Source organism: Coenobita brevimanus, unplaced genomic scaffold (assembly GCF_032717465.1).
Source record: "Coenobita brevimanus isolate Jiangsu-jjx unplaced genomic scaffold, ASM3271746v2 jjx.HiC_scaffold_2604, whole genome shotgun sequence".
NCBI classification, from domain to species: Eukaryota; Metazoa; Arthropoda; class Malacostraca; order Decapoda; family Coenobitidae; genus Coenobita; species Coenobita brevimanus.
This window is the reverse complement of record NW_027643549.1, coordinates 342053-414141: the sequence shown is the minus strand read 5'-3', so window position 1 is coordinate 414141 and position 72089 is coordinate 342053. Positions and strand designations below refer to the sequence as shown.

The window sequence follows — 72089 nt, the reverse complement described above, 5'->3', positions numbered from 1 at the left end:
GTTTAAGGATTTGAATTTCATTAAATCAGGCTTTACTGATCTACCAGAAGACCCGCCGACATATCGTAAAAATACCCCCGCTAATACCAATACACCAGTCCTGTATGAGACAGCCCTAGCATGTATTCAATATGGACGGTGGGTGTTAGCGCCGAAGTGGTGACATGTAGAGGTGTATGGTATGTAGGAGGACTGCTGAGCCTTGATAGCAGGCTGTGAAGCCTATGCCCAGAGTCGGACACAAAAAAAAAAAAAAAAAAAAAAAAAAAAAAAAGTAGTTTATCGTCTCTACTTGATGCTCATGATGTGTCCTATCATTTTTATGCTGATGACATCCAGCTCTATGTTAAGATGTCAAATATCAACGATACTAAGACAAAGTTTGAATCTCTAATATCTGATATTAAGATTTGGATGGCTAAAAGGAAACTTAAGCTGAATGATGGTAAAACTGAGAGTATCATCATCAGAGGAAACAGAAGGGGTGATGACACTGACAATGCCCTGACTTTGAACATTGGTGTGTCACAGCTTCACCCAGTCAGTTCTATTCAAAATCTGGGTGTTTATTTTAATTCTAAGTTAAATTACAGAGAACATATTAATCAGGTTGTGAGAGGGTGTAACTTGCATATCAGAAATCTGTACTCTGTGAGAAAATTCCTGAATTGACGGTGCCTCTTAACATTGGTCCATGCAGTGGTCTTGTCTTGTGTTGATTATTTTAATTCACTGTGGGTTGGTCTTCCAAATAATATACTAACAAAAGTTCAGTCTGTGTTGAACAGGGCGGCACGGCTCATCTTTGGTCTCCCTCCGAGAACCCCAACTACCCCGTTTCTGATTGAGTTCCATTGGTTACCAGTAAAAGCTAGAATTAAATTTAAACTGTGTCTTATTGAAGAGAGAACCTGTATTTTTTTTTTTTCAAGGTTCTTAAGTTTGGTGAACCGAAGTATCTTGCTGAATTGTTAAAACTCCCATCGACACGCCTGGGTGTGATGTTATGCAGTGAAGATGATTCCTTGCGTCTTGATGAGCCAGGAGCCATTCACCAGTCATCTTTCTCTGATCGTTCTTTTGCATATAGAGCCCCTAGATTATATAACAGATTGCCATTGTCCATAAGGCAACTCTCTACTGTTGAATCCTTTAAGAGACAGCTGAAAGCCTTTCTTTTTTCAAAATGCTACGACCTGGAGAGAGGTACTATGACGGAAGATTATAAGGTTTAATTATTGCCACTTTCATGTATATATGATGTAGCTTGTATTATATACAAGAAATGTCACAATTCTTGTAATTGTAAAAATAATGTATGTGTGTTGAGCGCTAGTGAATTCCCAAAGGAAGAACTGGCGCTTTTGAGAAACAAAAGGCCAGATTATTATTATTATTATTATTATTACTTGTCTGCAGGATATTAAGGGCATACCGAATGTAGTATAGGGATTTCAGTTAGTAGATGGAGGCACATATATCTGAATATATGATGTATACATTTTAGTATCTTGTCATAACCATGTCACATCACTGTTCCAGACAACAGCAAGAGAAGATCCTCGATGGGTGACTTTCCATGCATCTCAGCAGACAGCTCCTTCCTGGATGACACTGGCTCCATCCCCAGCAGAATCTCATCAAGGTCAGTACAGATCCAGTCTCATTAGTCATGGTCTTATTGAGGGAATGAGGCTGTGGAGCTTTTCTCAGCCTTGAGTTTCCACCAAAATCAAGCCCAAATGAACCCCAAAACAAGTTTAAAGCCAATCTAAATGGCCTAACGGCTGTCAAGGAAGGTAACCTAAGCCTAACACCTGTAAATAACTCACTAAAGCCAACAAAAAAAATCAGAAAATCGTCAAATTAAGCTTAGTAAACTGTACCCCAAAATGACAATGTTCACTCCACCTATGGCTAAAACACTTTAATCTAAGTCTAAAAACAGTTTATAAATCAACCTAAACACACAATTTTAGTCTAAAATGTCATCAAAATCTAAAAAAAAAAAAATCAAAACCCATCGTTAAACCAGGATTTGGTCATCGTTAGGCAGGGTATGGTGGTATTTCTACCCCAATCGTTAAGCCGGTGTATCGCATCTAGGGGTGTCGTATATCGAGGTATTACTGTAATGGCCGTAATGAGTAGGTTTCTGTCAGGAAAAAGGGGCCGGTGTGACTAGAGTGTGAGGCTGGAGTGACTAAATCACTAGAGTTGGTAAATTAGGGGATGGAGTGACTTGAAGCCAATCATGCAGCGTGGAGAGCCGCCATTAGGTGACCAAGGCAAGGCTTTTAACATGGGTACAACAAGGAAGAAAGGTTGCTGGTTCCTTGAAAGCAGTGATAAGAAACAGGGAAGTGAGCATGGAAGTGAAAAAGTTACTACATGACAGTATTGTGATACCACCTCTAACATATGGAAGTGAAGCTTGGACCTTGTTGGAGGGACAGAAGTCAAGAGTCAGAGCAGTGGAAATGAGTTATTTAAGAGGAGCATGTGGATTTGCATGGAGAGACAGGCTGACAAACGAGGAAGTGAAGGAGCTTTGTGGTGTAGATGTGTCTGTGATAGAAAGCATTAGGAGAAACACATTGAGGTGGTTTGGCCATATGGAGAGGATGGAGAGTGAGAGACTGATGAGGAGAGTGTATTTGAGTGGGGTGGAGGGGGAGGCCAAGGATGAGATGGAGGGATGGAGTGGAGAGGTGTATGAGAGAGGGGGGTGTGAGTTGGGAGCAGGGCAGTGAAATGGCGGGGGACAGGGCGATGTGGAGGCGATTTGTTTGTGGCCACCCCATATGGGATTAAGGCATCTGGCAATAAATAGATAGAGATAGAGTTCCTGTAGTATGTTCACTGTAACCTGGCTTAGAGAAGTTAATCCTAGAATTGATAGAAGAGGAAAGAAGCATGGTGTGGGGGTCAAGAGAAACACAGCTGCGTGTGCTTGGCTTTATGCCGAGCAGCCAGGACGGTTGCGGCTGATGCCTGAGGCTGTGATTCAAAAGGATCCGGCAACACCCAGCATATCGTATGGATAGGCCTATGAACAGGCAGTATCCTACACAATATCCTTGAAAGGAACAGTTTATGGGCTCCTGGCCTTTGGTTCCTTCTTCCTAGCATCCATCCATCCATCATCCAATCCTATGTTGCCCCATGAGGAACGTAGGAGCCCGGGGCTAGGCAAGTTGGTCCTGACATTTCAGATGAGAGTGCCCAGCCTCACTCATCCCTGAGTGGCATTATGTGAGCAATAAACCCCAACCACCCCTTGGATATAAACCTTCACCGGCTCAATCTGGTTGGAGTGCAATAATTACCCACTAAACCACCAGGTACAACAAGGAAGAAAGGTTGCTGGTTCCTTGAAAGCAGCGATAGTTACCACCCAGCATAGTAAATGGTTTCCTGGTGTACAGGAAACCATTTGGCTTGTCACTCAGTGTAGAGTCACCCACAGGCAGAAGGAAGAGGAAAGAATGAAGGAAAGCAAGACAGAAGAGGATGGAAGGAAAGAAGGATAGGGGAGAGGAAAGGACAGACACCCGAGAGCAGCACTACATCAGGTGAGTGGATGGTGTAGTGCTGCATAAAAAAAAAAAAGGTCATCAGTTTATTTTACCATGGTGAGGAAAAAAAAAAAATGTGATAATGATGGTGGTGGTGCTGATGATGATGATTGATGATATACATTTTTTTTTTTGCAGGCCACACAACTCCCTCTTTGAAGACAACATGTTCAGGTTAACCCTGGAATTGACAGAGGGTAGGAAAAGTTAGGGAACATGATGATGATGATAATGATGGTGATGATGATGATGATGATACAAAAAGAGTTGTAGTAGTAGTAGTTGTTCCCTAGGCAGTCTGGCCAAACAGCCCCAAGTCCCTAAGGAAGGCCATGGCCGAGACCGGGCTTTCCAACAGAGCTCTCAAGGAGTGTATGTTGTGTTGTTGGCATAGGTGATTATGTGCAATGCAGTATTTCAAAATGTGCTTAATAGTATGGAGTGCTGTGTTGCATCCTGGACAGGCATCAGTGACGGAGTCATCCAGCCTCTTCTGGTAACTTAAGAGAGCTGGATGATGCCCACATTTCAGCCTGGCCAGGTGGACCCTGTCCTCACGAGGGAGGTAGGATTCAGAAGGGTGGATAGCAGGAGGCCGTGCATGCAGCTGTGTTGTTTTTAAGTGACTGAATGGAGTGGTGAGTGATTTGAGTATGGATATGCTTCTGGAAGCTGGTCTGAGGCGAGCAGTGGGGGAGAGATGACAGTACAATATTTGTGTATGATATCATGTTCTGGGTGTTGTTTTGATGTTCACTGGTGTGTGTGGATGTGCTGCTATGTACTGTAGTTGATGTTGTAGGTTTGTGGAGGCTGCAGCAAGAAACTGGGTGCCCCTCACGTCTAGATGATCCTTTACTTTGAGGACATTGGTTTTGTGATGTAGGTGGTTTGTGGGTGTAGTAGCTGTGCAGCCTGTGATTATTTTTAGAGCCTTGTTCTGTATGGTCTGTAGAGTGTTGTAGTGTGTTTTGGTGAGGTTAGAAGTGCAGGCAGGGCTTGCATAATTCATCACTGAACGTATATATTGTTTGTATACTGTGGTGGTGGTTTCTTTGTTGTGTCCGAATGTTGTATGGGCAAGTGACCTCAAGGCATTGAGTCTTGGTGTTATTTTATTTTTAATGTTTGTGATGTGTTGTTTAAATGACATTGATGTACTGTATGTTACACCAAGGATTTTGTGTGTGTGTGTGTGATAGGGGAGTGTTGTTTATGGTGAGGTGTGGGATGTGACTGTGTTCTGCTGTCCAGTTTGTGAAAAGGGTCACTAGATTTGACTGGGGCTATTTTGATCCTGTTTGTGGTGAACCATTGGTGTAGTGTGTCGAGGTAAGGTTGGAGGATGTGTGCAGTTGTGTTTGCATTTTGGTGTGTACTGTACATGTAAGGGTTATATTATCTGCATAGGAAGCTGTGTGTATCTGTGGTGTGTGGGGTGTGGGTATGTCGTGCATGTAAAGGTTAAAGAGTGTAGGGGACAAAACAAAAAGAGTTTGAGATGATGGTGGTGATCATTATGATGATGATACATATATATTTTTTTTTTTTTCATAGACCACACAACCCCTCTTGAATATGGCACATTCCAGTTAATCCTGGAATTGACAGAGTTCAAGATGGTGGTGGTGATGAGTATAATGATACTGAATACATTTTTAAAATTTTAGATGTAGTGCTGCTGTCGGGTGTCTGCCCTTTCCTTTCCTCCATCCTTCTTTCCTTCCATCCTCTTCTGTCTTCCTTTCCTTCATTCTTTCCTCCTCCTTCTGCCTATGGATAACTTTACACTCCCTCTTTTGTCTTTCTTTCCTTCATTCTTTCCTCTTCCTTCTGCCTGTGGGTGACCCTACACTGAGTGACAAGCCAAATGGTTTCCTGTACACCAGGAAACCATTTACTATGCTGGGTGGTAACCATATAACCAAATTTTGGCGGCTGGTGGTTTAGTGGGTAATTATTGCGCTCCAATCGGATTGGGCTGGTGAAGGTTTATATCCAAGGGATGGTTGGGGTTGATTGCTCATGTAATGCCACTCAGGGATGAGTCAGGCTGGTCACTCTCATCTTTTTGTCAGGACCAACTTGCCTAGCCCGGGGTTCTACACTCCTCTCTGGGGCGACATAGGATTGGATGATGAATGAGTGAATGAATTATTATTATTATTTCATCCATCCATCCATCATCCAATCCTACATTGCCCGATGAGGAACGTAGGAGCCCGGGGCTAGGCAGTTGGTCTCGATATTTAAGATGAGAGTGACCAGCCTCACTCATCCCTGAGTGGCATTACATGAGCAATCAACCCCAACCACCCCTTAGATATAAACCTTCACCGGCTCAATCCGACTGGAGCGCAATAATTACCCACTAAACCACCAGGTGCCAAAATTTGGTTATATGGTTACCACCCAGCATAGTAAATGGTTTCCTGGTGTACAGGAAACCATTTGGCTTGTCACTCAGTGTAGAGTCACCCACAGGCAGAAAGAAAAGGAAAGAAAGACAGAAGAGGGAGTGTAAAGTCACCTGTAGGCAGAAGGACAAGGAAAGGATGAAGGAAAGAAAGACAGAAAAGGATGGAAGGAAAGAAGGATGGAAGAGAGGAATGGGCAGACACCTGAGAGCAGCACTACATCGAGTGAGTGGATGGTGAGCGCCCCCACCTACCACCAATTATTATTATTATTATTATTATCATTATTATTATTATTTTTTATTATTTATTATTATTATTATTATTATTATTGTTATTATTATTATTATTATTATAATTATAATGCTGTATGGTAGTGGGACCTGGGCAGTAAAGGAAGAGGATATTTGCAGTCTCAAATGTACAGAAATGAGAGTGGTCATGTGGATGTGCAGTGCGTATCTACATGCACAGGCTAGGGGACTAGGTTTACAGTGGAAGAGTTGAGAGGTAGGATGGGACTGGAGTGTATTGGTGTTGTGATGAGGAGAGGTAGATTGAGGTGGTCTGGGCATGTGGAGAGGATGAGGGATGATAACTGGGTACAGAAAGTGAGAAGTGTTAAAGTTGGGGGTAAAGAGGTAGACCTAAAAAGACCTGTGATGAGGTCATTGAGTGTGACCTGAAGGATAAGGGACTGAATAGGGAAGTTGCCAGAGATTGAGCAGCTTGGAGAGCCGCCACTAGGTGATGAAGGCTGATGCATGCAAGCATGTTGGAACCTTCAAAAACGAAACGACAAGTTATTATTTTTTCAAGGCAGACGACACCCCTTTGAAGACATTAATATCATTTTTTTCCACCCCTAATGGGATTAAGGCATCTGGCTATAGATACAGTAGAGAGGTATATAGATTATTATTATTATTATTATTTTTCAGGGCAGACAACACCCTCTTTGAAGCCAGCACTTTGGTGTAGCACCGCCAGCCTGTCACCATCAAACTGGTCAGCAAGATGTTCCAGGCCAGTGTTTACTTGGATGGTGGCATTTGCTGGGACATTCTATTCTAATTTGATGGTAAATTAGACTGACCTGATTCTTCATCCATTGGCAGAATCTTGTATAATTTAGTAATGGATGTGACAGTCATCAAACAGTGCATGCTGAATATTTCATTCACTTTAACTTGTCCCAGATTGTCATCGTTTTGCAGCTTGTCATAGTTGTGAATGAGGCCTTTAGTCATGTAGTAAGTTCAGCAAAATAATGTCCCATGGGAATTTTGGTATGACAGCAAGCCACTATTCAGATATCTCAAGGATACCCCAAAATAACATCAAAAAACCTGTTGGCAGTCAGAGAAAATGTTGGCATAAGCCTAATGACACCTGTATTGAAAGTACCATGGGCCCCCATTTATGCATGTTCAGTTTATGCATTTCTACATTTATGCAAGCGGCAAAATATTCATTCAATAGTTATCAGTTTATGCGAAATTAAGTCATTTTATGCGGCTTGCTACACATAGTGGCCTAAATTCGGGGAGAAACACAATTATGCTGCACTCCATAATTTTATGCGAGGCTGTGGTGGCCTGGCTGTGCCTGGCTGAGAGAGAGAGAGAGAGAGAGAGAGAGAGAGAGTGTTCACCGAAGTTCATAAAATTTTATACAGTACTTTATTCTCTACCAATATATTCATGTAATATCTATTTTAAGGTAAAAGTAATCAAAATAATCATTTACCGGAATAAGTGAGTATCGCCCATCACTAGTGAATGAGTGTAGTTGCCGCCGGCTGGCTGTGCGTAGCTACTGCGCCACTTGTGAGACAGTTTCATAGTTGGGCAGTATTCCGCCGCTCCTGCCATTTGAACATAGTGCTCAGTCTGCCCCTTGCTTGCCCTCCATTGACCTTGTGATTGTTTGCTGGTCGCACAATTTTGCTTATTTTCGCACAGTCTGAGTTGCATATCGTTTGGCTGCTATTATGCCACTAAGTCAAGGAGGGAAAAGTAAGAGTATCGCTCTACAGATGAAGAGAGATGTTATCGAGAGAAAAGAGAATGGTGAGGGTATTACAGCCATTGGTAAAGCTATGGGGTTGAGTTAATCATCAGTGAGAGCAATTTGGAAGAACAAGGTGGAAATTTTGAAAAGCATCAAGGCCTGTGGCTCGTCTGGCCTAGACTCTCACACTTACACTACAGACGATCGAGTGGTAAAGCTGGAGAAGTTTCTGAACATCTGGATATCGAGGAAAGAACAAGAGGGGGTACCACTGGACAAGCGTCAAATTAAACATCAAGCAAAGACATTTTACCAAATTATTTGCCACAAGTCGAACTCCCCTCCAGGCAAGTTTACTGCATCAAATGGGTGGTTACAGCATTTCCTGGAAAGGAAAGGAATTTGTAATGTGAAGCTGACCAGAGAGAGTGCCTCAGCGGACAGTGTGGCAACTGGGATGTTTTCTACTTATCTGATGGAGCTAATCGACGAGGGAGGCTGTAGTCCTGACTGCATTTATAACATGGATGAAGCTAGATTACCATACAAAAGAATGCCCAAGTCAATCTACCTCGCAAAACAAATCAAGCAAGCTCGCGGCAGAAAAGCATAAAGTCTAGAATAACTGTGCTCTTTTGTTTAACTTGACTGGCACTCACAAAATGAAGCCTATGGTGGTACACACAGCAAAGCATCCCAGGTGTTTCAAGCACCTGCGAGACATGAGCAACGCACCTGTTTACTGGAGGGCGACCCAGAATGGCCGGATGAACTCGTCAACAACCAAGGATTGGCTGTTAAAGCATTTTGTGCCAGATGCAAAGTTAAAGTGTCAACAGTTGGGGATACCCTTTCAAGTTATGCTAATAATGGACAACTGCCCTGCCCACCCTGACTATCATTCAGATCTTCATCCCAATGTCAAGATTGTTTTTCTTCCCCCTAATACTACAAGTGTGGTCCAGCCGTTAGATCAAGAAATCATTGCTAATGTGAAAGCGCTTTATCAAATGCATGTCTGTAGGCTTCAGAGGTCAAGAACTGAGAGTGGGAAAGAAATTTGTTAAATCATTGCTGAGGCTGACGAGGATGCTGACATTAACGACCCTTAGCTCCAGGCTGAAGAAGATAAGGAAGTTGATGATCCTCAACCACTACCCCAGGCTGACCACTAAGTGCTGAGTGTGCACCAGTTCCGGTGCCAGTTCACCGTTAAGAGTGCAGTGGATAATCTTCTTAAGGCATGGAACGAGATCAGTGATGCTACAATTTATCATGCCTGGAAGCCTCTCTGTCCCATTCTAGTTAGTGAGCAGCGCGGACAAGTGCAGAACATGGGTGACAGTGTTACACAAGCCGTAGAGACAGCAAGGCAGGTTCCCGGGTTTAGTGAGATGACTCTTGAGGACATAGCAGAGATTAGTGCAGCTGGTGAAGTGACTACCCCAGAAGACATCATGAGTGCTACAGCAATTGAGGACAGTCTACAGGATCAGCCACAGTCCCTGCAAGTCACATCTGCAGGAGAACTCGCTATGGCAAACATTTGTGTTATCTTGGTAGCTGTAGATGAATTGAAGGATGTCTTAATGGCAAACGAGCAGTCAAGCATTCGCAAAACAGAAGTGATTCATGCCATTGACAACATGTTTCACATCTACAAAGAACAGCACATTAAAAAATTGAACAAGAGGAAGCAAACATTAATAACAAAAATTGCTCATCTTGTCCAGCCAGCCCAACCCGGCCAGCCAGCCCAGCCTGCCGCACTATTCGAGACCAAGCCAGGCCCATTGCACCAGAATGATGATGTAATGTCTGTTGTGAGTGATCATGATTTTGAAGGCATCATTCAAGTGGTGGATGCTATGAGGTGTTCTGGGGCAGTGTTAGGTGATAGCAGTAGTGAGGAAGAGGATGAGCAGTAACCTCGCCCACAGCAACGGAATCCCACCCTCCCCTGCATCTTGGTAGAATTACGGTGAACAACCATTTGTACATTGTTCTTTGTTTATTATTGTACCTTAGTTGGAATACATATCATTGTTCTTTATAATGGAGGAGTATTAATGTCCATGTGAGTGTGAAAATAATATAATCATAAGTCTAACCCCTAAAGTGGGGAATGTCTGTCCACCAAACTCCATTTTTCCCATAAGGCCTGCGGTTCCATTTATGCATTTTCCATTTATGTGTGCTTGTTTGTCCACCAAATTGTCGCATAAATGGGGGCCCTACTGTATATCACTGGCACATTTCACTTGGATTTTTTTATCAAGACAACCTACAAAACTTACATGTTTGCTGCTGTGATTAAATTTTCATCCAGGTTCTGCCTCATAGAGCCCCAGTAGGATTAAAGTGATTTTATTTTCAGGAGGCAGTTTTTTTTTATCAGGTAAATGATAAAATGAACCTCAGTGACTGAACAGACAGTAGTAGCTACTTTTGTATCATAATGCACCCTTTTTTCCTATTGCTTCTAATCCCCCCCTTGTTGTATGTTGCAGGGGAGGGAGGAGGAGGAGGGAGAGGGAGTGGAGGGGAGGGAGGGCATAAGGGGGCAGGAAGGAGGGGGGATGAAGGGGGAGAGAGGAGGGAGAGGGGGATGGAGGAAGCTGCTTTTCAGGGAAGTGGAAGAGGTAGAGGGAAGAAGGATGACCAGAGATGGAAAGACAAGGAGGGGAAAGGAAGAAAGGAGAGAGAGATGGGGTGGAGGAGAGGCAGGAAGGAGGAAGAATGGACATGAAGGGAGGGATAGAGGGGGTGGGAACTGGTGGGGGGATGGAGGGGGCAGGGAACAAGTAGAGGGAAAGAATGTAGAGGTTGGTGGAATCTGCCAGCTTTAGTCAGTCTGGCTGGAGCTGTGACTGGTGAAGGATGTTTACATTTTTTATATGATTTTTTTTCCTTTTTCTTCCCATTAATTGTTTTTTTGCTGATAATATTGACTTTAGCGTGTCTTGCAAACATTCCTGAGTATTTCTAAAGCTACTCATTGATATTTTTTATGGAGTTTTTAGTGTCATGGCTTATATGAATGTTCTTTTTCAGGGGTGTGAGTTTGGGGGGAAGGACAGCATGATGGCAAAAAACAACATGACATGGAGGTGAAGTAATTTGTGGGCACCTTCCTGGCATCAAGGCATTTAGCTGTACAGGACTACCACCACCACAGCTACCAGAACTATCATAGCCACTACTAGAGCAACCACAACCATCATAACACTATTGCTGGAGAGGACATTTAGCTGGATACGACTTTGGTCAGTATGCCGTAACCATATCTATTATTTTTTTGTGCCTGCTACTTCCATATGGCTTTATATAGCTTAAGAGGCTTTTCTAGAGGGGTTAGATATACATACAGCAGACTTTCATCAACAAAAGTGATGATATGTAGGGCAGGTGGCAATACTGTCAAAGCAGAGGAAGTGTGGCCAGGTGTAGTTTGCTGCAAGGGTGTGGGAAATAACTTCATCTTGGTCAGTGTGTGTGATAAGTGGCTGCATAGGAGATGTAATGGTGGATCAAGCGGAAATGACTCACTCCGGCCCATAGCTCTTCCCGCCCTAGTCACTCCGACCCTTAGCTAATAATAATAATTAGGTTAGCTAAAAATGAGTAATAATAACAGCTGTAACGACTGGATTTCTGTCAGGAAAGGGGGGCCGGTGTGACTAGGGTGGGAGGCCAGAGTGGCCAGGGCCAGCAAAACTAGGGGCCGGCGTGACTTGAAACCCATCAAGCAGCGTGGAGAGCCGCCATTAGGTGACCACGCCTGATGCATGCAAGGATGTTGGTGCCTTTGATACGATGATACAAATTGAATTCTAAATGTGGTATAGAATATCTTATTTAACACTGATCCCTTGTCCCTTTTCAGTTAATTTACAGCCAGGTGTAGTAAGATTGGGTGAGTCATTTTGACTAGTAACCAAGGAGAAACATTCCATACTTAAGGCTCAATTTTCCATGCAACAACTTTGTAAAGATCCCTAGCTCCTTTTCAGTTAGTTGATGGCCAAGTGTATTCAGTTTGAGAGGGTTAGTTTGACTATAGGTGCATTACAGTAACTAGGTTCATATTTTCATTTGTGGGTTATTTCACAGAGCTCATTGGTAGAAAGACAGTGGTTTGTCTCTACATTCATCCCATAGCACTTCGTGACCAGCCTTATATTTTGATATTTGTCTAGTATTACAGTTTAGCATTTAAGATGGAGGGATGGCAAATTTAGACCAAGTTACCTGCCCTTGGGTGGGAAAGGAGGTCTGGATGATCGATGATGATAGAGTATGGTAACAATGGACTCATTCCTAACCCCTAGTTAAGGGTTTGTCAAAGTCCATGCAACCACATCTTCATGTTAGTCATGGGAATGACCCTTTATTAGAAAACTGGCTATAGGAGCAAGAATATGTGGCTGATGTGTTACTGGGATCATCCACACCTTTCTCACCCCAAGGTAGGGTCCAGAGAGGCAGAAAAAAACTTGATAGAATGAGATACTAACCAATGTTCAGTTGAATGAGCCAAACTGCCATTCTCTCACCATTCAGGCCCCTGGAATCCTGGTATCAAGGGGATAGAATGTTTGCTGAGCCATTGACCATGATGAAGCAGTCTACTGTAAATGGCAGTATACAGGTTTTACTCTAACCTGGCCTAAAATTCTCTTTCCAGCCATATTCCTGAGCTGTAACAAGAGTTTAATTCATCATCCATAACAAGAGTAATTCTAGACTATAATGTTAGTCCTGAAGTGTTATGGGTAAGATGTAGATGTCGTATTGTCTTTCTGTCTTTGTGCTACAAAAAAAGCTGCAAAAGGACAAATTTAGGCCTACTTATTATCACCAGTCTTTCAAACGCAGTGTGTCCAGGTATCTCGAAATGAACGGATCTTGACTTTGGCTCTTTTGTATTGTTTTTGCTTTTTTTTTTTTCTTGGAAGGAATGGTGTGTGGGCTCCTTGCCTATGGTTTCTTCTTCCTTGCATAAAAAAAAAAGAAAAAAGCAGCCATACTCTGTTCTTGAACTTGGCCTCAACTGCCCCTCATCTTGATAATGATCTTGTAAGAATAAACATTAGAATATATTATACTCATTTCACTTTAATTTGGTCTAAAAGTGACAACTCCCAGTCTTGAAAACTGAGCTGTAAGAAAAGCCTATTGAAATAATGCCATGCTCTTCATTTTGGTTTAAAAATTCTCAGCATCTTGAATTTTTTGAGTTTGATCAATAGTTAAACACTAGAATATGATGCTCATCACAAAGAAGTGCTGTGGAAAGGATAACTAGCTGTAGCATTGTATTGCTGTGCCACTGAACTATGTATGAAATGGGTTACTGAAGACAGTGTTGGGCAAGTTGAGGTACATGATAGTGGTAGTTGGAGTAGTAGTAGTAATAGCAGTAGTGGTAGTGTAATCTGGTGTATTTCTGCTGAATGGCTACTCTAAATGTAAATAATTTGTAATACAGTACAGTATATTCCCTCTTCTGTTGTTCTTTCCCTCATTCTTTCCTCTTGCTTCTGCCTATAAGTGACTCTACACTGAGTGACAAGCCAAGCAGTTTTCTGTACACCAGGAAGCCATTTACTATGCTGCGTGGTAACCATATAACCAGATTATGGAGCCTGATGCTTTAGTGGGTGATCAAGGCATTCCAATCGGATTGAGCCTGCTTAGGTTTATATCCAAGGGATGGTTGTGGTTTACTGTTCATGTAATGCCACTCAGGGATGAGTGAGGCTGGTCACTGTCATCTTAAATGTCAGGACCAACTTGCCGAGCCCCAGACTCCTATGCTTCTCATGGGGCAACATAGGATTATATGTTGGATGGAATAGCTTTTTCAAAATATCGTCTTAAAAATCCTGGAAAAAAATCCCTAAGTTGTAACATGTCATCTAATGGAAACCCAGTCTTGGCATGACACACTAGGGTCATCGTGTTTTAGCCTGTGAGGGCCCATAGTGGCTTCCAGTCTGAAAACCAACACATAAGGTGTAAAATTCCCTCTAATGGCAGCCAAATCCTGGTATATCCCAGCTTCCTCCACGATTGTGTCATGTTTGGTCAGAGTTGCCTGCACAAATTTTCTGCAGTAACTCTGATAGTGATTAATTTTGCATACAGTAGTGCTCAACAGTAGTGATTAAGACCTGTATAAAGTGTATGTATAGTGTAATAGTGTTCTTAAGGCCTGTATATAAAGTGTAAGGTAGTGCAATTGTGATTATGGTTAAAAAATGTTGCACAGAAGTGGAAATGTTGCACAGAAGTGATCTTGTGCCCCCATAACACCTCTATATCTTACCAAAAGGCCCTTCCTCCTTATGCTTAGATTACACCCTCTGCAAACATGGTAAGGAATTTTTCTTCTGGTTAGTCAGGATGCCTCACACTTTCCATAAGTTAGAAATTCAGTGAACTCAAAATGGCCGCAGCCCCTATTATTCCAACTTAAAGAGGTTTTACTGTATATAAAATCTATATCTATATATACAGCATCTTTGTTGTCATTGCAGCTTTGTTGGTGTGTTACTACAAATTACACTATTGTATCAGAACTGTATAGGAAAAGGCTTATTTCAAAGTCTTACCTTTCATTGAAAGTATTGTTTCAATGATGTTATTAAATAGAATTTGTTGTGTGCACTTGATGGGAAAAGGTGAAAGGAGGTAGGGAAGGCCAAGGTGATGGCTGGAAATGGTGAAGGAATGTGTGAGAAAATGAGGTGTGGAAGTTAAGGAAGTAAGAGATGATTAAGATAGAAGGACAAAATGTGAAAATAGATGCATAAGACAGTTATGGCACATTTTGTTTTTTAGCAAGGGAGTCCATGGGAATACTTTGTGTCACAGGTGCACACATAACTGCATGTAAACAGGAAAAGTACAAGTGAAGTTTATATGGATAGTTTTGCACCTGTGAAGCTGAGCCAAGATTTTGAAGGCTTGAATTGTGTGTGAAAGGTTGTGCTGCCCATTTCACTGGATGCTTTGTTTATTAGTTCTATTGTGTGCTTCCTTTTTGCTCTTTTTGGATGATTCTTATCCCATTTTGTGATGGGAAGCTTGGTTGGAAGTGATGATGATAGGGTGAGGGGTGTTTAAGTCATCCTATGACTTTCTAGGATAGATGTGTTTGTCTCATTTATTCTTGCCATTAAAATTCTGTATTGCATAATTGTACTAAGGTTTTTTGCTTGCTGAAATCAGCAAAATTAAAACTGTGTGTAATTTGATAAAAATAGATATGTCTCATTTTCTTAGTGCATACAGGTGTTTGTTTATGGAGTCTTGCTTTCACTGTGGTATGTGGGAGTTGTCTTGCAAAGGCTGGTGTTTTCTTTTATCTGTATTGTTTTCTTGTTAGGTCCAAGGTTATACTGTATCTTGCTTTTCACCTTTAGGTATATTGTATTGCAACAGTTATACAATTGCTTACCTTGTATCAGAGTATTGACTTTTTATTTTTTTATAGATAAGTGTGACAGGGTTTAACAATGAATGCCCTCAACTTTTCTTTCATTGATAAAGACAAAATGTGCTTAGGCATATTTTCATTTTAACCTGTATAAAGTGAAATAATGTTAATATGTTTCGCTGTTGGGTATGTTAAAAATATTAGAGAATAGATTTAAAGAACCATCTGTAACCATTTCTTTATTTCAATCCTCAGATGCAGGACAAGGTGTGGCCACCAGTGCTTCCTTATGGTGGCTGTGGCAGCAAGAGGTCTTGACACTGTTCATTTAGACAAGAAGGACCCATTTACCAGAATCGCATCTCTGTTGTTCCATCATACGGTAAGCAGTAATCTGTACAGCATGTAATAACTACACTTTTGTACCCCAACCCCTACAAGGTGCTGAAGTAACGTACTGTATTTATGCCAGGTTGTCACATGAGGGAAAAAATGTAGCACTTGACTTCACCAAAGATAGTCACTCATTTGCTTATTTTTCTACCACTAATTACTTGTTATGCACTTACAAAGTAGTTTTCTGTCTCTGTAAGTACTCATCTTTGGTCATATAAAACTACAGAATAACAGTCCAGAATAATGCTCGTAGCGAGCACCACTTTCACTTTCGCTATTGTGTAGTACACAGCAGTGTCACTCACCACTGTCTCCAAACTCATTATTACACAAAATATTTATTTTCTAACATATTGAAACTGGGTATCTACACATTACAGTATATTCTGAAGTGTTTAGAGGTGTGGTACACTCAGAAGCACTCCTACTGTCACTGTCACTTGTGTGTAGCACACTGCATTGTCACTCACCATTGTCTCATTCACTATTACACTGATTTTATATTTTTATGTACACTAAACCAGGCTCTTGACCTGCATATACAATGTTTTCTGACTCTGAAGCATTTAGAGACATGGAAGCACTCTGCCATACAAAGGCCTACCATGCACTTGGCACACATCATCACACATGCAGCAGCTTTAGCCTTTTTTCTCTTCACTTCCACTTCCTCACCCATTGGAGTTGCTGTCAGAGGTGACACTGGATGGAAGGTGGTTTGGTAAATGAGATTCATTATCTCTAGGTTTTACTGTACTGTACAGTACTTATATTTGTGTTAGTTGCATGGATTTTCTAAGTTTTTCATATACTATACAGGTGACTATGAAAATTGGCCTTTACAGAGTATAAAGATTATTTTGTATTAGTCTGAATAACCTTGCCCAAATACACTACAAGTGATGATATCTGGGGCAGGTGGCAGGACAAAGCAGGGAGGGTGGCCATGTGCACTTTGCCACAAGGGTATGGGAAGGAACTCCATCTTCTGCAGTATTTGTGAGAAGTGGGTGCGTAAGAGGTGTAGTGGTATTAGAGGTAGACTGCGAGATAATGCAGAGTTCATGTGTGTGGTGTGTTGTGGAGAGCATATAGAGATTGTCAGGTGTGAAAGGATTGATCTTGCTGGTGAGTCTCCTGAGTGTGTGGAAGAATTTTGTCCCATCATTTCTATCATGTTTATGCTGATGACACCCACCTCTACGTTAAGATGTAAGATATCAATGATACTAAGACTAAGCTTGAATCTCTATTGTCTGATATTAAGATTTGGATGGCTAACAGGAAACTTAAGCCAAATGATGGGAAAACTGAGATCATCATCATCATCAGAGGAAACAGAAGGGGTGACGACACTGACAGTGCCCTGGTTTTGAACATTGGCGTGCCACAGCTTCATCCAGTCAGCTCTTTTTGAAATCTGGGTGTTTATTTCAATTCAAAGTTAAATCGCCAAGAACATATTAATCAAGTTGTCAGAGGGTGTAACATGCATATCAGAAATCTGTACGCTGTGAGAAAATTCCTGAATTGACGGTGCCTCTTAACATTGGTCCATGCAGTGGTCTTGTCTCGTGTTGATTATTGTAATTCACTGTGGGTTGGTCTTCCAAATAATATACTAACAAGAGTTCAGTCTGTGTTGAACAGGGCATCATGGCTTATCTTTGGTCTCCTCCCGAGAACCTCAACTACCCTGTTCCTAAATGAGTTGCATTGGTTACCGGTAAAGGCTAGAATTGAATTTAAAGTGTATCTCATTACATTCAAGGTTCTTAAGTTTGGTGAACTGAAGTATCTTGCTGAATTGTTAAAACTCCCATTGGCACGCCCAGGTGTGATGTTATGCAGTGAAGATGATTCCTTGCGTCTTGACGAGCCTGGAGCCATTCACCAGTCATCTTTCGCTGATCGTTCTTTTGTGTATAGAGCCCCTAGATTATACAGTATAATAGATTGCTATTGTCCATGAGACAACTCTCTTCTGCTGAATCCTTTAAGAGACAGCTAAAAGCCTTTCTTTTTTAAAAATCCTACGTCCTGAAGAGAGGTATTATGACAGATTATTGTAGGGTTGAATTATTGCCCCTTTCTTTTCCTCTTCTTTTTTTTTTTCTTTAATGATGAAGTTTGTATTGTATATGAGAGATGTCACAATTCTTGCAGTTGTAAAAATAATGTATACGTGTTTTGAGCGTTAGAGAATTCCCTATGGAAGGACTGGTGCTTTTGAGAAACAAAAGACCAGATTATTACTGTATTATTATTATTATTATTATTATTAATTTGGGAGACATGTTATGTACTGTAGGTGAGGCTGGAGCATCTCTTTGGCCAAAGTAAGGAGTGGTTTGAAGAAATTCAGGGAGCTGTTGCCTCTCCTGACATTGAGAGGGCTCTCCTTCCATGCTAAGGGATCTTTGTAGGCAGCATGTGTTAGGAATGTAATGCTGTATGGTAGTGAGACCTGGGCAGTAAAGGAAGAGGATGCTGTATTTGTTGGCTCAAACATACAGAACTGACAGTGATTAGATGGATGTGTAGTGCATCCTTGAATGCAAGGCATAGGGGGGGGCTAGGTTTACAACTAAAGTATTTAGAGGAAGGATGAGACTAGAGATGTATTGGTGTTGTGATGAGGAGGGGTAGACTGAGATGATAAGGGCTTGTGGAGGGGATGGAGAATGACAGTTTGGTGCAAAGTGTAAGAAAAGTGAACTTCGAGGGTAGGGTTGCAAGAGGCACACTGAAAAAGACCAGAGATGAGGTCATAGTGTGACCTCAGGGATAAGGGACTGAACAGGAAGGCTGCCAGAGATCAAGCAGGATGGAGAGCTGCCAATAGGTGATCAAGGCCAATGTATGCAAGCATGCTGGAACCTCTATAAATGATATGATATGTTATGAATCTCATTATGCCTTTACTTTCTCCACCTCACAGGTAACAACGCCTGAGAATACATAGCAGAATTATCCACCAAACAGACCTAATGGCCATCGACGAGACTCATCAGAAAATATGACTGGAGAAGGTAAGAGTTTTAAGATGTAGTTATTCATTGTCTTGTTTGCACAGTCTTATGGTTCTAGGTTAACAGATGCATCCTGTAGTTTTCCTATAGTTTTTGTCTATTGATGTTATGATTACTGGTGTATTTTCAGCATATTCATTTACATAAATGTGGCAAACTGCTTTGTACATTCCCTAAATCATCCAAAGGAAGTTTTGTGTATGGAGAAATTCACCTTACATATAATCGTCATCCCATCTCTATTCTCCATCACAGGCATGTGGGTAGCACAGTGAAATTAAGTAAGAAAATGGTCAAGTAGGAATAAAAATCAGTTAGGTGTATGGGTTATTGGCCTTCACATTTATTTATCCACCATTCAGTACTCTGAAATGTGAAGACTTGTTTCATGAGTTGTATAACATCTACAACTGAGGTCATGCCCATTGTGATGCAGCATTTATTTCTGTTCATCACATTTTAATTCATCAGCATCAATACCTGTTTTATTATATATTTTTTGATTTATTATTTTAAAACTTTCATTTGCTAAATAATGGTATAAGTTATTACCTTCTTTATTCTTCCATATTTCATCATCATCATTATCATCATCATCATCCAGACCTGCTATCCCACCCTAGGGTGGGGTGAGGAGTAGCAGCATCCAGACAGCCAGAGTCTGCCCAGTTCAGTGGGACACACTTCCACTCACTCACCATTCAAGTTTACAGAATCCCAGCTTCATCTGATAGGCTAAAAAATTTCACCACGTTCTGTAGCTTCACGTGTACTTGTCCGATAGAGTCAGTCCGGACGCTGCCACTTTAAAAGGGGTTCCAAATCCCTTGGTCTCCCTTCCCATCTCACCCACATGCACTCTTCTAGTCAGTCTCTTATTGTCCATCGTCTCCACTTCATATCATCCTTGGTCTCCCCCCTCCCCCACCTCACATGCATTCTTCTAGTCAGTCTCTTATTCTCCATCCTTTCCACTCCATCCCTCTCCTCATTCTTGATCTCCCCCTCCCCCTCTTCCTTTCCACCTCACTGGTAAACTCTTCTGGTCAGTCTCTCATTCTCCATCCTCTCCACATAGCCAAACCATCTCAGAGTATTTCTCTAAACATTTTCAACCACATCAACACCACAATACTCCTTTACTTCCTCATTTGTCAGTCTGTCTGTTTGTCTACTTAACACAGCATAAAATAACCATCTCTCCATCTTGACTCCTGAGATATACAGGATATTAATGCCAGAATATGAAGCATTTAAGTGAGGGTATTTATGAAGTGGAGTCAGGATTCCAGGGGCTGGAATGGTGAGTGAGTGAGTGTGTACTTATAACTTGCCTTCCTATAATTTGGGGCACCTGCAGTCCACTCACACTGTGTAGTGCTACCTTCTGGTGATTCTACCCCGACTGACAAACCAAGTGGTTTTTTGTAGTCTAGGAACCATTTACTATGCCAGGATGGTTGATATTAATACCTAGCATTAGTAATGACATGCAGCTCCATAACTGCCATCTTGACAATGCACGGTGGTGGTGCCATGGACAGCTGCCATCAGGTGAAAAGACCTACACATGCTATAGCATCATAATTGTTCTCTAAATATGTTAACTTATAAATAACATGCCTTTATTAAAGCACCAACTTAATGTCACTGGGTTAATATAGAAATTAATAAATATATCATTTATAAACTTGAAAGTACAGCAATGACATGCAGTACCACTGTGGAAGACGTCTTAACCCTCTGAGTATGAAAGGTGCCTCCATGTTACCAAATAGTGGCAACAGGAGACACAAATGCATAGGTTTTTATGAAGCTATAAACCCATTTTACCTCTGCTGAAAGCACCTTAGGACAGGAGGGTCATCCTCCTCCATGCCCACTGCACAAACATTGGTTGCTGGAGTGATGGTGTCATGACAGGAGACTAAGTACAGCTTTTGTAAAATTGTTCCTAGCTGTGCCATTTTCCTGTGCACACCATCCACTCACTCAGTGTAGTGCTGCTTTGGGTGTCTATCCTTTTTCTCTCTTCTGTCCTTCCTCTTTCACTTTTTCTGGCCCCATTCATGCCATTATGCTTTTTGTGTCAGTCTCTGCTCTCTTTATCTCATTCCCTGTTCTTTTTGCTTTTACTCTTGGCTCCTTTTCTCTTATCCAGCCTCTTTTTCTCTTGTTTTCCTGCCACAGTCCGCCAGTTCCAATATTTCACGGTTTATTATGCAGATACGAGGCTGTAAGTAATGACCAGGCAAGATGATATATTGTAGCCGTGGCGAATCAGGCAGACATATATGGTGAAAGGTCAGACATAGACTTACATATGCACTTGAAATATGAACTAGAGTAAAAGAGAGTTGGAGAGAGAGAGAAAGAGAGCTGTGTGTATATGTGTGTGTGTGTGTTTGCATAATTATACTTGCATGCTGAAGTCTTATATGTGTTCAAGTGGGATCAAAGAGACCCATCATCCCACACCTTCAACTGAAGCGCATGTAATTCTCTTCCATGATTCTTCTGTGAGTTAGAATTACACACACACACACACACACACACACACACACACACACACACACACACACACACACACACACACACACACACACACACACACATTTACTAACATGCATACAAAAACCTCTATTCACACAGGCTTAATATGAACTCAGCCATCCCTCCACACTCAGTATCCCTGCCTGACGCAAACACAGGCTCCCCTGCGTACACACACGACTCAACACACACACACAGACGGACACACACACACACACACACACACACACACACACACACACACACACACACACACACACACACCTCAAGGCTCAGTGTTGGCGCCAGTAATGTTCCTATCTATCTATCTATTGCCAGACGCCTCAATCCCGTTTGGGGTGGCCACAAACAAATCGCCTCCAAGTCGCCCTGTCCCCCGCCATTTCACTGCCCTGCTCCCAACTCACACCCCCCTCTCTCATATACCTCTCCACCCCATCTCTCCATCTCATCCTCGGCCTCCCCCTCCCTCTTTCCCCCTCCACCTCACTCACATACACTCTCTTCGTCAGTCTTTCACCCTCCATCCTCTCCACATGGCCAAACCACCTCAGTGTGTTCCTCCTAACGCTTCCTATCACATCCACATCAACACCACAACGCTCCTTTATATCCTCATTCGTCAGCCTGTCTCTCCATGTGACTCCACAGGCTCCTCTTAAATAACTCATTTCCACGGCTCTCACTCTTGACTTGTGTTCCTGATTTACGTAAATGATATGGTAGATGGAGTGAACAGTTATGCAAGTCTGTTTGCTGATGATGTAAAGATCTTGAGGAAGATAGAGGTTGAGGAGGATTGTTAAATACTGCAGGAGGATTTGGATAGGATACACAATTGGAGCCGGACGTGGGAAATGAAATTTAATGTAAAGAAATGTAAAATATTGGAAATGGGTAAAAGTACCAGGAGACCATCACTGTATTATTTTTTGGGTAATGAATTAATCACAAAAAGGAGAGGAGAGAAAGATTTGGGAGTGCTGGTCCAAGATAGTTTGTCACCAGAAAAGCACATTAACAAGATAGTTGGAGAGACTTATAAACTTTTGACTAACATAAGAGTAGCATTTCATTATATGGATGAGGAAATGATGAAAAAATTGATAGTGGCCATGATCCGCCCCAGGTTAGAATATGCAGCGGTAGTGTGGTCCCCACACAAAAAGAAAGATATAAACAAGATTGAGAGAATACAAAGAACAGCAACCAAGATGGTCCCCAGTCTGACAGACCTGTCATACAGAGAGAGGCTGGAAAAACTGGATTTGCCTTCGTTAGAGGAAAGGAGAAAGAGGGGAGACATGATTGCGGTGTTCAGGACCATGGTGGGAGTAGATAAAATTGACAAAGAAGATCTGTTTGTATGGGATAAGAGAGCAACAAGAGGACACGGAATGAAATTGAAAAAGTCAAGCTGCATGAAGGATATCAAGAAATATAGCTTTCCTTACAGAAGTATAGACTTATGGAATAGCCTGGACAAAGAGATCGTCCAGTCTAAAAACTTAAACGAGTTTAAAGCTAAATTCGACTTATTGAGAAACAGCGACGGAAACCCACGAGCATAGTACATTCCGTGTATATCACAATTAGGTATATTAGGTAAATACTTAAATATTTGGAACGACTTAGACAAAGAGGTGGTGCATGAGAAAAACATTCATGTGTGTAAAGGTAGACTTGATAAATGTGGATATGGAGACAGGACAACACGAGCATTGCTCAATTTCTGTATACTACAAATAGGTAAGTACAAATAGGTAAATACACACACACACACACACATTTACTAACATGCATAGAAAAACCTCTATTCACACAGGCTTAATATGAACTCAGCCATCCCTCCACACTCAGTATCCCTGCCTGACGCAAACACAGGCTCTCCTGCGTACACACACGACTCAACACACACAGACAGACAGACGGACAGACAGACACACACATACACACACACACACACACACACACACACACACACACACCTCAAGGCTCAGTGTTGGCGCCAGTAATGTTCCTGATTTACGTAAATGATATGGTAGATGGAGTGAACAGTTATGCAAGTCTGTCTGCTGATGATGTAAAGATCTTGAGGAAGATAGAGGTTGAGGAGGATTGTTAAATACTACAGGAGGATTTGGATAGGATACACAATTGGAGCCGGACGTGGGAAATGAAATTTAATGTAAAGAAATGTAAAATATTGGAAATGGGTAAAAGTACCAGGAGACCGTCACTGAATTTTTTTTTGGGTAATGAATTAATCACAAAAAGGAGAGAAGAGAAAGATTTGGGAGTGCTGGTCCAAGATAGTTTGTCACCAGAAAAGCACATTAACAAGATAGTTGGAGAGACTTATAAACTCTTGACTAACATAAGAGTAGCATTTCATTATATGGATGAGGAAATGATAAAAAAATTGATAGTGGCCATGATCCGCCCCAGGTTAGAATATGCAGCGGTAGTGTGGTCCCCACACAAAAAGAAAGAGATAAACAAGATTGAGAGAATACAAAGAACAGCAACCAAGATGGTCCCCAGTCTGACAGACCTGTCATACAGAGAGAGGCTGGAAAAACTGGATTTGCCTTCGTTAGAGGAAAGGAGAAAGAGGGGAGACATGATTGCGGTGTTCAGGACCATGGTGGGAGTAGATAAAATTGACAAAGAAGATCTGTTTGTATGGGATAAGAGAGCAACAAGAGGACACGGAATGAAATTGAAAAAGTCAAGCTGCTTGAAGGATATCAAGAAATATAGCTTTCCTTACAGAAGTATAGACTTATGGAATAGCCTGGACAAAGAGATCGTCCAGTCTAAAAACTTAACGAGTTTAAAGCTAAATTCGACTTATTGAGAAACAGCGACGGAAACCCACGAGCATAGTACATTCCGTGTATATCACAATTAGGTATATTAGGTAAATACTTAAATATTTGGAACGACTTAGACAAAGAGGTGGTGCATGAGAAAAGCATTCATGTGTGTAAAGGTAGACTTGATGAATGTGGATATGGAGACAGGACAACACGAACATTGCTCAATTCCTGTATACTACAAATAGGTAAATACACACACACACACACACACACACACACACACACACAAAGTTTACGTGTACACAGAACAGGCGAAACTTGGAATGTGCCATCCGTAGACGTTCGGACCGCAATTTTTCTTAGCGAATATATAGCCGATCGAAAGTTAGGTTAGGTCACTTTGGGCAGAATTTGGTCTGATTAGGTAATTTTTGGTCGGGTTGGGTTCACTTCGACTAGATATAGACGGATTAGGTTAGATTGCTTTAGAATACGTTGGTTTTGGTAGGTTTTGGGACGGGTTTTATTTGGTTAGGTTAGGCTGGGTTAGATTAGGTTGGATTAGGTCATTTTAGGCTTGACTGGTTGGGTTAGGTCGGGTATGGTATGGTTAAGTGAGACTGGGTAGGATTAGGTAGGATTAGATACGGTTAGGCTGCTTCAAAATAGGTTATGTTAAGTATGGGATAAATGATTTTCATAAGTTTTATCAAGATTTCTTAACCATTGTTATGAGGTCAGGTCGGGCTAGGATAGGCCTAGGCTATTTTTTCATTAATTTTAGGTCTAGCCTAGTTTTTTTTAGGCCTAGATACAGTATAGGCATGCAGCTTGTATTCAAGTAAATTGATACATAAAGTTAATAATAACCATAACATTAAGGTTTGTCCTGTTTTTATTAAGGGTAGGCCAAAGGATTTTGGCCGACTTTCAGAATTCTTATTATATATAATATGTTATTGTTTGGTAATATTTTACTTTGTACTATCATCCCCTATACTTTTACAAGGTTTATTTATTTACTTATTTTCCATTATTTATTTTTTGGTAATTCCTATTCTGTGCTAAAGGGTAATTTATCCTTTTTTTTTTTTTTTTTTTATTAAACAAGCCTGTCTAGCCAGGGACATTGGCCTAGCCTATTCCAGTTCTGTTAATTTTTCACAAAAAGCCAAATGACTTACCTGCCATTCTGCCACTGTGCACACACTCACATTTTTTTACCACATACCATACAGTAATATGATTTTACTAAGAGCTTGGTGTCACTCATCCACAGGTCAGGAGCATTGTGACCATATGGATAGATTTATGTGAAGAATCTTCAGAAAATTATCAGCAATGTCTATTACTTCATACTTCAAGCCTGTTGGTTCACATGGGAAGCAACCAGAACCAAATTCATCTTCTGATAAGAAAGAAAAAGAACCGGAGAAAAACAAGACTGGTAGAGATGGATCAGGACCAAGTGAAATCAAAATTCCTTCAGATTTAGGGGAGGCTGATCATGAACCAGTACAGCCTAAGATTGCTTCTTTTAATCCAAAGCAGTATGGTAATAATAAGAGGGACTTCTCAGCATCCTGGTATAATGGACGCACATGGCTTGAGTATTCAGTAGAAGAGGGGGCAGCATTTTGTTTTCCCTGTAGACATTTTAAAAGTTCTTCTAAAGACCGTACATTTACTAAAGAGGGTTACTCAAACTGGCGCCATGCATTAGACAAACACAAAGGTTTCCAAAAACACGAAAATTCTCAAACTCATGTAGAAGCTATGGTTATATGGCAGGAGAGAAAAATGCGCATAGAGAAGAACCAGAGTGTCAGTACAATGGTAAATGAAAAGCAGTTGGGGAAAAACAGGTACTGTATTAAATCAGTGGTAGAGGTAATTCAGTTTTTATGTGTGAATGAGCTACCTATGCGTGGAGATGGTAAGAGTGGAGCAGGGTGTCTCGATACAAGTAGTGAGTCTCAAGGTGAGCCATCTGGTCTTTTTATGAAGTTATTTCAGTATACATTGTCTAAAGATAAGAAGCTCTCAGAGATTATTCAAATGATTCCTAAGAATGCCTCCTGTACTTCTGCTAGGATTCAGAATGAGATAATAGACATTATGAAAGACACTGTCACAGAGAATGTCGTTAATGATATCAAGGAGGCTGACATACCATTTTTTAGCATTAAGTCTGATGGAATTCGTGACCCTACTAACACAGAAAATATATCTGTAGTTGTAAGATATGTAAAGGGTGGTAAAGTAAATGAGAGTCTAATTGGTATGCCAACAACAGATGATTTTGATGCAGAAAGCCTGGCCTCATTAATGCTTAAAACACTAAATGAATGTGGACTTGATTGCAGTAATATATTATCTTAATGTTATGATGGAGCATCTGTGATGTCAGGTCATCATGGAGGTGTTCAAAAAAAGCTACTTCAGAAGAAAATCCCATATGTACATTGTTTCAATCACCAACTGCACTTGGTTGTGGTACATTCAGTTGAAATGCAGAATGATGTAAAATTGTTTTTTTCCATTTGCAATAGACTGTACAACTTTCTACACCGTCCAGAGCTAGACAGGATTTATGATGGAACAAAACTCAAACGCCTTTTGGAACAGAGATGGTCAGGTCATTTAGATACTGTGTCTGCTATCTTAGAAAACCATGAAAGGATAGTGAATGCACTTGAATCTTGTGAAGAAAATGGATGTAATGCTGCAATTTGTATTGAGGCAACAGGTTTATTGAAGCAGATCAGAAGTAGGAGGTATATGTTCATTGCATATTGTGTTCAGACAGTCTTGAGTTTAATTAAACCTGCTGATAAGCTCCTACAATCAAGTGATTGTGATTTGATGACTGGAACTAGACTAATTGAATCTGTGGTCTGCAGTGTAAAAGACATGAGAAATGATGTAAAAATTTTTGAGGGAATCATTACAAAACTTGCAGATCATAATCTCTCTGAACCTGAATATGTACATAAGGTTCCAGAGCGGAGCCGCAAACCGCCTGCACATTTGTCAAAAGATTCAGTTGTTGAGGCCAGTGTAGGACATTCAGAAGATCCTAGCAATGCAGAAAGTGAAGCAACACTTTTCAGGCAGATTTATTGCAGCATTGTAGATAACTGCCTTGGGGAGCTTGATGCTAGATTTGGTGAATGCAGTAGTGCAGTGACTGCTGCAATCTCATGCCTTTGGCCAGAACCCAGTGTGAGTTTCTTAGATCCTAAAAAAATTGCCCCATTAGCTTCTCTCATAGGTCTTAATACTGACTCATCTCTGCTCCAAAGTGAATTTCAAGTGGCAAGGACCTTTATTGAAAAAGAGTTTGATGACAAAGTACACAAAACTCTAAACGACTTGTGCTTGCTTCTTCATCCTTATAGAAAAGGATTCAGTGAAGTCTACCAATTGTATGCAGCTGCTTTCACATTTGGCTCTAGTAATGATGTATGTGAAAAATCCTTTTCAACACTCTCACGTGTACTAACACCTTACAGACGATCTATGACCCATTAAAGAAAAAGTAACCTTGTACTACTCTCATTTCTCGCTGAATACACTCAGAAAATTAACATGGATGAATTTCTCCATACATTTGCTGCAAGAAGCAGGAAGATCCAATTGTATTAAGAGCAGCAGCAGATTTGAAGTCTAAGACATTTTCCTTTCTCTTTTCCTTTATTAAAATGATGAGCTATGGTGTTTGGACATATAATTATTACTTCAAAGTTTAGTTCATATGAAGTGATGAAATTACCAACACACTGTAAATTTATGCAAAATTTCATTAATTTTCCTAACAATCAAATCTTATGAGTTCTTATATGATGGAGAATGAATTGGTGATGTGGGTTGGATAAGGAGAGTGGCTCTGAGGTGATGTATAGGCTACATGTGGACAGAGTGCTGGAAGGTAGAGTGAGAAGGAGAGCATGAACCCCTGCCACACTGATTGCTTGTAAGATAGGTTACCTCCTCTGAATCATTGTTTTATAGCCAGTGTAAACTGTACCTCATACCAGACTTGCAGCTGGGCCCGTGCACACCTTCATTGTACCTTATATGAAGTTTGTAGTTTAGCAAGGGTTAATCCCTTTCAGTATGGTGATAGGATTTTTTTTATAGATGATTTACAGTTCTGTATGTCTATCTGTCTATCTATCAATAGCCCAATGCCCTAATCCCGGAAAGGATGGTCCCATACGAAATGCCTCCAAGTTGCTCTGTCACCCACCATTTGACTGCCCTCCCCCCTAGCTCACTCCCCCTGCCTTATACAGCTCTCAACTTCATCCCTCCACATCATCCTTGGTCTCTCCCTCCCTCCATCACACCTGCATACACTCTCTTAGTCATTCAGTCTACATTCTCTCTATATGTCCAGACCACCTCAGTGTATTTCTCAGTGTAGTATGGTGATAGGATTTTTTAGAGATGGTTTACAATTTTGTATGTGCTTCCACATTTAAGGCAGCTAGTTCATAGTGCATTTTTCTTCATGTATATTATATCTTTTATTTCTTTTAATGCAAGGAAGTAGGAACCAAAGGCTTGAAGTGGGCAAAATTGTTCCCTCCAAGAAAAATGAAAACAAGATACCAGTAATAGACCAATTCAAGATGCCTTCATTATATACTAAATTTCATCCTAGTTTACTCCACCTACCATTAGACAAAACTGTTACTGATGTAAAGTAGTAGCATTTCTCTATAGTATTGTACATTCCTATAATTTCCCTTAAAACAAGACAGTGCATCTGGTATGCTTCCAACTTTTTGTTTCTTTTACTGATGTGTTCATAAGTGAGATGTATAAATATCCCCACCATGTTATATTTCAGAAATGATGCACAAAACCTGAGAGTGACCTGGAGGAAGATGCCATCAGGAAGCTGTACAGTGTTATGTTTGGGCCAACCAGCAGGCCAAGGCAGACCTCCTGGTTGAGGTACGGGAGGTGATAATGCTGAACCGGGTGCAGTCAGTGAGTGAGCGCCAGGTCTGTCATGTCAGTTTGTTTAGCAGCTCGTCACATTATCTGTACGGTACCAGGTATCTATATTTAACTCTCTCATGGCTGTGGATGTCTAGTATTCTATCCCTCATCCCATACCACTCTTATAATCAATTTCTTTTGATTCCATTTTAGTTTCTTGCTGCAGCCATTTAGTTTTTACTAGTTTTCACTTTTCCCATGCAGTATAATATTTACTTGGTGAAATATTATTAGCCCATTTAATATGTTGAAGTGGTAGGGGCGACCATCATCCACTCACTTGATGTAGTGCTGACTACTTCTTCCATAGCCTTTATCATTCTTTTTCTGTTCCTTCCCTCCTCTCTTCCTATTTCTCCCATCTTTCCTGTCACTTCTTATTGCTTTTCTTTTCTTTGCAGGTGGCTTTACATTGAGTGACAAGCCAAATGGTTTCCTGTAAGCCAAGAAACCATTTACAACGCTGGGTGGTAACCATGTAACCAATCCATACATGCTCCCTACATGTCAGCAAGTGGGTTGGTGGAGGGTTAGTACCCCTCCCCATGAAACAAACAACTCAAAGTCAAATGGCCACCTTCTTACAGGATTATGGCGTATGGCAATAGATAGATAGATAAAATATGTTGACCTCCATCTTTTTGTACTCCTGTTTCTGTTTGATGGTTTGATTCAGTTTAGCAGTGATTTTGCAGGCTGGAGGGATTGAACATATCCTTTGTTAACTGTTTCACTTCTAAAGATTTTTTAAGGTGACTAAAACCATACCATAGTTGCATGAGTGAACTAAAAGAAAATACTGTATCAGCATATTGAAGGAGTTCTATTTGTCTGTCTATCTATCTATCTATCTATCTGTCTGTCTATAGCCAGATGCCACAGTCCAGTAAGGGGTGGCTGTTTGTCTTTGAGTTAGTTGTTTTACGGGGAGGGGCACTAACCCTCCACCAACCCACTTGTTGACACGTAGGGAGCATGTATGGGTTGGTTACATGGTTACCACCCAGCATTGTAAAGGGTTTCCTGGCCTACAGGGAACCATTAGGCTTGTCACTCAGTGTAAAGCCACCTGAAAAGGAAAGAAGAGTAATAAAAAGTGACAAGAATGATGGAAGAAATAGGAAGAGAGAAGGACAGTCACAGAAAACAATTGATAAGGGTGAAGAAGTAGGCAGCATTACATCAAGTGAGTGGATGGTGGTAAGAAATAGGAAGAGAGGAGGACAGACAGAAAAAGAATGACAAAGGTAAAGGAAGAAGAAGGCCGCACTACATCAAGTGAGTGAATGGTGGTAAGAAATAGGAAGAGAGGAGGACAGACACAGACAAAGAATGATGAAGGTGAAGGAGTTAATGGTGATGAAATGAGTAATCAGATGAACTAAAGTGCTTCTGTTCCTGCAGATACAAGGGTCAGTGTGAGGACAAGTGATGATGACATGGCTGAGAAGGTGGCTTTCTCCTCCATCATCGTAAAACAAAAAACAAAGGAGTACAAAAAGGTAATATAAAAATATCAGCAAACATGCATGATCAATGAGGAAGTAAGGGGCGATTCCACAGTAGTTTTCGTTTGTTTGCTTCCTCCCCAACCACACTTATAACTACATTTTTTTCCAAAAAGTTCAGTATCCACTTTCACTATCCCTGTCAAATGGTTAGATAATTAAGATTGCTACATAGTTTAGTCACCAAAATCATCATATAATTCAGTCATAAGTCATTTACACAGTTCAGAGTCTTTCGTTTGGGTGCTTGCAAACCACTACAATCAACTGTGGAATCGGCCCTAAGAATTGATTTAGGGAAGGTAAAAAGTATGTTTTTTAAAGTATAACAAAAGCCAAAGCAAAATAAAGGTAACAGTGAAAAAGATGTCAGGAAAATAGAGTATAAAGAGAGAGAGAAAAGAAAAAACAAATAGGAGGAAGGAGAAAAATGGAGAAAAAAGTGAAGGGAAGCAGGGAAAGACAAAACAGGGAGAAAAATAGAGACAGGAGGAGGAAAGGTAGAAAAATTAGAAGATTAATAGAGAGAGAGAGAGAATATCCTCCATCATCATCAGGGACCCAAACAGCAGCGGCAGTGGGATTATGTCTTCTGGTAAAGCTCAGCAGGTTAATACAGTACACAAGTTAATCCACAGCAGGTTGGTACACACAGCTCTCAAGGAGTGTATGTGTCTGCAGGTTAATACTGGCTTAACAAAGTAACTCAGACTGTTGGTCTCCATTTAATACTGGGGAACAGTGGTGTCAAAAAGTTATATCAGTTGTGCCAGTGCTTCGGTTGTTTCCCATGCTATTAAAGTTAACATGTCCAGTGAAGTTATGGCGTGAAAGCCTCTGGGTAATTTCTGCCCTACCCCATCACTACTCAGCTTCATTGTGGCTGCAGATATCATCAAGAGGATTAGTGGGAACTGCCAGGGACTGAGGACCTGAGGCCTAATACATCCTGAAATTTAGATGAATTCAGTAGGTGAGATAGTGAGGAATATGTACATAGTCAGGGAATGGTGGTGGTGGAGTCTGCTGTACTCAGTTATACATTAGCCTTTAACCATGACTGTACACTTCACAAGAAAATTTAGAGTGAAGTTATGCTGGGTTAATTGACTTTGTTGCTTTTGTAGTGAATGTTTTTCTTTTACTACAGTATACAGCGGAAGAAAAAAAAAATCTTCATTAGTGTCTGAAGTATGACTCAAGCCTTATTTTATTGTTACCACCAGACAATTGTGTTTAGCTTGAGGGAAACCTGATGGAGTGGAAGAGTTTAATGGTTGCTGCTTAACACACATCATCTGCCTCAGTGTTGATTGTGTAGTCATTTACCATAGTCGTAAATTTGTTCAGGTCATAAGTTTGATATTACCATTGGACTTGCAGAGCCACAGAGACATGGGAGTGAAGCTGCAGTACGTCCACTGTCGCCTGGTGAGCCTGGAGAGGGAGTGTGGCCTGGTGCTTAACCCTGATCTCATCCCCACCCCCACCCTCCTCACAGACACCCCAGTGGCATTGCCTGTACAAGACTTGGCAGGTTAGCATTAGAAATAGATAACCTAGACTTACCTAACATATCCTATCCAGTCCAAACATTAGCTAACCTAATCTCACATTTATAATAGTCCAGTCAATCTAGCCGATATTTTAGGTGAACCTCAAACAAACTGCAATAAAAGGTTTCTCAGCGGTATATTATTTATTGATATGTCCTCTATAACATAAACAAAAGTTTACCATGATTAACCTGGTGGAAAGTGGTTAACGGCAGCCATATTTAAAAATAGCAGCTTATACAATTCCAAAAAAATCATAATTATTTCATCTTTATTACTATTTTAGATCATATTTCTCAGTTTTAATCTATCATTTGTTGTAGTACTGGCCCTCCATGATATCTAGATATGCAGTGATATCTGCCGTAAAGCTATTTTTATTCAATAACTAAGGGAAATTTTAATATTTTTAGTCAGTATAGGTGTAATTTTGTCATCATTAGCTATCTTATATCTAGAGCAACATATAAGGCCTCTATGTAAGGCTTATTAATGTCATGGATAGGAAAATAAAAAATATATATAATAAACATTAGTACTGACATGCGTCTGGCCAGTTCATTACCGAAAACCTTAAATTACCTATAACACAGGTATATGTTGTCCGATTTGGATAATTCCTGTGTCCATGCCTATGTTTTTGGGGTCGACCTATTCAGTGACCACATTTTAAAGCCTCTGCTTTGATTAAGAACGGAGTTGGTGCATTTGTATATACACTGAGTTGGTGCATTCATATATTCAGCCATAAATTCCTTAAACGCAATGAAAGGCTTCTTATTACCGTACCAAATTGCATATAAAATGCAAAGAAAAGATACTCATTCTTTTACAGCATGATAATTGTTAGTTATCCAAAACACACTCCTACAGAACTAATCACTAATAAGTTCACTTTCCTCAATATCAGGCTGTGTTGAACTGGTGCAATGGAGGCCTTTGCAGTCACCACATAAATATGAACAGTCGATGCCATGTTTCTTGCAGTTACATCTCACTGTATTGCACCCAGTTGTACAGTTACAGTTAATCATTGCTAATAAATTGGAAGGGCCTGCTGGCAGGTCAGTCATAACAGGCTGCAGTTTGTCATCTTTTAGCTTCCAGCCCCACTCTTCAGCATTTAGCTCATTTCTACCTCTCCATTCCTGAATTTGGTAAAAAACCCTAAGGCTGTGGAATTTGGCTGCGGCTTTTGTTGGTGGCAATGATTTGGCTTCAACATATTTTGAGCTCTTGGCTACCTTCTCCCTAAAGCGCTTAACACGAAGATTATTTATGCTTTCATTAGGTTTGCCTTTGTAGAGACACACTAAGGCTTTTTCTCCAGCCTCAGTTACTTCTTTCTTACTGTGCACACTTTCGTGACCAAACACCCGTGCCAGTTGACAGAATTCTTTATCTTTCATTAACTTTTTTAGGGCTGTAGCCTTACCCAATCCATAAACTCGGCTTGTCGAATCAGAACCTAAGATAGCATGGACAAAGAGAGTGTTTGCACAGACGACATCTCTCAAAGCTTTCTTTGTCTCTAAAATATTCCAAACCCTCCTCTTCTGGGTATTTCCCTTTGGCTCTGGTCTGGAGAAGATGTTGTGACTATCATTATTAGCATGATAACAGAGGAGTACCAACAAATCAGTGTCATCGCCTATCAGTACTGTTTCTTTTTTCATTGCAGAGTTCAGGGTGGTTTTAACAATTAAAACATCTGCATCTTCTCTTGCGTGGATAACATTACATCCTGCTTCCTCCAGGGCCTTTCCTAGCAAGTTTATGAACATTTGTTTGTTTTCTTTATTAGCCAGGAAAACATCTTTTTTCAATTTCACAGCTGTTTTGGGGGTGAATGACACATTAACACCAACACAACCTCCTGCACGTCTGCAGTGAATAGCATCTTTGATGGAGGCCCCATTTCCATATTCATCAAACACGATGCACGCTTTTCTGTATCTGGATGTGACATACCTACAATACTGGGCTGTGATCTCTTCAGATGTGGTACCTCTTTGCCATGATATACGCTGTAATAGTTCTCCTCAATCTAACACATACTGCACATCCTCAAATTTGGGATCGGCTGGCTGAACGTCACAAGTCAGCTCCCACATTGCATCAGCTAAGGCAGGTTTGTTTGCCTCTCGTAGTAGTCCTGAAGAATCAAATAATGCTGGTGGATGGCCACAGAGTTCATATTCAAAGTATTTAGCCTGCTTTTTAGCTGATGTTTCTACATGGGAAACATCAAAACCTCTCTTTTTGCCATCATACTTAACACCAGAACAACAGAAAATGCATTGTTCCTTGAATTGGAACACACCAGAAGAGCGACGGGAACAGGAAGGTGTTTCATCAGTGACGGATTGTTTTTTTGCAGTCAAGTGCAATGTATTTAGGGTTGACCCAACGTTGTCTACATTTCTTGTGAAGACTCTGACCAATCTCAATGTTAATAGTTTTTCCACGTTCGTCAGAAGCTTTGTTTATAGAATCAATCCCCTTTTGGCTTATGGTAAATATTTCTTCGCCTCCATCGAATCTGTTGTCACACAAAGCACACTTCTCCATGTCCATGGTTACTTCATTTCAGACAGCCTGAAAATGAAAGAAAATATATCACTGGTATTTTAATTAAGCAAACCTTTTGATAGGAATAATTACAAAGCACAAATATAAAAGAATTAATACAAATAAAATAATACTAAATATGATATACATTAAAATTAAATATTAAATACAATTCGGTCTTAACAGAATGAAATAGGATAGAGCTACCCCTGTCTAAAGGCAAAATAATAATTATAGAGACTAACAGATATGTTCATTGAATAGATCGACCCCAAAAACATGAGTATGGACACAGGAATTATCCAAATCGGACAACATATACCTGTGTTATAGGTAATTTAAGGTTTTCGGTAATGAACTGGCCAGACGCATGTCAGTACTAATGTTTATTATATATATTTTTTATTTTCCTATCCATGACTTTAATAAGCCTTACATAGAGGCCTTATATGTTGCTCTAGATATAAGATAGCTAATGATGACAAAATTACACATATACTGACTAAAAATATTAAAATTTCCCTTAGTTATTGAATAAAAATAGCTTTACGGCAGATATCACTGCATATCTAGATATCATGGAGGGCCAGTACTACAACAAATGATAGATTAAAACTGAGAAATATGATCTAAAATAGTAATAAAGATGAAATAATTATGATTTTTTTGGAATTGTATAAGCTGCCATTTTTAAATATGGCTGCCGTTAACCACTTTCCACCAGGTTAATCATGGTAAACTTTTTATTATGTTATAGAGGACATATCAATAAACAATATTCCACTGAGAAACCTTTTATTGCAATTTGTTTGAGGTTAGACACTATTTTTGCTGGACTATAACCCTATCTCACTCTATGCTAACCTGTTGAATCTAATCTGGTCCATCCTACCTTAATTTAACCCAGAGCTTCCTAATCTATTGTAACCCAGATCATGTATGTTCTAATATTATGTACTCTCATAACCTCATCTGACATATATGAATCTAACCTAAGCATTATCCTAACATTAATTCTTACAGAAAATGGGGTGGGAAGGATCCAGATACAAGAAAATAGAGTAATGAAAGTAGAACTGTCAACAAAAACAAAGTACCGTAAATATGTTTTCTTACCCTATAAGCTTTCCTGAGTTGCCTAACAGTACTTTAAATATTGCATGAACAGTTCCTCTGCTAGGGATAAAACCAAATTGTCTCTTATTAATGTTAAGTCTCCTTGCTCATGCAGGCCAAAATTTTCTACAGCTACCTCGAATAAGAGCATCACCCTTCCCCTCGTAAACATTCACAATATCACTGCTACATCACCAGATGCTTTCAGCATTTCATCTGCCACACCATACACACCCACAGTTTTCCCTGTTACCATTTTACCAGTTGCCTGTGTTTTAGAATGTATAATTTCCTTGTTTAATGAGGCTGTTTAGTTGACAATGCATTTTCTACGATGATGATGATGATGATGATGTTTGTTAAATACTTACTGAAGGCAGCTGGTTGCTTCTTTGTTCCAGATAGCAATTTGATATGCCAGGTTGCTGAGCCGAAGAACATTATATATATATATATATATATATATATATATATATATATATATTTTTTCTTATTTTTATTGGTACAGTAATATCCCTCTGAGGCAGACTTCTGTTAAGGCAGCCAGTTAAAGTGAAATGGATAAGGGTGACATTGCCTGAAAGACAAGGCAGCAACTTCAGCCTGCAGTTCACCAGTTTCACATTTCAGATAAACCTGGTGCTACCAGTGCTACTGTACTGTTGCTGATTGAATATAACATTGTGTCAGCTTATTAAATAGTGAAGAGTGAATCAGTCTGCAAGTAAACCTCAAAATTTTGGTGCCATATGATAAATTGTTACATGATGGACAACCTCTTGAGATGGACACTTTCCCCTTAATTAGTCTGCCATAGAGGGGTCTTACTATATGTTTTCATGTATTTCTGTATTTTTCTGTATTTATATTGGTGTATATTTACCATTATTACACTTCTGGATGAGTAATGAGAACCATATGTATTCCAGTTAATGTGCTTCTGTGTATGATTTGATTTGTATATGCACTGTTATAACTTTCACAGCTGAGAAGTGCAGTATATACAGTAATACTTAAAGTGTGCAGCAGATGTTTTATAGTATTAGTATTTCATAATACTAATTGTATAGAAGGGGACAAGAGTTCAGTTGCATCTACTATTCAACTGCATCTGTTTCACTATTCAGCTGCATCTGCTTCACACCTACAACATGTTTGCTATAGTACGTTTGATACTTTCATCCCTTTGTATGAGAGAGACATTTCTTGGCAGTGAAATAAACCAAGCCTCTCTCTGCTTAGCAATATTAGCCAGCAAAGGAAAGTGAGAAGTAGAAAGGGTGAAATATTAAGGCAGAGAAACATACCAAGCCTAAGATTATTAGTCAGCAGAAAAAAGGATGTGGAAGGGGTGAAATACAAGGTACACTTTTGTATCTGTGGGCAGAGGAGTGTACCAAGCCTCTTTCAGCATAGGAATATTAGTCAGCAGAAAAAAATGAGAAGCATAAGAGGTGAGAGATTGGATGAACTTTGGTGTTTATAGGCTGGGAAATTTGCCAAGTCTCTCTCAGCTTAGGAATATTAGCCAGCAGTAGAAAATTGGAAGTAGAAGAGGTGAAATGGCTGAACTTTTGTCCCCAAATATACATTGAAATAGCATTCCTTTGATAATGGACTGTATGGAGCATCAGTGGGTTGTGTGAATGAAAAGACATTGCACTGTACATAGAGCACGGCTGATAGTGTGATATATGCATAACTACAGTAAGTAAATATAGCAGTGTGTGTGTAATCGTAAAAGCTGAATATATTGCAAAAGCCAAATGCTGTGTATCGATGTATGGCATGTGTAACTGCAAAAGCTAAATATAGAGATGTATGCATAACTACGAAAACAAAGTATAGTGATATATTCGTAATCATGAGAGCCAAAGTTGTCTTGCACTTCCAATTCATACCTCGAGATGAGAGTGTAAGGAAGCCAGAATTAGCTTGAGTTTAAATATACTTACAAAGATATTGAATGTTTTTTATGTAATAGTGACGTGTTTGAAAGGAGGAGGAGAGAAAGAGCTAGGTGGATTATATAGGGAACTAGGACCAAAAACAGGGTAGGGGGTCAGTATGGGAGAGTATAAGGGTAAGGGAGGAAAAAGAAGATGGTGGAGGATTAGGGTGGGAGGGCATATATTAAATACATCAAAAAGAGCCATTAGGTAAAAAAAGTAAATATATAAATATATAATAGAAATGCTGAGCTGTGCAGGCATGGAACACAACTATACAAAATTTATGTATGTATATATGTATGACCCAAAACAGTTTTTGGTAAATATACAGTACTGTATAAGGAAGGTTGATTAAAAAACAAGGTTGAAGATTTTGTATTTAAGATTGACCAAGAAGGACAAAATGGTGAAGTAAAGGGGATGGGAAAGTACAAGAAAGAGTATATAAGGGAGGGTGGTGCATCTCAGGATTGGGGGTTGTTACAGAATGTGGTGAAAGTTTTTGGCGTATCAGATAGAGCCAGGAATCCGGGGGCTTGAGTGATGAGTGAAGCATGGCCCACTGGACTGGGCAGACTTGAGCTGCCTGGAAATTGCTACTCCTCACCCTGCCCTGGGGTGGGAAAGGAGGTCTGGATGATGATGATAATGATAAAGAGTTAAGACAAATGTGATGGTGATACTTGTGTTCCTCTCAGCCCAGGCAGGATAAATACTAAGCAGACAATAGATAGCTGAATACAGGGGGCAGTTTATATAAGTCTAGAATTGGAGATATAAAAAGATAAGAGATTTAAAGATTTGAAGGTCAAGTACTTCTTCCCAGTTTATTTGTAGTTGCGATGGTTAAATTCTGGTAGTCAACAAACTCTGGTACCTGAGCTGTTGTTAGTTGGAATATTGCATGTTATCCATTCGGTGTCCTTAGTATTAGGCTTTCCATTTATTTTCATTGTTTTTTTTTAGTATTCCATTTTTTTTAGTCGTTTAGTACAGTACAACTTCATTTTATCTACAGTATATCTATCTATCTATAGCCCGACGCCCTAATCCCGCAAAGGGTGGCCGCAGACAAAACGCCTCCAAGTCACTCTGTCACCCACCATTTGACTCCCCTCCCCCCAACTCACCCCCCCCTCCCTCATTTTATACTTATGTAAATTTTTCAGATGTTGCGCCCCCTACCCCTTTATTTCTTTGGTGTTATTTAATTTGTGACGTGCTATCAGTAATTCTGCCAGCTTCAATTTTTTCTCTTTCCTTGTCTGGGCCTTATCTCACTTCCTCTTTAGGCAGGAAAAAAGGGTCAGAATGATGATGATGTTATCAGGAAAATTTTTATATTTTGTAGATTGTGTCAGTCAGTGATCATAATATGTTGTGATTTTTTATTGTTTCATGTATGTATATTTTTACGCCCACATCGAGGAAGGAAACACAGAACCAGTATTTGCTCTGTAAGCCAATACATTCCATGTGAAGTACCAGTTTGCATGGTACATCAACATTTCTCAGTATACAGTGAGTCTCCATTATAAGCTGCTGTTATTTTTAGTTATGGAATTAAGTGCACGGTAAACTGTTGAAAAAAAATATAGCCTCCTATGCTAAATTTTTCCATAAGACTGATTTGCCATAGTCAGGCAGTTAACTCTACCAGTTGTATGGAAGAAAGGTGTAATATTTTGGATCAAACTTCTGCTATTGAAAATTTCTTGTTGTTTGTATATCATATCGCTTTCCAACCAGACCAAGAGTAATAGAAGTACATACATTCCTCACATAACATATACAGTGTGTGTCCATTTTGTAATTTGTACTAGCTGTAACCAGATGATGTTACTTGGTCTGGGAAAGCCAGCAATACCTCATTTACATTAACCTGGCCCAGATTTTCATCCTTCTTCATTTTATTTCACACAGCACAGTAGCAGAAGAGAAAATTGCTATGGCTCTACATCTTTTCTGTAGCATTCCTTCATTATTAGCACCATATACTAGTGGTAATCTATTGCCACAACTTAGTATGCAAGGTGGAGAGATACCAGTGTTAGGCCAAGTTAGAGTAGAAAGGGTATAGTTGAGAAGAAGTTAAAGCAAGCCGTATTTAACCCCCTCTAACTGAGATATCTTTTCTAACATGATTATAAAATTCTGGTTAGAGTAAGGCTAATGTGAAATAGATTATATTATATTGAAGAGGTGAAGGTACGAGAACATAGTGATTTTTGGTAAGCGAAAACCCATCAAGCCAAGAAACTATTTACAATGCTGGGTGGTAACCATATAACCAACCCATACGTGCTCCCTACGTGTCAACAAGTGGGTTGGTGGAGGGTTAGTGCCCCTCCTTGTGAAACAAATAACTCAGAGTCAAATGGCCACCCCTTATGGGATTATGGCATCTGGCAATAGATAGATAGATAGATAGATTAGTGCAGTGTTAAGATGTGTCATTGGTGAAATAGCATCAGATTCAGTTAGTCATTATGCCATGCTTCCTCTTAAATGCATGCCCATACCGAGACTGGTCATGGTATACTTTGTTCCATATAAAGTGGCGGAGAAGCTACGCCCAAGTCCTAGTCGAACGCAGGTGACCGTACAGAGGGATAAAAGTGACCTCACCTGACTCTTTCTCCAGCCTACTCTCCTGGGAGAGAGAGAGAGAGATTTGAACTGTTTATTGTCTAATCTTCAAATATAGCAATAATATATTTTCTGACCTAATATTAATTAATCCTACATCCAATCCAAACATGAATTAGTGTAACTTGAAGGCATTATTACGAGTTCTATCCTGATTAGCAAACCTAAGAAAATCACCAATTCATGGCGGTATGGTGAAACGTTATAATTATGAAAATATCAGTCATATGATTTGCTGAAAATAACTTCAATCAAGATAGAGTTTTATATAAAAAAAAAAGGTGAAATACGCATTACCCTCTCTCTCTCTCTCTCCCTTCTAATGTGTGTGTGTGTGTGTGTGTGTGTGTGTGTGTGTGTGTGTGTGTGATTAATAGGAAAAGGGAAAGTTTCTCCCTCTCCCTCCCCACCTTCTCTCTTTGTTCTTTCCTCCTTCCCTCCCTCCCTCCCCCCCCCTCTCTCTCTCTCTCTCTCTCTCTCTCTCTCTCTCTCTCTGTGTTGTATAATATTAAACAAATTATGTTCAGTATATGGCTTATATTTATATATACAACTGTTATTTACAATAAGTATACACAAGACGCCTCACACAACACTTGTTTATTCGTCTTCATCGCTGCTGGACTCGTTCAATATATTGATAACAAAATTTTCTACCATGTGGTTTACAGCAGTGTCATTTCTCATAAAATCTTCTTTTGCGTGTGTGTGTGTGTGTGTGTGTGCCGCACATTTCTGCCAGTTTTCTGCTGTTACTTTTTCTGTCGCATTTCTGGTCAGCTCTTCAATCACTTGTAATTTTTGAGAAGAATTTGAGTTTCTCTTCCTCACATCATCGTTGACCTGAGCCCAAATCAGCTCTATGGGTTTGAGCTGGCAATGATAGGGAGGAAGCCGCAGCACCCGGTGACCAGGATTATTGACGATTTCATCAATTTCAAACAATTGCTTGTCTTTGTTTTTTTTTCACTTGGTGTAGCAGCTCAGCCTTAGTGTGCAGAGGGTTATGAGGGAGGTTGTTATCAAGAAGCCACTTTATAATTTCTTGTTTTCGTAAGCTCTGTGTTTATGCTTTATTTATGATTTTGCAGTGGTATGATATGTTGTCCATTATTATAAGTGACCTGGCGGGATGTTGGGAAGCATCATCAAGGGCATTCCAGGAAATGCTGCATGTGACCTCAAGGCAAAAGCTCCACCCATCTTGACCTGAGGCCAAACGCACACCTGAACCAGTATGGGTGAGCAGGTGCTCCACTCATGCATTCCCTCCTTCCTCTTCTTTGTTACCATTCATCTCAAGCAATACTCACCCAAGAGTTCCAGCATGCTCCACATATTTTCATAAGAACTGTCGATAGAGAATATACCTTATATGCGCGTGTGTGGGAGCATGTATGTGTGTGTGTGTGTGTGTGTGTGTGTGTGTGATGAATGGGAAATTTTGAAACCGGTCTTAAATAGTTTTTAAATATTAATACAACAATGAAAAGTTGCTAAAAGTAACGTATAAGAACATACTGTAAGAAGAGAGAAAAACTGCAGTAGACCTTTTGGTCCATGCTAGGCAGCTACAACAGGAATAAGACTAATCTATGAGAATAATACAAGGATAGCACAGAAGAAGGCTCTCCACAGAAAATACACACACACACACACACACACATGCACCTACACATACACGCACGTGCGCTCTCACACACACACACACACACACACACACACACACACACACACACACACACACACACACACACACACTCTCTCTCTCTCTCTCTCTCTCTCTCTCTCTCTCTCAGGAGAGGAAGGAGAAGGGAGGGGCTGGAGGAAAGAGGGGAATAATCCTTCTAAGGTCACCTGCATTCTATGTTTGACCCAGACATGGGAAGGAAAATACAGGTTTCTCTCTGCCAGTTTATATGGAACAGACTATAGTACTGTAGTAGTAGTAGTAATAGTAGTAGTAGTGGCTTCTGTAGCCCCAGGGTAATCTGGAAAGTGAACTCAGAGGTCAGCAGGCAGAAGTTACTCTTCTTCTGCAGTCAACTAACCTCACGTAGAGGAACAAGGAAGGACGTAAGGGACATTCGTATAATCAAGCAGTGGAGCTGCCTGGTTTTATCAGTGCCATCACATGAAGGCACTACCAGCACCATCAAAGGGATGATGGAGAATGATGCCTTTATGTGGTGGGTGACACTGATATGATTGGGTATTGGAACTACCTGGTTATACAGATGTCCCTCACCTCCCTTTCTTTCCCCTGAAGAAAGGATGGTGGGCTGCAGGATAGGGGCAGCTCCAGCCTGCTGTTCACTGGGTTCACATTCAGATGAACCTAGGGCTGCAAAGCTACTACTGTACTACCATTAAAGGAGTTCATGTGCTGGAATATGTATTTACCTGCAATAAAAAATGAATAGCACTATGCCACACTTATTTTTTCTCTCAATTTCAGGTGAGATGAGGGAAAATTAGAGCCAACAAGAAGAAAAATTTATCAACACTGAAGAAAGCAGCTAAAAGACTGCAGGATGATAGAATAGCAGCATTTAAAATTATATTTAATGGTAGGTAAATTTACATGGTGTGTTTTTACATTCAGTGTTTTGATAGATTGCATTAATAATAATAATAATAATAATAATAATAATAATAATAGTAATAATAATTAGTGGTAGGTGGTGGCGACCATCATCCACTCACTTGGTGTGGTGCTGCCTACTTCTTCCTTAGCCTTTATCATTCTTTTTCTGTGCCTGCCCTCTTCTCTTCCTATTTCTCCCATCTTTCCTGTCACTTCTTATTGCTTTTCTTTCCTTTACAGGTGGCTTTACATTGAGTGACAAGCCAAATGGTTTCCTGTAAGCCAAGAACCATTTACTATGCTGGGTGGTAACCATATAACCAAACCATATGTGTTCCCAATGTGTCAGCAAGTGGGTTGGTGAAGGGTTAGTGCCCCTCCCTGTAAAACAAATAACTCAAAGTCAAATGGCCACCCCTTACGGGATTATGGCGTCTGGCAATAGATAGATGAATAGATAGATAATAATCATCTTCATCATCATCCGGACCAGCAGGTTCAATCCTTTCACGCCTGACAATCTCCATCTGCTCTCCCTGACACGCCGTACATATAAAATCAGCATTATCTCGCAGTCTACCTCTGATACCACTACATCTCTTGTGCACCCATTTATCACAAACACCGCACAAGATGGAATTACTTCCCACACCCTTGTGGCAAACTGTAAATGACCACCCTCCCTCGTCTTTGACAGTACCGCCACCAACCCTAGATATCATCACTTTTGTTTTATCTGCATTTACCCCTAAGCCCTTGTGCCCCATACCAGCTCTCCACTTCCTAAACCATTCCTCCGCCTCCCTTTCATTCTCTGCAATCAACACCAAATCATCAGCATACAACATCTCCCATAGGAGTCCGTTTCTAAAGTCACATGAGAGGGCTTCAAATACCATGATAAACAACATGGGACTCAAAACTGACCCCTGATGCACACCAACATTCACGGAAAACTCATCACTGTACTGTATATTGTACTATATATACAGGTATGTGATATGTACTGTACTGTATATTACTTGTAAAGTACAGTATGAAAAGCCCAAATTAAGACAAAAACACATATAGACTTTATACATGACTGGATGTGGGTGCCTGTGGCCGGTGTTGATGACACTGTTATACAGTAAACTTTTTACTGCATGTTAGTAAACTTTTTACAGTTTTTTTTTTTGGTCTATTTTTTACGGCTTTTATGTAAGTAGATTAGGTTAGCATAGATATGGCTAGGTTAGGTTAGGTTAGATATGGTTATGTTATGTTGTTAGGTTAGGTTAGCTTGGGTTAGGTAAGATTATATTACCAGCATGTTAAGTTAGATTACCTTAGAGATACCGGTAGTAATGTTCAGTTAGTGAAGGTTAGGTCAAGTTAGGTTAGGTTAGTAAGAATGAAATGACTTAGGATGGATTAACCTTCGGGCTGAATTGACGAGAAAACCCTCTAATCTGACGCCTCTCCCCAGGTACTGCACCCATGTTGTGACAGATGAAATTAATGAAGTGGCAGCAGAATTGCTCAAAGCTGTGGTTCTGTTCCAGAGGCGACTGTATGCACGGGACCCTGCCAAGGGTGCCATCAAGTCAGTTGATAATTTTTGTTGTTGCTGTTGTAGCACAGGTAGTAGTAGTAGTAACTGTGACCCCAGGCCTATGTAAACAAGAAGCCAGTGGACTATAGGCTGAAGCTGACATTTTTCTGCAGTCCACCATTTTTCAATTGGGGGATGGGAAGGAAATTGATGGTTGTTTGTAAAACCAGGCAGTGGAACCACCGAGTTATATAGGCACCGGACTACTGGCACATGAAGGCGTTCTTTGCCAGCACCTGCTTCAAGTGAAACCCCCCTAAGTGAGACATATTTCTGGCTTGTGACTGAGTGGTTAAAGCTTAAAAACATTCATTTCTAACTTGCGAGCAACCTTATAATGAATCATAAGTAACTTTAAGTGAATATCGTCATCATCATCATCATCATCATCATTATCTAATCCTGTGTTGCCCCAAGAGGAGTGTAGGAACCCAGGGCTAGGCAAGTTGGTCCAGACATTTAAGATGAGAGTGACCAGCCTCACTCATCCCTGATTGGCATTACATGAGCAATAAACCCCAACCATCCCTTGGATATAAACCTACATTGGCTTAATCTGGCAGGAGTGCCTTAGTTACCCACTAAACCACCAGGTGCCATAGTTTGGTTATGTGGTTATCACCCAGCGTAGTAAATGGTTTCCTGATGTACAGGAGACCATTTGCCATGTCAGTCAGTGGAGAGTCACCTGTAGACAGAAGGAAGAAGAAAGAAAGAAGGAAAGAAAGAAGAGGAAGGAAGGAAAGAAGAAAGGAAGAGAGGAGAGGACAGTCACCTGAGAGCAGCACTACGTCGAGTGAGTGGATGGTGAGCGCCCCCACCTACCACTAATAGATGTTAATTCATCAGCAGCAGAATAATGAAACAGCTTTTAAAGTGAAACAGCTCTGACCTATTAAAGTAGAGTGATATTTTCTATTTTATTCTCTCATGATACAGTTTTATTCAGCATAAGAGAGACTTTGAAGTAGAGAGGTTAGAAATACCCTCCATCAACCCCATCACCATAGAAAGTCTTCCAAAGGAAAATGAAATAATCTGGTAGTTATGAAAATACAGTTGATTAATACATCGTTGGATTCATGCTATTAATTTAGGCCAAATTGTAACTCCCTTTTTTTGGACAGGCAGAGGTTTGTGTGTGGGCTGAAGCAGACAACCAAGTTAATGGGCAAGATGTCATGCATCATTATGGCACCAAATATACAGAAGTGCTATGAACCAGGTAACAACATATTTGCATGTTTGTTTTAACCCGGCTCAGATCCTAACCTCTTTCAGCTCAGTTGATGGCCAAATGTAGTTGGATGAGAGTCAGTTTGACAAGCAACCAAGGAGATTCCTACCTCATAATGAAGGCTTACAGAATTTCATATGCCCTTGACTTGGTATTCAAGGTGTGGAAGTGGCCCAGCTTTGTCAGCTGAAAATTAACCAACAATAGTGTGTCAGCTGTTATTATATTACTGTATCCCTTTTCTATGTGCTTAATTGAGTGAAGTAAGCGGTGATTGATTATTTGTTATTTCATGTCATTGTTTGGTCCAATAAATTTTGGGTTAAGAGTGAATGCGTGAGAATGTTGTACAGTATGGTACAGTACAGTACAGGTACTGTAAGTAGTGTTATAAACAGTAATGTAGTAGTAACCACAACCCTAGGCTTATCTGAATGTGAACCCAGTGGATTACAGGCCAGAGATGCCATCTTCTTGTAGCTCACCATTCTCCTTTTAGAGGAGAGGGAGGGAGTTGAGGGAAGTATGTATAACTGGGCAGGGGAGCAGCTCGGTTATATCAGTGCATCCAAATGTAGGTGTCCTTTTCTAGCTCCATCGTTTTGTTTAATTTTTGAAGGCTCTATGCGTCGGTCTTGGTCACCTAATGGCGGCTTTCCATGCTGCTCGATCTGTGGCAGCTTCCCTATTCAGTCCCTCATCCCTGAGGTCACACTGAATGACATCATCCCAGGTGTTTTTCGGTCTGCCTGTCGCAACCCTACCCCTAACATTAACACTTCTCACTTTCAGCACCCATTTATCATCATTCATCCCCTCCACATGCCCAAACTATCTTAGTCTGCCTCTCCTCATCACAGCACCAATACAGTCCAGTCCCAACCTACTCCTCAACTCTTCCATCATAAACCTAGCTCCCCCAGGCCTCACACTCGGGGATGCACTGCACATCCACCTAATCATTGTCATTTCTGTACTTTTGAGCTTGCGAATATCCTCTTCCTTTACTGCCAGGTCTCACTACCATACAGCATTACACTCCTAACAAAAGCTGTATACAGAGATCCTTTACCACAGAGGGAGAACCCTCTCAATGTCAGGAGAGGCAACAGCTCCCTGAACTTCTTCCAACCACTCCTTGCTCTAGCCACAGAGCTAGCTCCAGCCCTGCCACAAGCACATAACGTGTCTCCCAAATAACAAAACTCTTCCACACACTCAAGAGATCCACCAGCAAGTTCAATCCTTTCACACCTGTCAATCTCCACCTGCTCTCTCTGACACACCGCACACATGAAATCAGCGTTATCTCGCAGTCTACCTCTAATACCACTACATCTCTTATGCACCCAATTATTACAGACACTGCACAAGATGGAATTACTTCCTATGCCCTTGTGGCAAATCGCACATAGCCATTCTCCTTCTTTGACAGTACTGCCCCTAGCCCTGGATACCATCACTTTTGTTTTTTCTTCATTTACTCCTAAGCCCTTGTGCCCCATGCCATCTCTCCACTTCCTAAATAATGTAAAATGTACCCAATACAGTACTGGTATTTGTCCCTCAGCATCGTTTTAAGTGTGTTTAATGATGGAAAGGGTCGATTGTAGCCAACCAGTTTTTAAAAAATAATTTCTGAAATTTGATTAAAGTAAAACCTGTATGGTCTCTGTGTATTTTTACTGACTGCACTCTGTTGTGTGTAGCCTTTGGTAATCTATACATTTCAGTTCAGTTCCCTGTACAGCATCCCTTCACATACACTGTACCATTCACCTCATATGCTTTATACCTGGCTCTTATTTACCTATATTTTTCTGTTATACTCATGGATCAATTTTCTCTCAGTCATCCATTCCCCTGATTTAGTTGTCCCCACTGCCATCATTACAGATTTGTCTTACTCCTCACATTTAGGTACTTGTTGAAATGTTCTCTCCATCTCTGAAGTATTCTGCAGTACAGTTTTCTGCAGATATACAGTACAGTACTTTGTAAGGGCTAAGTAGCAGGGATAAGAAGCTTGGAGATGTAACAGTCACAGCCATTCCTTTTAGATAGGTTCCCAAGAGGACATATGGTGTTATAGAAGAAGCTAATAATACTGACTGTACACATGGTAAAAAAAAAGGATCACTCAGATTATATACAAAACAGTATGACACCACAAGTGTTGGATATTACAAAATGCCCATTATTCCCAGCCCACATTACTAGTACTACTTCTTAATGATGCAGTGAATGATGTGCTAGTGACATTCTTTTATCTTTTCCCTACTGAATATTATTTGTATAGGCACAATCACATGAAAATACAGTCAAAGTCCATTAATCCGAACGCTGATAATCCGAAAATCCCAATAATACGAATTTTTGAAGAAGGCCGACAAAAATTGATGGACTTTTATTGTACAGCTTATTAATTTTAGACATCTCAAACTTTAATAATTATTTTGGGTAGCAGTGTCCCCATCCTGCACAGTAATTTATCATGTATGCCATCTCTGTACTGACCCTTTTCCTAGTCTGAAGTGCTGCTTTATACCTGGTACTCATTTTGTCTTAACTTGGCCCAGAGTTTTGTCATTTCTAGCTCAGTGGCTGAAAAAGACAATGCCCTGTACTCTGGCTGTATATTCTCTTCATAGCACCTCTTCTTGACCACTATTTTTTTTTTTTTTTACTATAACCTGACATAAAATTGCCATCTCTCTATTGTAAATGCTGAGTTGTAACAACAGATTAGCACTAGAATATAATGCTAGTAAAAGAAAAAAAAAATCCTGTGGAGGGAATATAGAGCCATAGCATTGCCTTTTTCTGTCACTGGACTATGTGAAATAAGTGGCAACAGGAAAAAAAATCTGGACCTTGTTAATGTAAAAGAAGCCTGGTATAACCTTCTAGTGTTTATCTTTTGCAACACCTCAGCATTCAAGATGAAGAGCTGACAGTTTTAGGCCAAGCAGAAGCAAGAGTAATATAAGGCACTCTTCCCCTGCAGGAGGTCTAGATGATGCTGTGGAAAAGACACTACAACAAGCAAAACTGCAAGAGGTGCCGGTTGCATTTGCAGTGTTGCTGAAGAAACTGGGAGGCCTTACCCACATCAAGCCAAACATTTCCTGTGTTGGCATCATTAATTATCAGGGAGCTCAGGTGCAGTCACTTATGTTTGAATTCATGTGATGTTTGTGCTGGTTTTGTTGGTTATTTTGTGGAAGTAGTGTGTGGTGAGTATGGATGGAAGCAGTATGATGAGTAAGGATGGAAGCAGTATGATGAGTAAGGATGGAAGCAGTATGATGAGTAAGGATGGAGGCTGTGTGATGAGTAGTATGGAAGCAGTGTGATGAGTAACAATGGAAACAGTTTGACGAGTAAGGATGGAAGTTTAATAGAGTGCAGGGAAAAAAAAAATGGTACAATGAGATACTGACCAAAGTTAAAAAATCCCCTAGGCTCAGTAGGTTAAGGCAAGAATAATTTTTTTTTTTTTTTTAAATGGTAACGACCTAAAATTGCCATCTTGTCATTGTGACTGCTAGGCTGTAACAGTAGATGAACACTAGAATATGGTACTTGTTGCAAAGAAGTGTGTGGAAAGTACAGTACTGTGTGTTGAGCTGTAGCATCGTCTTTTTCTGCCATTCAGCCACCTGTAGTAATCTGCAAAAGGACAAACATCTGGGCCAGGCTGAGGTAAAAAAGGTATTGCTCCATGTCTGCAGGTAGCATTATGTAAGCAGGTGGTGAATCAGTAGAGAGGTGATCCACTATCCCAATGGACACAGATTTGAATCCCGGCTGGGGCATGGAATGGTTTAAGGGATTTGAATTTGACATGCCATAAAAACACCCCCACTAATACCATTACACCAGTCCTGTATGAGACACCCCTAGTATGTATTCAGTATGGGTGGCAGGTGTTAGTGCTGAAGTGGTGACATGTGGAGGTCTATGGTTTGTAGAACTGCTGGGCCTCAGGGAAAGGACTGTTAAGCATATGTCCAGAGTCAGATACATTAAAAGAAAAAAGTATGAAGTAAAATGACGGTTTTGCATTTAAGCCATAATTGTCAGAGTAACATTTCACTATAGTCCTTTTGCCTTAACTTGGCCCAGGTTTTGATCCTTTTGCTGCCTATTTCACGTATCTCAGTGGCAGAATGAGACAGTACTTTGGCTCAACATGATTTCCATAGTACTTCATTTCTAGCATTATATTCTAGTGCTATTCTCATGTTACAACTCAGCAGTGAAGGTGGAGAGATGTCAGTTTTATACCAAGTTACAGTAGAAAGGGTAAAGTAGGGTGATGATGATGATGATGATGATGGTGATACAATTCTTAGATCCTACCTCAACCTTGCTGTATGTGGGAATAAGGGTCTGGATGGTGATGATGATGTTGATGATAATGATGATTATGATGATTATTATTATTGTTATGACAATGATGATAGTGATGACAGCAATATGAGATTGATAATGCTGTAGTGGCTGATGATGATGATTTGGATTGGCTTATTTTCAGGACTCCTTCCACAAGTTGATGGCTCTGATACCAGCTGCAGAGGAGAAGTACCAGGCTTTGGTCAGGAGTCGCCAGCAGGCCATCCTTCCCCTATCCACACCTCCTCCCCCTGCTCCTCCCCCTTCGTCACTTCCTGACCTCACCCCTTCCCCCTCCTCGTCACCTTCCCCATCCTCCACACCCCCTCACATCACCCCTCCTGCTTCCTCACTCCCTGAACCCACCCTTTCCCCCTCCACCACACTGCCTCACCCCTATCCTCCTCCCTCCTCCATCCGTCCCACCACCGCTAACTCAACACACATCATTCCTATATCCTCTACAAAGGAATCCACTAATTGATATTCGAGTTCAGTTTATATTTGTGCACTGTTTTCTCTATTGTAAGGTTTGCTTGTGATTGTTTGTAAAGCATGGGAGTGTTGAAATGCAGTCCATCCAAATATAAATTGCTGTATATAATCTTTGTACTCTAACTTGGTCCAGATTTTCATTCTTTTGCAGCTTATTTTACATAGCTCAGTGGCAGAAAAAGACAATACTTCAGCTCTTCATCCTTTCCATGTAGTATTTCTTCATGACTAGCATCATATTCTAATGCTAATGTATTGTAATTCAGCATTCATGATGGAGAGATGGCAATTTTATGCCAGGTTAGTGTAAAAAGAGTATAATGACGGGTGATGGAGTTAGAGTGATGTAATAATTAGAAGCAGTTGTAACCTCAGGATTATCTGACTGTGAACCCAGTGGACTGCAGGCTGAAGTTGCCACTCTCCTGCAGCCCATCATCCTCCATTTGAGGGGTAGGGAGGGCATTGAGGATGTTTGTATAACCAGGTAGCTTCACCACCTAGCTACATCAGTGCCACCACATGAAGGCATCCCTTTTCAGGATGAAAATGTTGTAATGCCGTCAATCCAAATATGAATGATAATTACGGATGTTAGGGTTCGAATGAAGGACTGTGGGGCAGGTGTGGAAGGGTTTAAGTCATGGCTGAGTGTAATTTGTACTGGATTATTGGTTGTTATTCAGACCTCCCACCAAATGGTGCTTTCCAAGGAGGAAAATTACTATACTCTTTTGACTTTAACTTGGCCCAGATTATTGTCCTTTTGCTGTTTATTTCACATAGCGCATTGATAGAAAAAGACAACAGTATGGCTCCACCTCCTTTACCAAGCACTTTTCATACTGGCGCCCTATTTTAGTGTTAGTCTTATGTTACAACTAAGCATTCAAGAAGGAGAGATGGCAATTTTAGGCCAAGTTAGAGTAAAAAGAAAATAAGCTAAAAGGGGAAATCTTTTAAACCCCTGAATTATAAGTCATGTGTTATTTTATTTATTTATTTACTTACAGTAAACCCTCATTATACAATGCCTCATTGTACGATATTTCGCTTATACAATGTCAAAATTTCAGTACCCTGTGCCCACTATACAATGGGAACGATTTGCAACAATGATGGATCATCCACGGCTCAGTGAACAGCGAATGTGCAAACGCAACAAAAACGTCCTCACACTGTCGGCATTAGACCACACACACTTGTCCACCGGTCCAGCCTCATTAGCTAGCCCTGCCCAGCCAGCTAGCCCAGTCTTATCGATTGGTCCAGCACCATCAGCCAGCACCACCCAGCCAACTGGCCCAGTCTCATCTGCCAGTCCAGACTCATCAGCCAGCCCCATGCAGCCAGCCAGCCCTGCTCAGTCAGCCAGTTCTGCCAGTGATGAGTGAGGGCTGTGAGGCCCTAACTGTCCCTTAGCCTCGGAGGGGACATCAACAATCCTATATACTTAAGTAATAGTAAGAACTACTGTATACTGTTATTTTCATGTTTTTCCCCTCTATTCATTATTAATGTGTTACTTTACATGTTTAAACATAAGGATATTTCATGTATGTGAGTGTTAAGGTGTGTGAATGTGCGAGTTTAGGCAGGTCTGGGAACGTGTCCCCATTGACTACATGTTATAACAGGTTCACTATACAATGGATTGCTATACGATGGGGTTTTCAGGAACGGAACCCCATCGTATAATGAGGGTTTACTGCATGAAAAAATATAATGGAAATTGGCTGTTTGGGTTTGGTAATGTGTACTGTATTGTAAATGAGCTTTTTTTCCTGTAGAACAGTAATGCCACTCAGGGATGTGTGAGGCTGGTCACTCTCATCTTAAATGTCAGGACCAACTTGCCTAGCCCCAGGGTCCTATGCTTCTCATGGGGCAAAGTAGGACTGGATGATGAATGAATGAATGAGAACAGTAATGATTGGATGAGAATGAATGAATGAATGAAAGAACAGTAATGAGAAGCTACACAGTCTGTTGCATAACACAAGCACAGTGGCTGCCCTGGATGCTGGTACATTCAGCTGGATGTGGGTCTTCCAGTCTGCCTGCACGTTTTTCGTTAAAGTGTGTGTATGTGTGTGTGTGTTCTTACCTGAATGTATATTTACAGGAATGAGTCAGGCTCATACTGTCTTGTGTTTTAAACCATTTTTATCATACATATCCCTAAATTTGTGAATAGTTTTGGCACATGCTATTTCATTCAGTAGTGCATTCCACTGATCAGTTGCCCTATTTGGGAAACTAAATTTCCTTGTGTTTTTATCGCTTCTCTTTTTACATACATGTAGTTTTTTGCAGTGTCCTCTTTGCTGATGCTTCCCCATAGGTTATATATTCATGTATGTCTTTTTTCTCTCCCTGAGATGCATTTATATAGCATAATCATGTCTCCTCTTTTCCGTCTCTCCTGTAGTGTTGGTAGATTCAGTTTTTCTAGTCTTTCTTCGTAGCTTAGATCCCTTAAGCTTGGTACCCATCTTGTAGCTGCCCTTTTTACTTTTTCAGTCTTATCTATGTGTTTTTTGAGATGAGGATTCCAGACTACTGATGCATACTCCAGGGTTGGTCTGATGAATGATGTTATTATCTTTCTCAGCATGTCTTCATTTATGTATGTGAATACTATTCTCATATTAGCAAGCAATGTATACATGTTATGTACCTTCTCACTGATGTAGTAATCTGGAGATAGTCCGTTATTGATAATCACTCCTAGGTCCTTCTCTCTTTCTGATATGTGTAGGGCTGATCTTCTTAACTTATACTGTCAGTCTGATCTTCCTAACTTATACTGTCAATCTGATCTTTTCTCACTTTTACCAAACTTAATTATATGACACTTGTCCACATTAAATTCCAGTTGCCATTTATTGCTCCATTGTGTGTGTGTGGGGGGGGGAAGAACCAACCAGAGGCCAATGACTATCCATGTTGTAGGAACAGTTCCATTCCTTTGGGTGAAAACTATTTCATATTAACTCAGAATTTTCCACCTACAGAAGTTCAGGCCCTTGGATCTGCAGCCCAAGAAGACCCATGCCATCTGATGCAGCCTGACGGTGGCAGATGAAGCTCCTCACACCTTAGATATCAAGAGGCAAATTTCCCACCCTGCAGAGATGCCGTCAAGGCATAAATAAACGCCGTGAATGTTTTGTTTTATCCCCCAATGAACTGTATCTTATTCCCCCCTGAAGAGTTAGATGATTGCAATTGTGTATGTATGTTAGATAACTGCAACTGTGTGAGAATGTTAGATGTCTGAGCAATTGTGTGAGAATGTCAGTTGACTGCAGTTGTGTAAGAATGGTGGGGAATGTTTAATTATGTGTGTCTCTTGTAATTTTTTATCCCACAGTGAAAAATAAATTGTCCATAATATGCAACATGTTTTAGTACCCACAGTCATACCGCATAGCGGCTTTTGCAGACTTAACACATCTCTGTGATTCATTCTCATTGCATCTCAGCATCCTTTTGTATGCACCTAATAATGAATACAGTGATGTGGGAGAATACTGAGTAGCAAAAAGGAAGCTAAATCACTAACAAAAAGGAGCTTCAGTGCCTACCATACACCTTATAATGTGGCCTCATGTAGGTTATGCCATCCACTCATGCAATAGTTTTCTTTGCTATTTACATCTTACGCTTATTGATTAGTCACCTACAGGAGCAGCCTAGCATGGACTAACCTACCTTAAGTTTTCCCTTCATATGCATTTTGTTTTTCCTATTTCTTGCAGTTATCCTTTCATGTTTTTTGTTTATGTTTTGTTCAACCAGTCTTCTGCAGTTAAACTTGCATGTTCGTGGTTACGTTCTTTGTTCTTGCAGGTTTTTGTAGCTACACTTTCATGTTCTTTATGTGCTGTGTTCTGTCAGTGTCATATTGTGTGTTTATGTGCATTTTTCTGCCTACCTTATACTGTTGTGTTCTTTATGTGCTATGCTCTGTGTTTTTGTCTGCCAGCCTTCTTCAGTTATCCTCAGCTATGTTCTTCTCTTGACTCAGTGCTTAGCCAGAGTTTTAAATCATGGCATACACTCTAGTCAGTTAAGGCAGCTCCCTAACACCTCTTCCCAAGCATTTCAATTTTTCTCTTCCTCCTCTTTCTCTTCCAAGTCCTCCTCTTCCTGTTCTTCTTCTTTTTCTTCCAGTTCCTCTTCTCTTTCCTCTTCCTCATTTTCATCTTCTTTTCTTTCATATCTCCTTTTTCCTCTTCCTCTTTCTGTACCTCCCTTTCCTCTTCTCTCTTGTCATCATGTTCTTCCTCTTGTCCTTTCTTTTCTTCTTCCTCTTCTTGTTCCTCTTTCCCTTTCCCCTCTTCTTTCTCCTCCTCTTCCTCCTTTTTCAGTTCATCCTTTTCTTTTTCCTTTTCCACTTTTCCTCCTCCTCTTCTCTTGTTCTTCCTGTTCCTTCTCATCCTCTTTTCCCTCTTCTTCCTCTTCCTCTTCCCTTCTTCCTCTTCCCATTTTTCTTCTTCCCATTCTTCCTCTTCCTCTTCCTCTTCCTCTATTCCCTCTTCTTCATCTTCCTCTTCCCCTTCTTCCTATACCTCTTCCTCTTCTTCCTCATTCATTCTCCTCTTCCTCTTTCTCTTGTCCTTACCCATCCTTCCTCCTCTGCCTTCTTCTCCTCCTCCTCTTCTTCTTTCTCCTCTTCCTCTTCTTCCTCCTTCCTCTTCTTTCTTTCTTTTTTCATTTTCTATTTTCGTCTTTCTAGTGTCTTCTGTCTTATTCTTTCTCCTTTCTTTCTTCCATTTCCTCTTTCTCCTTTCTTCTATTTTCTCATTTTTCTTCTTTTCCCCTTCGTCTTTCTTTTTTCTTCTTTGTCTCATTTCTTCGTTCTTTCTCCTTTCTTCCAATTCTTTCTTCCATTTCTTTTTTCTCCTTCCTTGAGTTGATTTTTTTTTTTTAGGATTTTTTTTTTTTAGATACAGTGGCGTGACATTGCACAAAACTCCTGACCTATTGCGGACAATAAATGTTGGCTATATATTACAGGCTATAAGGGATATATAACTGCCTTTCTCGCTGAAGAAATAATAGCACAGCTGGAGCGGATGTCCAGGCCTTACGAGCCCTACGTCAATCAGCTATAGATGCCGCTGCAGGGTAGGCCACGGATCATGGCTTTAAATTCTCCCCCGCGAAATCCTGTGCTATAACTTTTACGAGCCGTCATTCAATCCCTCAACCCCCTCTTACACTGTATGGTACTCCCCTGCCATATCGATTATCAGCCCCTTTCCTTTGCCATATCCTTGATTCTCGACTGACTTGGTCCCCCCATCTCACTTTCCTTAAGACCTCTGCTTCCCTCAGACTTCGGTTATTACAAACTCTCAGCCATATGTCCTGGGGTGCAGACCGTACAACTCTGCTCCAGCTCCATACAGTCTTAGTTTTGTCGAAGACTGATTATGGCTGTCAGGTTTATGCATCTGCCTCATCTGCCTCCCTTCGGCGCCTAGATTCTGTTCATCATGGTTTACGTCTGGCGTTGGGTGCTTTTCGCTCCACCCCGGTTACGAGCCTACTCTATAAGTCGAGTCGGGTATGTCCACTCTATCCTCCAGACGTGACAAGTTGATTCTCCGTTACCACATTCTCCTTCTTCAACACCCATCTGCAGGTTTCCCTTCCTCTGTTACGCACCTCTCCCCTCCTTTTCCGCCCTCGTTAGCTTCATCTTTTCCTTGTAGGGCCTCCCATTTATTTGCACCCCTTTTTTCCCCTGCTATTTCAGTTCTCCCTCTGCGAGATTCTATGTTCCCGTGTTGGCTTCTTCCTCGCCCTACTGTCTGTGATGTCCTGCTCTCTTGTCCAAAGTCCTGTTCCACCCCACAGGAACTCTATCATCTTTTTATGGACCATATGCATTGTCACTCCTCAGCGACCCCAGTGTACACAGATGGCTCTAAGTCTTCTGTGGGCTCGGATATTGCTGCTCTTTTCCCAGACCATACCTATCAGATCCGCCTTCCACCAGTCGCAAGTATTTTCACTGCTGAACTGCTGGCCATTTTACTGGCCCTTCGTGTTATATACCGATCAATGTTACACACTTTTGTTAATTTCACAGATTCAGTTAGTGCACTACATGGTAGTCAGTCTATCCCTGCCAGCAACCTGCTATTGCTGAAGATACAGGAATGGCTGTTCCGCATTAACACCTGGGTCCTGCTGGGTCCCAAGCCATGTTGGAATACGGGTAGTGAGAGGGTTGACTGCCTAGCACGTGCAGCTGTCACCTCTCGCTCTGTCATACCTCATCCTATCCCGGCAACTGATTATTCCCGATTGTTACCCGTCTCCTTGGCCAGCGGTGACAAGCAAAATGGACGTCTACAACTGATAACAAACTCCGCGCCATCAAACGTACTGTCACTCACTGGCAGTCGTCCTCCCATTGCAACAGGCGTTGGGAAACAGCCCTAGCCCGTCTGAGCCTTGGCCACACGCGGATCACACATGGCTTTCTAATGTCAGGAGGCACTCCTCCGACCTGGCAGTGTTATCAGGTCCTACTCACGGTCCACCATCTTTTGCTTGACTGCCCTCGGTTCCACGTCGTGCGCAGACGGACTCTCCCGTTCCTTTACTCCTTTGGACGTGCCCCTAGGGACCTTAGCCGATCTTCTTGGTGAATCCCCTGTGTTTTCCATCACACATCTCATGCGCTTCCTATCTCAAACCCGTATCTTGCCTCACATTTAGTGTCTACCCCGCCTTCCCCCTCTACCTTTATTCCACCATAGCACACCCGTCATTTTTTATGCAGCGGTTTTAGTGCCATATAGTCCTCTTGGGCTTGGTGCCAGTCCTTATTACTTACTTACTGTCATCTACAACTACACACACACACACACACACACACACACACACACACACACCACCACCACCACCAGCAGCTCTTCGTACTGCCACCACCCCCAACACAAGCCTAAACACCCGAGTAATTAACACGTGTCCCAGCCCCGGTTTCACGTCATTAGCCAACAGCAAAAATCACACGATCAGACAATTACTGGCCAAACCTTAAAGAGAGAGAGAGAGAGAGAGAGAGAGAGAGAGAGAGAGAGAGAGAACAATCTGTAGGACCTGAGATGGAAAGCTATGGGTTAGAATTGCTCGCTGCCGCAACTTGAACCTAGCTGTAATTCTGAGTCCTGTAGTGTCATCACCTTTTTTGTAAATAACAGAAGAGAGGAAGGAAAAACAAATGAACAAATAAAAATCCATACACCAGATTACAGGTACGAATATGAGAGAGACCAAGGATGAGATGGAGGGATGGAGTGGAGAGGTATATGAAAGAGGGGGATGTGAGCTCTGAGCAAGGCAGTGAAATGGCGGGGATGGAGGATGAGAGACTAACTAGGAGAATGTATGTGAGTGAGGTGCAGAGGGGAGAGGGAAGGGGAGACCGAGGAAGAGATGGGGGGATGGAGGAGAGAGGTATGAGACACGGGGTGAAAGCTGGGAGTATGGAGGCTGAGAGACTAACTAGGAGAGTGTACGTGAATGAGGTGGAGGGTGGAGAGGGAGGCGGAGACCGAGGAGGAGATGGTGGAATGGAGGAGAGCGGTAGGATAGGGCCTATAAGAGAGAGCGGGGGATGTAACTTGGGAGTATGGAGGGTGAGAGACTAACTAGGAGTGTATGTGAATGAGATGGAGGGGGGAGAGGGAGGGGGAGACCAAAGAAGAGATGGAGGGATGGAGTAAAGAGGTACATAAACGGGGGGGTGTAAGATGGGGGGAGGTTAGCGACATGGCAGGGGACAGGGTGACATGGAGATGATTTGTATGTGGCCACTCCTTACGCAAATGAAGGCGTCTGACTATAGATGGATATATAGATAGGAATAATACTAAAGGTAAACATTAATCAGCATAATAAAAACAAGTATTTTATCTCGACCTAGAGAAGCTTCGAATCCCGTCAGTCACCCTCTAACCGTGAGACGGGAAGGACGCTCGAGCTGTGTGTCTATTCTCAGTGTTGATAGTGTTTCAACAGCTTGCCCATCTTGCCGAGATGAACAAAGGTGAGGCAGGATATTGTTCATCAGTTCTTTGATACTGCCTCTTCTTTCAGTTGAACCATCTATCAATCTACAGTATTGCCACACGCCTTAATTACGTAAGGGGTGGCCACAACCTAATCGCCTCCTTGTCGATCTGTCCCCCACCAGTTCACTGCCCTGCTCCGAGCTCACACCGCCCTCTCTCATATACCTCTCCACTCTATCGGAGAGCGACGAACCATGGAAGTGTGTGGACGTCCAGATCCCGTTCCTGCTGCAACCTCTCCTGCTATTGCTCACGACCCGTTGAGGGGGGCAGACAGCAGGCCTCGGCCTTCTACGACCCAGATGAAGATCAGAGGTGCTGTGGTTTGGTTTAACGTTCGGGCGGGGTACGGTTTTATCAAACGCCACGATGCTGGTGTTGATATTTTCGTGCACCGTCAGGCGATTGCTAAACCAAATCCACGGCATCTCCAGCGCTCCCTAGGCGACAGCGAGACGGTGGAGTTTGTCCTCTTTGGAACGCCCAAGGGTCCTGAGGCTAGGGACGTCACCGGACCGGGAGGGGCTGCCGTGCAGGGCTCTGCCTATGCACGGCGGCGTCCCACGGTTTGGCGGCACCAGCCCAGGGATCAGGGGTGTTCAGGGGAGGTAAGCACCGTCGTCGAGATGTGCATCGCGACGGTGAAGGCTTTTTGCGGGGGTGATAAGGGGGCTTTGCGTGTTCTCCTTCCAAAGATCTTCAAGGAGAATGGGCTGCCCAACCTTATCATCCCCGAGTGCTTCGTCCGTGATGTACATACAGTCCCTCGCCGACGGGAGCGCCAGGCTCGTAAGCCTCGTCCAGCTATTCCTCGCCAGACTCCGAGGAAGAGGCTTAGGCTGGAGGCCCCCCCTCAACCGAAGGACGACCTCTCAAGTTGACGACCCGGCCCCGGCCCCGGCTAACGATACGGCTACGACCACGGCGGAAGTACACCAGCAGCCAGCAATGTCTGAGGAGGAGCGAGACTCGTCTGTCACCGCCTCCATGGCCGAGGAAGCGTCGACCGGCTCCTCGGCCGAGGAGGAAGTCGGGGAGTCCACTACTCCTCAGACAGAGGAGGGCACCCCATCTCGCCCTCCTATTATCGACCTTAAGGATCGGCTAGACGTAGCCTCCTATAGACAGACACCTTCTGCCTCTCAGCGCTCACACCCGATCGTACCAGCTCGGAGCAACAACATATACCACCCTCTACGATCTGCTCCGGGCTGACGATCGGGGTGAGAACATAAGACCTGTGCTGATTGTCAAGGGGGAGGAGGTGCGTCTAGCCGATCTTAGAGCATTTTATCACATGCTCCCACCTCGGCCGGCCCCCTAGATCGGCGGTGTGCGCGGTGAGAGAGTGACCAGTACTTTCATCATGAAACTCGGCTGGCCTAATACCCCGAATAGAGGGTGATGGCCATTAAGCCAAAAACAAACAAAACAAACAAAAACCTCTCTATCCTTCCATCTCATCCTTGGCCTCGCCCTCCATCTTCGCCCCTCCACCTCACATACACTCTTCTCGTCAGTCTCACTCTCTCCATCCTCTCCACATGGCCAAACCACCTTAGTGTGTTTCTCCTAACCAATCTTTATTTGTGTGAAAAGTGGTGTGGAAACACTAAGTTATCTGAGAGGAATGTGGAGCTACGTGGAGAGACAGACAGGCTGACAGGGTTACCGCTCCGTGGAAATCGTTTGCTGATGTGGAAAAACAAATAAGCGACGGACCTGCACGTGGGAAAAATCACGCTACCCATTTAGAGACGAGGAGAGGAGGAGGAGGGGTCGGCTGGGGATAATGCCATAGCCCGCGCCCTCCAAGATAGTGTTAAGGTGGGAAGGAGAGGCAGAGGGAGGGAAGGAGAGGCAGAGAGGGTGGAAAGGAGAGGCAGAGAGGGAGGGAAGGAGAGGCAGAGAGGGTGGAAAGGAGAGGCAGAGAGGGAGGGAAAGGAGAGGCAGAGAGGGTGGAAAGGAGAGGCAGAGAGGGAGGGAAGGAGAGACAGAGAGGGTGGGAAGGAGAGGGAGAGAGGGAGGGAGAGGGGGGGGAGAGATTGAGAAGGAGGGATAAGGGAGGGAGGGAGGGATGTGAGGCAGGAGGGAGGAGAGAGAAGAGGGAGGGAGTACAAAGGAATACAAAGAACAGCAAACAGCAACAGACCTTATGATCCTTTCGAGGCTGCTTGTTACAGAGTAGACTATGACTACGAGATCTAATTCTACATGCTGATGGATAAGGATAGCAAAGCAAGAAAGAGGAAACTACAACATAGCGTAGTTCACTGTATAATGACAATGGATTCCAAAGCAAATATATAAAAACAAGTAGGAATAGTTCTATGTAAACAGTAAAACAAAGCTGTGCATAACACTTACCGTACAGAGTTGTGTATTACTGTATCTTTAAGCCTTATTGGACATGTGGAGAGAATGGAGAATGAAAGACTGACTAAGAGGGTGTATGTAGGTGAAGTGGAGGGAGGGAGAGGGAGGGGGAGACCGAGGATGAGGTGGAGGGATGGAGTTGAGAGGTAAATGAGAGGGGGGTGTGAGCTGGGAGCAGGGCAATGAAATGGCGGGGGACAGGGCGACATGGAGGCGATTTGTTTGCGGCCACCTCTTGCGGGATTAAGGCGTCTGGCAATAGATAGACAGATAGATAGGGATGTGAAGAACCGCTCACCCTCCATCTTCTTATGTAACAACTTCCTATAAACTAATCAACCCATCAGAAATGCATCTACATAAACAAACACATACTAAATAGTTTTCCTCGCTGCCTTTACATATACTATAATTTCCTTGTTTTTATTATCGTTGTTTTATAGAGGGAGGGGAAGGTGGAATATCTCTCTAGGATGCTTTAGGGAGTCCTTCATTTATGCAACAAGTCAGCTCTGGAACTGTCTCCCTCTGTCTGTATTTCCTACATCCTATGATCTCCAGTTTTTCACACGCAGTGTGTCCAGGCATCTCGAAATGAACGGATCTTGAATTTGGCTCTCCTTTGTATTGTTTTTTTTTTCTTTGAAGGAACGGTTTCCCGGCTCCTGGCCTTTGGTTCCTTCTTCCTTGCATTGAAAAAAAAAATGAGAGGAGCATGTGGAGTTACATGGAGAGACAGACTGACAAATGAGGAAGTGAAGGAGCGTTGTGGTGTGGATGTGGATGTGATAGGAAGCGTTAGGAGAAACACACTGAGGTGGTTTGGCCATGTGGAGAGGATGGAAAGTGAGAGACTGACGAGGAAAGTGTATATGAGTGAAGTGGAGGGGGGGAGAGGGAGGGGGAGACCAAGGATGAGATGAAAGGATAGAGTGGAGAGGTATATGAGAGAGGGGGATGTGAGCTGGGAGCAGGGCAGTGAAATGGCGGGGGACAGGACGACATGGAGGCGATTTGTTTATGGCCACTCCTTGCAGGATTGAGGCGTCTGGCAATAGATAGATAGATAGACAGTTATTCGTCCTATCTATCTATCGCCAGTCTCCAGAATCCCGTATCTATCCATCTAACTGTCTATCTATCGCCAGACACTATAATCCTGTACCTATCCATCTATCTCCAGACGCCATAATCTCATATCCATCCATCTTTCTATCTATCTATCGCCAGACGCCATAATTCATTACCTATCAGTCTATCGCCAGACGCCATAATCCCGTATCTATCCATCTATCTATCTATCTATTTATCACCAGACGCCAAAATCCCCTATCTATCCATCTGTCTATCTATCGCCAGACGCCATAATCCCATATCTATCTATATATCTATCTATCGCCAGACGGTATAATCCCTCATCTATCTATATATTTATCTATCTATATATCGCCAGACGCCATAATTCCGTATCTATCTATCTATCTATCGCCAGACGCCTTAATCCCTTACCTATCTATCTATCTATCGCCAGACGCCATAATCCGACAAGGGATGGCCGTTTGTCTCTTGAGTTAGTTGTTTTACGGGGAGGGGCACTAACCCTCCGCCAACCCACTTGTTGACACTTAAGGAACACGTATGGGTTGGTTATATGGTTACCACCCAGCGTTGTAAATGGTTTCCTGGCTTGTCACTCAATGTAAAGCCACATGAAAAGGAAAGAGGAGTAACAAAAAGGGACAGGAAAGATGGAAGAAATAGGAAGAGAGGAGGACAGACACAGAAAAAGAATGATAAAGGTGAAGGAAGAAGTAGGCAGCACTACATCAAGTGAGTGGATGCTGGTGAGAAATAGAAAGGGAGGAGAACAGACACAGAAAAAGAGTGATAGAGGTAAAGGAAGAAGTAGGCAGTACTACATCAAGTGAGTGGATGATGGTCGCCACCTTGGAATCATATCCATTAATCCTTGAAGTAGTCGGCCACCTCCGATATTTTGCTCAGTTGCCGCTGTGTTGGTCTCGTCATTACCGTATGTGCTGTGTCTTTGGCCTTCTCATGTTTACATTGAGTGCGGTAGGTTCCTCGTGCTCCATCACCTGTATGGTTTTGCTGAGTGACATGTCTTGGTGGTGTGGGGTAGCCAGATAATGTCACTCATCATATCATCAGTCAGACCTTGCCCCGGTGTTCTTTTGGCCCCTTGCACTGGTACCCCAAGTGCACCAGTGAAGGGTGTTGCCAGGACTGACGTGTGCACGGGTGCTTAGCGTCACCCGCGTTGGATGGCTGCCACAGATGCTGCCCCTCACTGACACTATGTTTATTATCATATCCTCTCAGTGGCAACACTTCCACAATGGCTGGAGTGTCGTACCATGAGCTCTGACCCCCTGTTGTGGTGGTAGGTGAACCTCTAGGTCACCCCAGTCCTCTGTGATCAACCAAGTCACCTCCAGCCCCGTGTGTGCATTGCCTTACATGGCCGTGCACAGTAAACACCTCGAGTGTTGCAATGATCTCCTGACTGAATGGCTACATCAGACTGGTAGTGTTTGGTGAGAATTAAATCACTTTTACTGTTGTGTGGCATCTACAGTACAAGTGCCATGTCCAGGCCAGTTGTACGGTACTATCATCGCTTCGTTTTTCGTCTCGTTTCGTTTATAAACGCTCCAACCTGTTTGCATGCATTGCCTTAGTCACCTACTGGCGGCTCTCCATGATGCTCGATCTCTGGCAGCCTCCCTATTCAGTCCCTTATCCATGAGGTCGCACCCAATGACTTCGCCCCGTTTTTTTTTTTTTTTTTTTTTCCGGTCTGCTTCTCGCATCCCTAACTCTAATGTTCACATTTCTCACTTTCTGCACCCAACTGTCATCCCCTATCCTCTCCACATGCCCAAACCATCTCAATCTACCCTTCTTCATCACATCAATACACTCCAGTCCCATCCATTCTCCCAAACCATCTCAATCTATCCCTCCTCATCACCACACCAATACACTCCACTCCCATCCTTCCTACCAAACCATCTCAATCTACCCCTCCTCATCACACCACCAGTACACTCCAGTCCAATCCTACCTCTCAACTCTTCCGTCACAAACTTAGCCCCCCCTCCTTCCCCAGGCCTCACACTCAGGGACGCACTGCACATCCACCTAATCATTGTCATTTCTGTACGTTTGAGTCTGTGAATATCCTCTCTCTTTACTGCCCAGGTCTCACTACCATACAGCATTACACTCCTAACACATGCCACATACAAAGACCCCTTAGCACGTAGGGAGAGCCCTCTCAGTGTCAGGAGAGGCAACAGCTTCCTGAACTTCTTCCAACCACTGCTCACTCTAGCCACAGAGCTGCTCCAGCCCCACCTCCAGCACATAACATGTGTCCCAGACAACAAAACTCTTCCACACACTCAAAAGACTTACCAGAAAGTTCAGTCCTTTCACGCCTCACAATCTCCACATAATAATAATGATAATAATAATTATAATCATCCTTATCATCATCATTATCATCATCATCATCATCATCATCATCATCATCATCATCCAGACCTCCTTTACCACCCTACGGCAGGGTGAGAAGTAGCAACGTCCAGACAACCTAAGTTTGCCTAGTACGCTACCATTCACTCATTAGTCAAGCCCCCGGAATCCTGGCTCCATCGGGTAAACCAAAAAAACTTTCACCACGTTCTGTAGCTTCTCATATACCTATCTGATACAGTCAATTAGAACGCTGTCACGTTAAAATGGGGTGCCAAATTCCTGGTTATGCACTTCTCACAACATTCATCCAGCCAGGCTCACCGACTTCCATACCTCTCATCCCAGCACACTCATCCACCATATCTCTCCACCTTCTCCTTGGCCTACCTCTCCTCCTCCCTCCTTCAAATTCGCTCAGATATACCTTTTTCACCACTCTATTGTTATCCATTCTCTCCACATGACCATACCATCTCAGTACACTCTCTTCGATTCTGGTGTCCACCGACTTCCTCACTCCACATCTTCCGCGAATCGTTATTTCGTATCCTATCCACTCTCTGTACTCCACATACATTCCTCAGCAGTCCCATCTCCACTGCTCTCACTCTTGACTTTTCATTTTCATGCCACACCATGCATCATCAGCATACAACAAATTTGAGATATTCCATCCATCACCATTCATTACCAACGCCATCCTTGTCCCCATTACTCGTGTTTTCACTTCTCTCATCACCCCATCCATATATATATTGAACAACCATGGGGACATCACACACACACACACACACACACACACACACACACACACAGGTGAATGGACTCAGTGATGCTCGGAAAAAGATTAATGCACGCAAGCATTTACGTATGTGGACATGTAATTTCTCTCTCTCTCTCTCTCTATGACGCACCCCCCCCCCACACACACAGAGACCTGCACATAGCTGCACTTCCACACAGCCACACCTTACAATGTATCCAAAGTCACATGCAGTACAACATGGCATAGAAGACCCCGGTTGTGATATGATTACCCCAATGAATCCTACAACATACTTTTTTATTTTATTCTTACTGTCTCAAGACGATTTTATATAATACTAAAGATCTGTGGCAGTGAAGGTTAACTAAGATATTATTCCTTTCGCAGGGGTGACGAACGGCCAGTAACAGGAGCAGCCAACAGAGAGCTATGTGGCATTTCTTTACTGCAGTGTGTCACCATATCCCGCCCCACACCACCACACATCCCCGCCAGTCCCTCTCTACTCACCAGTCTTCGAAACGACCTAACATTGTCTTTCCAAAGCCACGAAGTGTAGATGTTGATACAAATAAACGTGAAATCCATTTATGTCTAAGTTTCTCTCCTCATCAGAGCATGTCATCAAATAAATAACTGGTATCTTGTGTAATTACCTTTTTTTAATATTAACTAACAGGAAACTCCCAGCCCAAAAGCAGTCAAGATAGAGGGTTCTCAGCCCCTACATCACTTCAAAATCTCTTTACCTAAATTCTCGTGGCCAATGACGATCTAGATTTTTGCATAATAATCTGTACATGGAACGAATAACATGCTAGTTTATGGAATACAGGAGTCTGCCACAACTCTCCATTTGGGGAAAAGAATGGTTAAAGGAAAAAACGTAGACAGAGGCGAATGGGAGAAGGCTGTGGTATTAGACTAATGGGGGTACTATCGATATTTTCACTGCCTTTTTTTCTCATATACAGAGTGAAACTAAAGCTTTATTAATCCTCAGATACGCACATCATTGTTAACTGACGTGATCTGGTACGAGTATGGCTGAAAACAAAATATGTAATCAGAAAAGCGATCAGAAAAAAAAAATCTTTGTTTCTGCTACTAGTGGATGTTATTACAGTCAACCGAGAAAGCTCGATGAAGGTATGTGTTTGGCCAGGTTTATATATCAATCTATCAGTCTGTCTGCCTGCCTGACCGCCTGCCTGTCTGCCTTTTCTGCCTCCCTGCCTGCCTGCCTGTCTGTTAGCAAGATTATAAGGAAAAGTCAGCAGATTATCTTATTTCTTTATTTAGATTTTGAATTTACCGTTCTATACAAACTCATACGAACTTGGGAACGTTGTCGCTGGAATCCAAGCAGGAAGAGTCAGCGGACAGTGACTAATTTTTCGCAGTTGCCCATCCATTTTACTGCTTTCTCTGAATAGGGCCACCCCGACTTAATCTGTTGCGTCACAAAAGGTGCGCGGGGAAGTCAAGCGAGCAGATCATCTCTGTCATTAGACTTTGAGTTAGGTTAGGATGAAGTAATTTTTTTTTTTATAGCATTCAGTAAAAGGTCAGGGGTACAAGACAAGGATAAAGGTTCAGTCAGTCGTCATGTCCGAGTGAGAGGCTCATCAATTTCGAAGCATTGTGATGAACAAGCAATAAACAGAACGTCAGAAGCAGACTCCGTGGAGAGAGTGCATCAGTAGCCTACATAACGTCTACGCGATTATTTTATTTTCTGTTATCATACTTCAGAACCACAGGTGTTTAGTGATAAAGTGGACGGGTGTTTCAACCGATTGTGTGACGCGAGTGTTGTTGGCGTCACTTCATAAGCTGGTGGGTAGATTTTGCTGCATTATCCCGCCATTGTCCTGCCTGTGAACTGTCGCCTTGTTCCCACTGCACCCACCAAAGGTATGCTGTTTGACTTTATTAATTCTGTACCCATTTTACTCAAACTTGGCCTAAAATTTTCCTCTCTCCAACTTGAATACTGAGTTGTAGCAATAGATTAATACTAGAATATGTAAGTCACAAAAAAGTGCCATTGAAGAGGAGCCGTAGCGCTGCCCTTTTCTGTCAATGGCCCATGTGAAGTAAGCGGCAAAAGGACGAAAATCTGGGTCAAGTTACCCTGAAAAAAGTAGTATAATGCAGGATACTATGATATTCTAGGAAGTTGTCGACAGTTGAGAGTTGTTTGTGGTTTGCAATAGCGAGACAGGCAGAAAGAAAGACACACAGACGGAAGACAGACAGACGCATGGCAAGGAGACAGGAAAGGGGAGAAGAAGCGTGGCGTTATTTTGAGTGAAGTTGACATCATAGCACATTAAAATATATTTGTGCCGCAACTTTAATAGCATGTCTTCTTATGTATTACCAAGGTCCTTTGACGAGTAGTGAACTTACACACACACACACACACACACACACACACACACACACACACACACACACTGCAACCACATCAAACTATACAACCCCCACCCCCCCTCCACTCACAACACATTCACTTACACACACACACACACACACACACACACACACACACACACACACACACACACACACACACACACACACACACACACACACACACACACACACACACACACACACACACACACACACACACACACACACACACACACACACACACACACACACACAAATACACGCACACACAGGCACACGTTCACAAACACAGACAGATACAAAGACAACCTAACACAGAACCACACCAGCATCCCACCATACCTGCAGACACACAGCCACAGGTCTGCACGGCCTCGCCTCCAAGGACACACGCCAACCCTCCACACAAACACCCACTCCTCTACATATCCAAACCTCCACACGTAGCCCTACCTTCACCTACGTAACCCCAACCTCACCTTCACACACGTAGTTCCACCTGAACACACGTAGTCCCACCTCCACTCATTCGTACACTATGACATCTTGACAAATGTCGATTCATCTACATATACATATCCATAACCCGACACACAAAGTTTTTTTTTTTCAATATACATAGCCATACCTTCTTATATATAGAGCTATCCCTGGACACATAAGGCCACACCGTCCCACACAGTACTGCTCTTACACACATGCAGATCCACCTTAGACAAAGGTGTCGTGCTTCCCTTACTTGCTTTACTCTTTGTCTATTCTTCTCCTCTGGAAGACTAAGTTCCGTTACGTTAAGTCCAAATCAGGTTAGTCAGATTTAATCAAGTTTCATTAGGTAGCGCTGGATAGGTACAAGTGGGGAGCCAGACATAACAACACATCAAGTAATCACAAGTCCATTTAAGGCCGGCGCTATGTGGGAGCGTCTCGTTCCTTATTAAGAGGAAGGGATTCTAGGGTTACTCAAAATTAATTTTCTTTTCTCCGTTTATATACAAACTATGTACAATTTTTACACTAAGTCAAAAGCAACAACTTATTTACTTTTGCTCTCGATGTCTGTTAATTCTCCATGGCCTCTTGACTTTCCTCAATGTACCTTAAACATCTTCTAAAGGTACGATTAGCCTTAATGGCCATCTCATTTTTATAGTTATCCAGATCATAGCAGATCGGTTCCTTTTCCACGACATCATACGGGACACCAGGGTCCCTTAGGAACATGAGGTAGAATGGGGATTCCTTTAACACTCTGTGATACGCTGTGTTATATGCCCATGTGGCAAAGCACAACATTGAATCCCATATTTGTGGATTATCCTCTACTAAACTCCTTAGGTATTTCATTATCGTGGCATTGGCTCTCTCAATCACCCCATTGGCAGACGGGTGATACGCTGTTGTTGTTGTCTTTTTGGTCTTTAGCAACTCAGCTATTCCTTTAAGAGTTGCATTAACAAACTCTGTTCCTTGGTCTGTGACCAGCCAGCGTGGTGCTCCATGAACACACACGACATTTTTAACGAACGCTCTGGCAACCTCATCAGCAGTCTTCGTGCGAAGCTGGACGGCTATCAAATATCGTGTCATCACATCTATTACTGCCATAATATATTTATATCTCTTCACTTGGATTTATAGAGCCGATCAGGTCCATATGAATTCTCTCAAAAGGTATTCCTACTCTAGGGTATCGCTGCAACGGCGCCGGGGCGTCCCCCGACGGCTTGAAGCGGTTGCAAGTAAGGCACGCTTTGCAATAATTCTCAACATCTGTATTCATCCGTGGCCACCAACTAAATCGCTTTAGTCTTTCTAAAGTTACTTTGATTCCCCCATGACCTACAGTCGGTAATTTTTGAGCTACACGGCTGGATTAAGCATGTGGGAGGCCCGGGGCCAGCTTGGAAGGGAGGCCCCCTTTCCAACTCCCCCAATGGCATACACCACAGACTGGTAACCTAAATCCTAATATATAAATAGGACACTTTTAGTTAGGAAATACTGAACGGGGACTATTCATCCAATGCTGTAATATGTAATGCATAAACACGAAATGAAATGAACACAAGTTGCTCTGGTGGGAGGCCCCTTCTTGGTGGGTGGCCCAGGCCCCCCCCCCTTAATCCGGCGGTGATGAGCTATCTCTAAAGCATTCTGTTTGCATTCATCAGGAGTTACAACTTGCATTAGGCTCTCATCATAGTCATTTGTAGCGAAGTGATAGAGTAATCCATCCTCAACCATGAACTCACTAGTACTAACTCCTAGTGCTCTACGTGCATCTTTAATTTCTTCTCTAGTCACTTCTACTTCTCCATCTCGTACACATTGAAGATACTGTTCCTTCATTCTTTTATACAGTGGATGCGCAACCTGTCTGGGTCTCACTACCAACTCTCTCCATCTTATTATATCTCTTTCTTTATCTTCATCGATCCTGGATATCTGATAATCCTCTTTCTCGCACTCACTATCATCATCATCATCCTTGGTTCTCTCTCTTATCTTTGGTTTTGTACCCGTAACTGCGAGAACTCTGTCTACCGATAACACTTGGCCTCGAAGTCTAGATAAGGCATCCGCTACAACATTATCCTTGCCGGGTATATAGGTTATCTTAATGTTATACTCGGCAACCAAAAGTTGCCACCTAGCAATTCTTCCACTAGGGCTGGTTGCGTTCAGCAGCCAGGTCTATGATCCACACGAACTCCACCTCGTAACCCAATATTAAGCTCCTGTTTACCTGGAGACCATATACTATAGCCAAAACATCTCTCTCTATAGTGCTATATTTCACCTCAGCAGAGTTTAACCGTCTGCTGAAGTAGGTGATAGGCCGTAAATGACCTGCGTCGTCTTCCTGCTGTAATACTCCTCCTATAGCAGAAGAAGAAGCGTCTGTAGTCAGCACAAATTTCTTTGTGAAGTCTAGAAACTGCAAAGTCACTCCTTCGAGCAACTCTTGTTTCAGTGTTTGAAACGCAGTCTCTTCTTCAACACTCCATTGTATCGGGGTGTTATCTCTCTTTTTATTCTTTCTACCACCTGTCAATTTAATGAGTGGTCCAGCCTTCTCAGTGTAACCCTGAATATACCGTCGGTAGTAATTAGTCATTCCGAGGAAGGACTGCAATTCACAGACGGTTTTGGGAGTGGCTATATCACGAATAGCATTCACCCTTTGGGGTTGTGGTTTTATTCCTTTGGCACTAACAACATGTCCCAAATAGTCCACTTCTGATTTTAAAAAATGACACTTGGACAACCTTAGAGAAAGATTGACATCACTCCATCTTCCCAGCACTATATCTAAATTCCTTAAATGTTCCTCCCAAGTCTCGCCCTGAATGATTATGTCATCCAGGTACACATGTGTGATGGAGCCCGTAAGCCCAATTAACACATGGTTAATCACTCTCTGAAACGCAGCTGGTGCTTCTTTAAGTGCAAAGGGAAGCACATTGTACTCCCAGTGACCTTCAGGAGAGGAAAAGGCTGTCTTTTCCTTACAATCCTCTGATAATGGTATCTGATGGTACCCCTGACGAAGGTCCAAACAGCTGAAATAACGACTCACACACACACACACACACACACACACACACACACACACACACACACACACACACACACACACACACTCACTTGACTCCTGTGTGAGGTCTTGGCCCCCCATCGCTGTTGTCTTACAGTGAATTGGACCAGTGAGTGAGTGAGTGAGTGAGCGAGCAGAGAGGGCCGCCACTACTCTAGTTAGGCGCAGGCTGTGAGGGGAGAGTATTGTGTGCTGGGGTGGTGTTGCATGCTGGGTGTACTGCAGGTGATGACGACGAAATGTTTGTCACAAGTGCTGCATCAACAACAACAGCAGAAGCAACTGGTACCACAGACACAGACACCCCCAACCAGCCTAGGCGCAAATCCAAGCTATTACAATTAGGTAAGAACATTATACGTGTACATAGAACAGGCGAAACTTGGAATGT

At 42.0% G+C, this 72089-nt stretch overlaps 1 protein-coding gene and 1 long non-coding RNA gene across 2 annotated transcripts; both read left to right on the top strand.

Annotated features, from left to right (window-relative positions):
* Nucleotides 1–29186: 29186 nt before the first annotated feature.
* Nucleotides 29187–32178, top strand: LOC145389917 (uncharacterized). The gene is made up of 3 exons (XR_013895544.1): nt 29187–29220; nt 30673–30770; nt 32160–32178. It is a non-coding gene; the product is annotated as an uncharacterized LOC145389917 (long non-coding RNA).
* A 12117-nt stretch (nt 32179–44295) lies between these two features.
* LOC145389919 (selenocysteine insertion sequence-binding protein 2-like) lies at nt 44296–53996 on the top strand. Its single transcript, XM_080265033.1, has 6 exons — nt 44296–44336; nt 44676–44792; nt 45929–46026; nt 49046–49200; nt 50579–50638; nt 53949–53996. Exons 1-6 carry the CDS (start codon nt 44296–44298, stop codon nt 53994–53996), a joined length of 519 nt encoding a protein of 172 aa, XP_080121159.1.
* Nucleotides 53997–72089: the final 18093 nt, after the last annotated feature.

What these genes read in the sequence shown, in the direction of transcription:
- LOC145389919 (XM_080265033.1), top strand. Translation starts at nt 44,296, where the DNA reads ATGTGGGTGCCTGTGGCCGGTGTTGATGACACTGTTATACA. An exon ending in CCTGCCAAGGGTGCCATCAA is followed by an intron (nt 44,793 to 45,928) that starts GTCAGTTGATAA and finishes TTTTTTGGACAG; the next exon opens with GCAGAGGTTTGTGTGTGGGC. An exon ending in AGGAGAAGTACCAGGCTTTG is followed by an intron (nt 50,639 to 53,948) that starts GTCAGGAGTCGC and finishes TTCCACCTACAG; the next exon opens with AAGTTCAGGCCCTTGGATCT.